This window comes from Choloepus didactylus, chromosome 17, assembly GCF_015220235.1.
Source record: "Choloepus didactylus isolate mChoDid1 chromosome 17, mChoDid1.pri, whole genome shotgun sequence".
In the NCBI taxonomy this organism is placed as follows: domain Eukaryota; kingdom Metazoa; phylum Chordata; class Mammalia; order Pilosa; family Megalonychidae; genus Choloepus; species Choloepus didactylus.
Genome location: NC_051323.1, coordinates 1,565,379 through 1,635,933, shown reverse-complemented (window position 1 = coordinate 1,635,933; position 70,555 = coordinate 1,565,379). Strand labels below are relative to the sequence as shown.

Below are 70,555 nucleotides of genomic sequence, written 5' to 3'. Positions count from 1 at the left end.
AATAAGAAAAAATAATACATATTCTTTGAAGGTATACTTGGAAATTTCAAGATTGGTGATCTAACACCCTTCTTTACTCTATCCCCAAGTTTTCTCACTTCTATTCTAGCTGTCACCACACAGAAATACTAGTTCTGTGGCTATGAATATACTATTCAAGTGATGCTGATAGAAAGTTTTTGTTATTTGTGTCTCAAACTCAAAGAGGTGAAATAAGAAAATTTGGAATGCAGTATTTGAGATTCTATGTTATATACCAAAAACTGGCAAAATATGTTGATATGCAAAAATGCATTTCAGTGTTTTCTGAACCCTAAGATAAAATGCTCACTATTTCAGATTAATGAAGAAAACGAATCTATATTCCTTTAACAAAATGGGAACTTAGCTGGATTTATAGCAAACCTCCCTAGGTGAATTCAGAATGTGATGAACAGTCTAACCTTGTCTTTCATCTGTCCTTTGAGCTCCTGATACGCTGTAGTTTTCCTGAGTTCATTTCTGGCTATGGGTCAAGGTGATATGCAGGCCAAACACATAGATAAGTAGGTTTACTTCAGAAACAACATATCACAGTGGTGATTTACACTCCAGTGTTTGGATTTTAAGAGGCACTCATAAAATGCAGTTTCAGAGGTACTTGAAATAAGCATGTAATCATTTTTCAAAACTTACCTTCTTTCAAGGACATCCTTGACTATATCTGTTATAGTTGGAGTGCTGTTACATCTATTACTAGAGTGTTCAATAATGGCAAGACAAATAATTGTCCCTTCATTCTTAATATGCAATGTTTCTTGTGATGCTGAATTACAGCCCATACAACTTTACAAACTTTACACATGTAACCTCATATTAGCTTTGAAGGGGACTCTCTGTTCCTTTTTTGACTCAGTGCAGAAAGCCTCAGCCATTTTCAGTTTCCAGTTCTGTGACCCAGACAAGGATATAGCACAGGCAGAGGGAGACCATTGAAATGCTAATGACCTCTGTGTAGGGGGGTCTATCTTCTCTAAGAGGAAAGGGTGGGGCCCAGCTCTACTACCTGCCTTTCACTCAGAACTTGGGGAAAAATAGCCACACTTCCTTACACCACTCAAGAATTATAGGTTAACAGGCACCACCTGCTGGGCAGAAAAGCACATTGACTGGAGGCATCAGAGGGTGTACCAATTTTCTAAGACACACCCTCAGGGAAACCAGATACTGAATATTTCTTCCTTCTGGGACCTGAGTCCATTCTGGTCTTGGGAGACCTGATTGGGGTAACCAAGGAAACCATGCCTAGACAACAGAAAACTATGACCTACACCAAGAAAAATGAGGCTATGGCCTGGTCAGGGGAACAAACTTGCACTTCAACTGTGATGCAGGAATTGAAACAACTAATAATAAGTCAATTCAAAAAGTTTAGGGAAGATCTGGTGAAAGACCTGAACCGTATAATGAAAACACAGGACATACATAAGGTAGTAATTGAAAGTTCAAAAAACCAACTGGCAGAGTCTATGGAAATGAAAGGCACAACATAAGAGATGAAAGACACAATGGAAACACACAACAGCTGATCTCAAGAGGCAGAAGAAAACACTCAGGAACTGGAGAACAAAACACCTGAAAGCCTACACACAAAGGAGCAGATGGAGAAAAGAATGGAAAAATATGAGGAACATCTCTGGGAACTTAAAGACAAAACAAAAGGCAAGAATTTATGTGTCATTGGTGTCCCAGAAGGAGAAGAGAAGGGAAAAGGGGCAGAAGCAATAACAGAGGAAATAATCAATGAAAATTTCCCATCTCTTATGAAAGACGTGAAATTACAGATCCAAGAAGCTCAGCATACCCCAAAGAGAATAGTTCTGAATAGGCCTATGCCAAGACACTTAATAATCAGATTATCAAATGTCAAAGACAAAGAGTGAATCATGAAAGCAGCAAGAGAGATGCAATCCATCACATACAAAGGAAACTTAATAAGACTATTTGTGGATTTCTCAGTAGAAACCATGGAGGCAAGAAGGAAGTGGGATGATATATTTAAGATACTGAAAGAGAAAAACCACCAACCAAGAATCCTATATCCAGTGAAACTACCCTTCAGATATGAGGGAAAGCTTAAAATAGTCTCTGACAAACAGACAGAGTTTGTGAACAAGATACCTGCTGTACGGGAAACACTAAAGGAAGCACTGCAGACAGAAAGAAAAAGACAGGAGTGAGAGGTTTGTAAAACAATTTTGGGAGATAGTAGCACAGCAATGTAAATACACTGAACAAAGATGACTGTGATTATGGTTGAAAGAGGAAGGCTGTGATGTGGGAAACCAGAACAAAAGACGAATGACAAAGACTGGGACTGTGTAACTCAGGGAAACCTAGGGTGCTCAATGATTGTAATAAAAGGTATAAATATGTTTTTACATGAAGTAGAACAAATGAATGTCAACATTACAAGTTGTTAAAAATAGGGTGGTATTGGGGAGAAAATACAATCAATGCAAACTAGAGGCTAGAATTAACAGAAATATTGTATTATGCTTCCTTTAATGTAACAAAAGCAATATACCAAAGCTAAATACGTAAAGGGGGTGGGGAATACGGGAAGTGTATGGGAGTCCTGGCATTGGTGATGTTGTCTGACTCTTTATTCTACTTTAGGTTAATGGTATCTTTCCTTTTGTCACCTTCAAGCTATCAAGTTTTTTTTTATTTGTTTTTCTCTCTCTCTTGCCTTTTTCTTTTGCCTCTTCCTTCTTTGACTCTTCCTCCATCTTTGTGGAAGAAATGTCCTTATATAGAGAGTGGCAATGGTACTCAATACATAAATATGTGGCTATATGGGGAACCAGTGGTTGTTTACTTAGGATGCAATGTACAGTGTTTGAACAAAACCATCCTAAAAGAAAAGCATTGATGAAGAAACCTTGAGGGCACTATATTGAGTGAAATAAGACACACATAAAGGGAAATATTACAGGGTCTCACTGATATAAACTAATTATAATATGTAAACTCATAGACACGAAATATGTTACCAGGATATACAATGAGGCTAAAGAATGGGGAGCAGTTGCTTATTATGAGCAAAATGTTCAACTGGGGTGAACTTAAATATTTGGAAATGGACAGGGTGATGGTAGCAAGTAATGAGAATAACAGTGCTAAAAGGTGTGTGAAAGTGGTGGAAAGGGTAAGCTCAGAGTCACGCATGTCACCAGAAGGCAAGTTGGAGGTTTAAAGATGGGAATGTCTAAAACAGTGAATCTTGTAGTGGACAATGTCCATAATTATACAAATATTAGAAATCTCTCTCAGGAACTAGAACAAATGTATGACACTATAACTAGAAGTTAATAATACAGAGGTATATAGGGAAAAAATACACCTATTGTAAACTATATGCTACAGTTAATAGTATTTTAACATGCTTTCATCAACAGTAACAAATGTACTACACCAAATCTATGAATCAATAATGGAGTGGGAGGTATGGTTGGGGTATGGGAGGATCTGAGTTTCCTTTAGTTTGTCATTATTTCTTTTCTGGAGTAGTGAAAATGTTCTAAAAATTGAAAAAAAATAATTGTGTTGATGGATGCACAGTTGTATGGTGGTGCCATGGGCAATTGATTGTACACTTTGGATCTTTGGATAGTTGTATGGTACCTGAACAATCTCTATAAAATATATATACTTATATATATATTAAAATAACCCAAAACGATTATTAGTCCCATCACATTTCCTTAGGGGCTCTCCCTGGAAATGGGCCAACCCCCACCTGGAGGGAGACATAGTCAGAGAGGGCTGGAGCTGCCATAAGCCACAGTCCCACTGCCTATTTCAGTGGACAGAGGAGGAAGGGCCTTTGGGGGTTCTGCAGACTGAACCTGGAAGACCAGGGTCAACAGAGGAACCAAGCAGCAGGGAGTGAGCAGTGTTAGACAGGGTCAGGGACCTGGAATAGCTGGTTCTGCATGAGTGGGTCGGGGTGGCAACCGGGGAGAACAAATTCACAGGGGCCATACATGGGCCCTCTCATCCTGAAGGTCCAGGGGCATCTTAGACTGAGGACAGAGCCCCAGTGGACCTTCCCACTAATGCATGTATTTACAGGAGCATTGTCCATTCAGCTTGTCCTTTCCTTCAAGGGACCCTGACCCCGTGGATGGGCTATTGATGCTGTGCACATGGTGGAGAGGGGTCAGTGGCATCAGGGCAGGGAGCAGTGGTTCTGCCTCAGAGCCCCTATTGCTGTGCCCAGCAGAACCAGCGGGAGGCATCAGCTGCTTTGATTTAATGATCAAGAAAGCCTCCAGGCTTCTTAGTGTTACATCATAAAAGAAGGATTGCCAGTGGGTTGTTTTATAGAGACACCAACCATCCAGCTCTAAGTAATAATGGGCATGTGTTTATATCCAGCTTCCTAAAGACAATGATAAAAAAATCAGTTAGTGCACCAAAACCCATAGATAACAACATCCTGAATCCTTCACCTTCTTCAAGAATAGGACCCAACCTCAGAAAATATACTTAAAAGCTGGATATTGCTCAGTGAGATCTTTTGTGTGAGGTGCTAAGTGCTTTGCAATGCACTGCTCCTGCATTCAACAGGACATGACTACACTGTTAGTGAGGAAAGAGCTCTGGTTAGGAGTGGTTAAAGGTCACATGTGGTGAATGGAAGTGTCCCTCCAAAGGCTCAGCCGGTGTGACTCCAGGCACTGTGCTTGGAGAGCTGAGGTAAAGCCCACAGTGAATGCAAACCTGAGGCAAAGAGAGAGGCCCGAGACAAGACAGGAATGGGGATCTGACAAGCTGGGACAAGCCAGGCAGGCAGTCAATGGGGAAGACACAGTCCATCTCATGAAGCAGGGTGGGGGCACAGCTTCAGGAGGAACAGTGAGGAGGAGACAGACAACGCAAGTTGGGGTTGGTGAGCAGAAGAGCCCTGTCTTGGGGACAGGCTGGCAGGCATGAAATGTGCAAATAGAATCTCATCAACCTCATGGGACCTAAGAATGGGGGGCACCTAATTTTTGGTCATCACCCAAATTGCTCACCCTGGAATCTCTTCTCACAGTGCCCTTCCACTTTTCCTTCTCTGTTTCACTTAATATCCTGGAAATTTTCAGCTCAGATGTTTTGTCTTCTGGAAAGTGTTCATCAACCCCCCAGGATGTATTAAATATGCTTTCTGCCTCTGCTCTGAATACACCCCTAGTTTCCTGTATTTGTGCACATATTATATCATATTGAGAGTTATTTTTCTATTCTACACTTGGCTCTGAGACCATTTGTGATACATTTCTGTATTCATGGGAACAGCAAGGTGTAGAATGCAGAGTTAGGTGTGGGCTAAATATTTGCTGATCTGACAACCTGGCAGGATGGAGATGGGGAGTCCGGCCTCTCCTGTGGTTCTCCAGGAAGGAATTGACTCCCCAGAGGAGCATCTACATGCCTCAGTGAGGTGAAACTTCCCAGTGCCTGTTTATCAGGGTGAGAACTTTTCTGTGCTAACCCAGTGCCCTCTGATTGTTTGCCTCTGGAAGATGAGGCCACCTGAAGTACCAGGATATTCATTAAGAATAGCTGGGGTGAGACAGCAATGGGCCATGATGGGATAAATAAGTGTCTTTATTCTCAAGTCAGATGGTCAAGTGAAGTGTATGGACTAGTGACTGCAATATAAGGAGGACTAAGGTACAACTCAAAGGCTAAGAGGTTTCAGAACAGCCGAAGGGTCTATTGGCAGCAGCTTCATGGAAGAGGTGATAGAGGTATGGGGCTTATAGGATAAACAGGGTTTCCACAGGCAGTAAAGGAATGGGAAGAAAGCAGCTGTTAGGATAGACATAGTCTCATCTGTTAGGTACGCTAGCCACCAGGAGAAAGCTGGAGTTCATGGATCTAGAGTTAAGAGGACATTTTTGGTTATGGGCCTGTCTCCTACTGATAAAAAAAAATATCTGATAGTTCATATAACAATTTTGAAGAGAGCAAGACAAGTTCCTGTCTGGTCCAGACTAATGTTGGCATCCAAGGAGCCCCAAATAATGGTTGTGAAGGCTTCACAGCAGTTATGGTTCCACTGTCTGACTCATCATAGAGGTTACAGGGCTTAAGGCCTGGGGAAGGCATGCACAGGAATGCACCTTGAGTCTCAGTCAAATGACCTTCAAAGTGAAGAGAGTCCTAGTGGCAGTTGGAGAACTAGACTCTACCCTGAAATCCCAAGTAGAATCCAGCCATAGGAGCCAGGTGAACAGGGCTCAGGTGACAGAGGTTCCTGAAGGGCCCCAGATACAGGGCTTAGGCCAGCAAGATGAGCATCAGTGCCTCTGCCTTCTGGCTGGTGGCAAAGGGCTCCCAACACACTGGGGTTTTCATCATCCCAGATCTTGATGAGCCTAAAGACAACCTGCAGGTCTTGCCAACCCAGAGGTGAGCAGGCCTGGAACGGTCCAGAAACAAAACAGGGCACAGTATGAACAAAGTCTTGGCAGCAGGAATTAATGGGGCCCCTTTTAGTAGAAGTAGCTAGAAAGTTCACCTGTTTGCACAACTAGAACATTTAATTGTCAAACACAAAAAAAATAATTGACCTTAATAAAATGTTGAAAGAGTATCTCTAGACATAGTCAAGGAGCCTAGATGTGCATTACTAAGTCAAACACTCTGAAAATTCATGGCACCTAATGAAACTTTTAGGCACTGTGGGAAAGTCCACCAACTCTTCCATTTGTTAGCCACACAGTTTTTTGGTAGAGTCATGAAAATAGACAGTGCCCAGATACACTTAATAAGATAAAGGGTAGGGTCTTACTGAAAAGTGAGAATCTCTCTCTGCCTTTCATCCCTGTTTTTGTTGCATTTTAAGGAGATCTGGACTCATTGGAATTGTAGGAACTACTGAAATATAGAAAAGCAAAATCTTGGAATCAGATCATGAAGGGGAAGGACAGAGGGTGTAAGAAAAAGGAAACCATGCAAAATGTTAAGGATTTTACTGTTATCTTAAAATGGAAAGACTTTGAGTCCAACTCTGGCACTTACTAGCACAAATGAATGATCTCAATAGGTGGTTACACAAGTGGTGCATCTGGCCACATGGGGCAGCTGCCCTAATGGGGATGTCACTAGCAACACTACTTGTGACCTTCAGCTCTGACATCTACAAAAGGGATGCTTATCAAACCTGAGGCATTTTCGGTACTTTTAGTCTTATTCATTTTTTTTTAATTCAATATCACCCTTTTCTTTTTTTTCCCGGATAACCCAAACTTACAATTTCATTGGAGCTTCAATTGCTGCTGCAAATATTCATCTATTCAACATGTATCATCTGATCCTACCAAGCTCTGTTGCCAAGGGGATGAGGATGTGTGAGGCCAGACCCTGGCCCTGGAGCTTATGGGGGAGAGATCAGCAAGGAGCAATTGGAATTTCAGTGTGCTCGGTGCTCTGAGCTGCTCAATTACAGGGCACCACAGGATCGTGGTCAGGGGTGTCTCTAATCCAGCCTGAGGCATCGAGGCAAGTGTGGACAGAGAGGAAAAGAAACCTGGGGGAGAGTCTAGGGCAGGACAGCTGGCCCCAAGCTGTGCAAACGTGGGATGGTGGTGATGTGGGAGGACAAAGAGCAGGGGACCCCCTTGGACATCCTTGGAAAGGGGCAATTTGTGGGAATAGGGAGGTTTTCTAGTTGAGAGTTTGGAACCTATTTCAAAGCCATCAGCATATCAATGATCAATAAATGGGGGTGGGGTGAAAGGAGCACATCCAGAGAGATTAGGTCCCTTGTCCTGGGGCAGAACCCAGAGGTCACCCATTGCTGATGGGCAGGTGGGGGAGGCAGTCCCCAGGGAGACAGTGTAGGAGTAGGCAGAGGGGCAGGGGTAAACCAGATGTGCCTCCAAGGCCAGAGGACACCCCCTATGTCCCATCTGAGACTTTGTGCTGGAATTCTGCTCTTCCTGTGTTTCTGGGTGATTCCTAGCTGTCCCCCAGACCCCTTGAGGACAGCTTCTCAGGGAATGCTGAGCTCCCTGGCTTGGGCCAGGTCCCCCCTGGGCTTCCAGGGCCCAAAGAGCCCACTGGTGACAACAGGTATCCTGCTGAGCCTAGAAACTCTCTTCAGTCTTCCCAGGAGCTGTGAGCCAATCACACCCAGAGGGCACACTAAACAGTCCTGTTGTTCAAATGACCATCTTCCATGGTGAGTGATTTTTAATCCTGGGCTGAGTTTGAGGTCATCCCTGTTCCAGGGAGAGTGGGGCTCAGGCTGGTGCCAGCTGATGGGGGCAGAAGGGTGTGGTCTGGGGTGACCCAAAGAGCAGCAGCCCTGCCTGTATGAGCTCGTTGTCCTCAGGCCTATAGCAGGTTGTGGGAAAGACCACAGCATAGAAGGGCAGGTGCTCAGTCCTGAAGAAGCCAAAGAGTCTGTGCTCTGAGTAGTGACCCAGGTTTGAGGGACACAGAGTGGCAAAAGCCGGTAGACTGACTCAAAGGTAAATCTGGAGGAGTAAACAGATGTCACCAAGAGAAGGTCAGCATTTCTAGCAGCAGGGTCACTTCCTGTCTGGGGAAGCTGTCATTTTAGGGAGGCTCGGTGCCGAGAGACTTGGTCCCTAGAAACCACTGCTAACTCACAGGTACCCTTGAGTGTTGAGCTTCCTTTGACAGTTCAGAAGGTCACATCAGCGATGCACTTCTCTGCATGGATGGCTTCAAGGTCAAGCCATGGTGCTGCCAGAGAGGGCTGAACCACCCATTGATAAATGGAGGCTTTCTTACCTTGTAAGTGGGGATGGTCCTGAGTAGAAGAGGGAGAAACCCACCTTGACCAGAGGTGCCCTGCTGGAGATAACATCACATGTCTTCCATACTGCAAGCTCCCATGCCCCTGTCACACTCAGAATCAAACCCCAAGTCCTTGTCACAGCCCACGAGGCCTGCTTGCCTTGACCCCTACCTCCCAACATCATCTTCTCCCACTTTTTCCTTGATGCCCCCTCCACTGGGCTTCCTTCCATCCCTGAAGTCCTAATTGGCATGTCCCCTCCTTCAATGCCCACCTGCGGGCTTTGGTACCTGCTGCCCATTGCTCCTAAAACACCCTCGCTCACATACTTTCACACATCTGGCTCCTTTGGTTCACGCAGGGTCCAGCATGCATGTCCTTTCCTGAAAGATGCCTTCTTGACCATCCTGCCTTAGCCACCCCCCTTTCACCTCTCTATGTCCCACTGCCCCATTGAAGGTTAGCCATTGCACTCCTGCTATCTGAAGCTATTGTTGGCTTGTTCCACATTCTGTAAGGAATTGATATACCTGTTTATTGTATCTCCCAGCATGATAGTGGGACTTTTACCACACTTGCTCATATCTGTACATCTGGTGCCCAGAAGAGTGTACCTGAAGCATTGAGGTGTTTGATAAACATCTGTTGAGAGATTGGATGAAGGATTGATGCCTTTTAGGAGTTCTGACAGCCCAGGATGGCTGGGGGGTGGGTTGATGGTGCAAGGAGGGCTGACAAGGTGGGGTGAGTGTGCATTGGGTCTGGGAGAGGAGCCTGGATGGCTTCCCCATGACTGACCCTCAGTGCCCCATGATGGGAGAGGACAGGGCTCTAAGCAGTGATTTGTCTGTAAGAGAGAACCCTGCAGCTGAGTGGGGGTTGGTAGGAAAGGGAGAGAGCTGCTTTCCAATGCAGGTCAAAAATAAAGAAGCCTGAAGTGGGGGGCATGGGGGTGGAAAGCACAGAGATGGAGTGACCAAGGGAAAGGAGGGGACAGAGAACCGGAGTCCAGTATGACCTGAAGTTCCTTGGTTCATTGGCCTGGAAAAGGCCATGCTGCTGAGGGCTTAAGATGTGGACCTGAGGTTCATACAACCCAGACCTCACCCTCAGCTCTATGGTTTCCTGGCTGTGTGTCCTTGGCTTAGTCACTTGTTTCTCTGAGTCTCTATCTGTACTGGTTTGTATATATTATGTCCCCCAGAAAAAGCCATGTTCTTTGATGCAACCTTGTGGGGGCAGACATATTAGTAGGGATTAAGTTGGAACATTGGATTGGGTTGTTTCCATGGAGATGTGCCCCACCCAACTGTGGGTGATGACTCTGATTGTATAATTTCCATGGAGATGTGGCCCCACCCATTCAGCCACAGATGAGAGACAGTTTGAAGATGGCCGTTGAAAGCAGACTCTTGCTCCAGAGAAGCTAAGAGAGGACAAACACTCCGAGAGCAACTAAGAGTGACATTTTTGAGGAACTGCAGCCTAGAGAGGAATGTTCTGGGAGAAACCCATTTTGAAACCAGAACTCCAGAGCAGACAGCAGCCATGTGACTTCCCAGTGAACAGAGATTTTCCAGACACCATTGGCCATCCTCCAGTGAAGGTACCCTTTGTTGATTGACACTTTATGGCCTTAAGACTGTAACTTTGTAACCAAATATAACCCCTTTTATAAAAGCCAATCCATTTCTGGTGTTTTGCATTCTGTCAGCATTAGCAAACTAGAACACTATCCTAACCCCTATATGACCAAGAGAGTTGATCTCATAAGGTTTGTGAGAGAGGATGGCTGAATTAAACTACAGACAAGCCATAGGAAAATTAATCTATGGAAAAGCCTTATCTATAGTACCAAGTGAGATCTGAATAACTGGTACCTCCTGGTCCCATTGGTGAGCAGGTGCATTAGTTGAGATTGTTGGAGATTTTCTAGAGGAAGGTGTGGGGTTTCCTTTTGGATAAGTTGTGTATATTTGTTAAGAAGTACTTTAATATTTGTATATGTTGACACCAGTCTGAGCCCTTTCAAATTAATCTTCACAGCAACCCCAGCTGGTTAGATGGTTATTAACCTCATTGTACAGGTGAGGATGTTGAGGCACTGGGAGACTAAGGAGCTTGGCCAAGGTCACCTTGGTGAGTGGAGAGCCAGGGCTGGAGGAGATTCTAGTAGAAATACCTCGGTGGCAACTACTGTAGATCTGAGAGAGGAGAGAGGCTTTCTGGGTTTGGAGTTCTGGGAACCAGATTTAAAAATGTGGCCCCAGAAGCTAAAAGCTCAGAGAGGGAATGTAGAATTAAAAGAGTAAAGGGCCTCAAACAGATCCAGGAACTGGGAGGTGAAGGGAAGGGAGGTTTGCTTGAAGAGTATTTGGAGTTCTGGAATGGTGGCCTGAGGACCTCGGTAAACTCATCCTCCCCAGCAATGAAAATATGGGCAAAACAACTGAAATCAGCTATTTCAGAACTCTGGCAGTTGACCAAAGCCAAAGAATGAACTGAAAATTGTCTATCTAAGTGAAGTCACTGAACCTCAGTAAGACAGCAGTGCCTGTGACATTTAGCTTGGAGCTGTGCCCATCAGCCCTCCTCCCCAGTCCAGGGGCACTGTAGTCAAAGCATTGCAGAAAATGGGGGAGATTTGAGCACGTTTGGTGCTTCCTTTAAAGTTCCATCCCTTGAGGACAATTGCAAATTGTTTGATTTGCAATCCCCTGGGAAATCTCTATTCTCAGAGTGTGTTGACTATTTGGTTTGACTCAAAACTCAGCTCAGGAAGCCATAGAAAGCAGCAGGCAGCATCTCTGCTCACTAAGGCTGTGATTTCAGTTGGGGCAAACTTGAGTCTGGCTGGAGATTTAAAGGGAAATCCTGGAGAACTAGGAAACTGAAAATCTCTGACATATTCCTGGGGATCTAAAAGTCTTCCTGTATGCACAAGGCTGGGGACACTTCCAGGGGAGACCGGGGAATGAAGAAGGACCCTGTCACTTACCTCTGGTTGACAATGAGCACCTGTGCAAGCAGGAAGTGAAAGCTTTGGCTGTCCTGCAAACTGCCTGGAGTTTGAAGGCATATTTTACACACAGATTCCTTGGCAAAGGGTGGAAGACATATAAGCAAGGCATGTAAAGAAATCCCCCAACCAATCATTGACTGACTCTTAAGTTATATGCACCCGGGTGTGACCCTTAAGAAGCCAGGTTTAAAAATAAAAGCAAGAACTTAAACAAAGCAAAACAAAAAAACATGGTAGCAAATAATTCAGTGACCACACACTGCAGGAAATATGGAATCTACAAAATTAAATCACTAAGCAAATAAGCAGCAACAACAATCAATCAATCAGCAACAACAGATGTTGGGGGGTGGGGGGCAGTGGAAGAATCTGCTACCAGGGTTGTCACAATATATTATCTAAAATGTCCAGTTTTCAACAAAAAAATTATGAGGCATCTGGAAGTATGCCACAAACCCATGACCAAAAAAAAAAAGCAGCCAACAGAAAAAAGCTCTGTGGTTTCTGATGAGAAGTTGGCTGTGAATCATATTGAACATCTTCTGTCACAATAAGTTGTTTTTTCTTGCTGCTTTCAAGATTTTTTCTTTGTCTTTTACTTTATCAACTTGACTGCTGTGGTAGATTGAATTAGCAAGTTATCCTATTCCTCATCTTTTTGAGCAATTATGGGGAAATGCCCCAATAAGACATGTTCTTAACCCTAACCTGCATTCCGATGGGTGTGAAGATGTTATTAAAAGGTGTGGCCCAGCTGATTTAGGGTGAAACTGAATCTGTATTACTGGATGCCTTATGTTAGGCTTTTTTTTTTCAACCAGGAAGAGAAGAGACCAAAACTCAATCCAAAGAAGTTTTATTGTCCAGCCATGCACAGGCAGGCTGGAGCCTAAGCTGGTGACAGCCCCAAGTGAGGTGCACAGCAGGGCTTATACAGGGTGGTTGGTGGGAAGTTCCTTGTCCAGGGAAGAGGAGCTGGCAGGTCAAGGTTGGCAGCTTCTCAGTGGCCACTTGGGGAAGGGGGGTAGCTGGCAGGTTTCCATTGGCTGACTTGAGAGTGGGAGTTTGGGAGCTGGAAAGTTTTAATTTTAAATGTTGTCACAAACTTGCAGAATTCCTAAGGGATGGGGGCGGTGGCTCCTCACAGACTCACAGAATTTCTAAGGGTGGTCTGGGGTACTGTCTAACACCTTATGAAGTGATGTCAGAGAGACCACATGGTAGCCAGAAGCAGAAGCCGGAAGGACAGACAGCAGGAGGAGACAGCACCATGTATCCAAGATGTAAGCCAAGGAATCCAAGGACTGTGGTGAGCTAGCCTGAGCGCCATGGACTCCCAGGATGGAACATCGCCTTGACAGTGTCTTCATTTTGGACTTCTAGCCTCTGTCAAAACCAATACCATGGGATGTTCTAATATGATTTTAAAAACTTTCTAAAATTGTTTACTGCAAGGCCAGATCTATTAACATAGAAGTACATTGTTCATGTATCAAGGTGCAAGTGTCCTCTTGGACAGACAGAATACCCAGGGCCTGTCTATTTTGCAAAACCATGGATTCTAGGCTATTCCCTTCATCTAGGAGGGTCTGAAGAGTTTTTAGGACAGTCTTAAAGCCCTGTTCCATAACCTTAGGTATATTTATAATTACTCATTCCAGATCATATGTTTCGAGGAAGGAATGATGGTGTGCATGAAAGAACAAAAGCCCACATTATGGTATGTTAAAGGGTTGGGGGTATTATCCCTCTTTGTTGGGTTGAGACTCATACAAAGAAGCCTAAATTCACTGTTTGGCTAGCATTTAGAGTAAACAATTTAGTCACAGTCAGAGCAAGATATCCTATTCTTCATCTTTTTGAGCAATTATGGGGAAATGCTTTATATATTCTTTTTCCACAAGAAATAAACATTGTATCGGGTAACTTTGTGTGTAAGGTAGAACTATCACAAATGATAAAATATTTGCAAGACCAATAAATTTGGGATTTAGTTAAGTTAGAAGAACAAACAATATTTCTGGTAAGGAGCCAAAAAAGACCCGAGGGAAGCCCAGTCATTTCGTGGGTTGAATTTCCTCTATAAGTTTGTCTGGAGTATTGATCACCCCAAAGTACTGCACACTTATTAGTGTTATATAAGGGAATAACAGGCATATTCTCATGGTCAAATAAATTGTAAGTAAATTTTGAATATTTTGAAACTCTATGTGTGAAGGTTGAAGTAACCAAGGCTAATATGGTACCATTTATCTTAAGGCCAGTATTATTGCAAGCAGGTGGCCATTTAAGGTATTTTTAATGAAACAATAAGGTTTGATCACAAAAGTCAGAGGGAATTCCTCCTAAGTGGTGGTTTCCATTGGTGTTTTCCATACAAATAGGAAAATTTGCAGTAACAGCAAATTTTCATTAGGATGGGAGAGAGTGCAGTTCGTGACTGTATCAGTATTGGTTATTTGTATTTAATGTCCCTTTTTGGTGTAAAAACTTATTTCTAAATGCAATTGGAAGAGCAGGATTTATATCAATTTCTGGCTTTTTCTCAGACAGCAATTTTGTGAAAAACCAGCAATTGGTTAGGCAGTCTAAATTTAATATACTTGGGGTGAATAAAAGTAACATTGTTATAACTGGAGATTTAAGTTGGCAATAGGAAAGGTTGGCAAATTTATTAAGAAAAGAGAATCAAAAGCTATTAACAATATTAGCAGATACGAGCTCCAAATGGGAAAGTTTGGGTCTATGGTTTCTTGTTCTATAACCTTGGGTAAAGCATCCACCTCTGAAGTCATCTGCTTCTGGGAATTGGTCCTGATCCTTAATAAGTTTCAATTTATAGACATTTATACAGATGAATGTTTGATTTTAGTCCCTCAGAGAGGCCCACTTAATTTTATGTTATCTAATAGAAAAATTTTTGTAAGCCTGATCAGGTTCTTTTTAGTGGAGGTTAAAACAACCTCTAAATGTAAAGTCTCACAGAGGAAAGAAGGCAGCTATCTAAGATTTGATTTGGGGAGAAGGAAATGGTAAAAGTTGTCAAGGGTTTGAACGCTTAGGTAAACAAGATCATGGGTTATTGTAAAACATACTTGGTTCCCCATTTTACCAAGAGTTCTAATTTGCTAATGCTGCCAGGATGCAAAACACCAGAGATGGATCAGCTTTTATAAAGGGGGTTTATTTGGTTACAAAGTTGCAGCCCTAAGGCCAAAAACTGTTCAAGGTAAGTCACCGACAATCAGGTACCTTCACTGGAGAATGGCCAATGGTGTCCGGAAAACCTCTGTTGGCTGGTGCCTGCTTGCTCCCTGGTTGCATTTCAAATGGCATGCTCCAAAATGTTGCTTTTGGGGTGTTTGTCCTGTCTTAGGTTCTCCAGAGCAAAAGTCTGCTTCAATGGCCATCTTCACACTGTCTCTCATCTGCAGCTCCTCTCTCAGCTCCTGTGCATTCTTCAGAGTGTTCCTCTTGGCTGTAGCAAGTTTGCTCCTTCTGTCTGAGCTTATACAGGGCTCCAGTGAACTAATCAAGGCCCACCCTGAATGGGCAGGGCCACACCTCCATGGAAATTATCTAATCAGAGTTATCACCTACAGTTGGGTGGGTCACATCTTCATGGAAACACTCAAAGAATTACAATTTAATCAACACTAATACATCTGCTCACATAAGATTACATCAAAGATAAAGGCATTTTGGGGGACATAATACATTCAAACCAGCAGATCAAGGTATTGGTAAAAATTAGAGTCATTATAATGGAAGGTAGCATGATAGTTTAAAGTTGGAGAAACTATTTTTACACTGATAGCTCAAAAGAAAAAGAAACATTTCATAACCTCTTACTAAGAACAGACCAATAACCCAAAGACAGTTTTTCTTTGTAATAACACCCTGAACATATTAATTCAGAATATTATTTGATATGAAAGCTTTTAAAAATCTTATATATAAACCCATCAATTCCTACCCAACTTTCACTACATGAAACCTTCTACAACTTTCCATAACCATTCAGCTTCTGTTCTACATTTTCTTCTTCTCCATTTTGCACAACTGTTGTTTTACTTTAGGACGAAACTACTCTCTCTTTTTTCTTAATAAAGACAGATTCTATAAATCTTACATATTTACCTTTCCAAAAGGATTCCAAAAACTGTCTTTAAGCTAGCATCCTATAAAACACAATTATTATCAAATTAAACTTTGCCAAAATAATGACTCAATTTGGTCAGCATAAACTTAACAATTTCTTTTCATCTTAAACCATTAATAAACCTATTGCTGGTTTATTTTATTGGTAACCCTGCATAATTTTAGGAAAAATAGACCTGAGTAGTACAAAAATATGCTTGTATTTAACACTGATAACCCAAAAGACATAGCTATGTGCATTTAACCAACAATGTAGTTTCATCTTTCCAAAACTATGTAGATTATGTGAATTTGGATCTTTAAAACATTTGGCTTAGCTTTTAAGAACACTTTAAGGATTAAAAGATTCTTTTAAAAAGTTCTTGGCTATTAGGAGTATTTGATTTATTTAAGTGCTCTTTTATTGTTAACCAATTTGAGCAAAGTTCCTTTAAGAAATTTTACAAGTTATTCTTGAAATACCATCAGAGTTACAAATACCATACCTGTAACCTATATACATATACATTCAGACAAACTTAATAAAGACTTATAATTCAAACTTCTTAGCCTTGAATCTAACAAATTGACTCCGAAACCACACACACACATGAAGACAAAACACAGAAATCAAAACTCACTGGCATATATAAAAGTGCTGGCTATTGCCTTGGCAGATGGTGAATCTGCACACCTCCATGTTTTTGAGTAAGAACTGCCAAGGGTAAGTTGTAGTTAGGTAAGCCTAAGTTTGGGGGTGGTATTAAAGCCTCTTTTGATTGGGTAAAAGGCAAATTGATGTTGTTTCTCTCATTGTAATGGTTAAGAAGTTGAGGTTTTAGTTAATTCATAAATGGAAATAGCCAATTGAGAGAAGTTTGGGGCACACTGGCAACAATAGTAAACATGTCTCAGAAATGTTTTATCTAATTGGGCTTGTGCCATGTATACAGACACAGGATGATCCACAATGTAATCTTATTTTGTGAGACAGTCTCTTCTTTGGAAACATCTCACAAAGTGAAGGAATTTTTGTCATTTAGTGGCCCTATTGTTGGATAATGGGCAAAGGACATCTGAACCAGTTGATATACTCCCTTCTACAATTTAGTCTGATTTTTTTTGAGGTCCAGGAAACCCTTTATAATGAGATGTAAAGTTCAGCCCTTATGTTGCACACTGGGCCCTGCAGATGGTCTAATACTTGGGGTGAGCTGACTTACAGGTTCAGGGGGATGAAGTGGAAAGGGGAGTGGGTAGGAGTGGTTTGTGGGAGTCAAAGAGGGGGAGGCGGTTAGACTAGAGTAAAGACTTTTACCTTTTCTGCTGTGCACTTTAAGGAATCTTCTCAATTGCACATTTTAACTAGCTCAAATGTTCCCCAAAGTGGCTATTGCAAACTCAAGTTGTCCCTGGTAAGATTTACCCATTTATTCAGAAACAAACATGAACTAGTCCCATAGTGAGAAAACATGTAAGTAACAGGGGTTTTGCCACAGTAGAAAAGAGTAATTTAAGTTTAAGATGAGAAGACACATGTTCAATCAAAAGTTCAAGAACCCAAATTATATAGGCGTCCTGTAAATAGAGAAATATCTGTCATAAGGTGTATCAGAATCTCCATGACCCAAACACAGTCAGAACAAGATACTCACCAAGGAGATGTCTGAACCAGACCAAATTCAAACCAAAACCAAGTCCAGCAGCAAACCTGAAGAGCTCAACACAAAGAAAATGGAGCTCAGATCTAGGAGAAACTAACCCCTCATGCTCTATGGGAGGCAAGAAAGCAGCCGATGCAAATGGTCCTGCTGGTAGAGACACCTGCTCACACGTTCCACGGGGATGGTTGGGAGTCTTCTCTGATCCCACTACTGACACCAGAAACTGTCAAAAGAAACTGTATCACCAACAATAATCAATATAAGGGTTTATCAAAAGGGAAACAGGGAGAGTTCAAACCAAGGTAACAGTCTAAAAATAGCTGTGGCTAGTTACATTGGTTTATAAAGGCAATTAGGGGATTCCCAAAGGAGAAGCAATAATAATTGGTTGGCATTTAGGTTCCTTACTACAAAGGAGGGTCTTACAAAGTGGGAATAATCGATTGATTATTGTACTCTATTTGTCTATTTCTGTAAGGCTATTTCTATTGGCCCCAAATCAGCTTATTTCCAATTGCTTAAACTGCAACTTTTGCAGGGTGCATTCCATTTGGGGAGGGGGGCATTTTTGTTTTTAAATATTTAGAATGTTCTGCTATGTCTCAGAAAAAGGGTCACTCCCAGGAATGCCAATGTAGGCAGCCCATTTATTTTACTTAATCCCTCTGAAACCATGAGACAATAATTGCTAGTCGTTTAAGCCAACCCATTTTGTAACATTTGTCATAGCAAACTCAGATGAATATGATAAGTCTAATTGTGCACTGTTTTGTGTTTATTCCTCTTGGAGTTCATTGAGCCTTTGAATGTGTAGATCAATGTTTTTCATCAAATTTTGGATGTTTTTAGCCACATTTTGTCAAAATTTTTCTTCCCCCTCCTCTTCTCTTACTGGGATCCCCATTATGCACATGTTGGGATGCTTGATGGTGTCCCAGAGATAGCTGAGATTCTGTTGATTTTTAGTCATTATTAATTTTCTTCTCCTCAGGCTGTATAAACTACATTGATGCATCTTTAAGTTCATGGATTATTTCTTCTGATAATTCAAATCTGTTTTTCAGCTGTTCTATGGAATTTTTTATTTTCAACTCAAAAATTTCTATTTGATTATTTTAAAAATAATTGCTCTCTATTGATCTCTATTTAGTGATAGAGATCAATAGATAGTGATCACCTTGCTTTTCTTTAATTGACATGCTTCCCTTTAGTTTTTTTAAAATTTTTTAAGATTTATTCACAAACCATACAATTATCCAAAGTATACAAACAATTGTTAACAATTCCATCATATAGTTGTTTTTTCATCACCCCGATCTATTTTCTGAACATTTTCTTTGTACTAGAAAGAGTGAAAATGAGAATTAAAAAAAGAGTAAAAAAAGAACACCCAAATCACCACTCCCCCCCATCCTGCTCTATTTTTCCTTCAGTTTTTTTGCCCCCATTTTTCTACTCATCCATCCATACAGTGAAAAAGGGGAGTGTGAGCCACATGGATTTCACAGTCACATTGTTACCCCTTGTAAGCTACATTGTCATACAATCGTCTTCAAGCTTCAAGGCTACTGGGTTGTAGTTTGATAGTTTCAGTTATTTACTACTAGCTATTCCAATTCACTAAAACCTAAAAAGCATTATCTATAATGTGCATAAGAGTGTGCACCAGAGTGACCTCTCAGCACCATTTAGAATCTCTCAGCCACTGAAACTTTATTTCATTTCATTTTGCATCCCCCTTTTGGTCAAGAACATGTTCTACATCCCATGATGCTGGGTCTAGATTCCTCCTAGGAGTCATATTCCAAGTTGCCAGGGAGATTTACACCCCTGGGTGTCAGATCTCATGTAGGGGGAGGGCAGATTTCACCTGCCAAGGTGGTTTAGCCAGAGAGAGAGAGGGCCATGTCTCAGCAACAAAGAGGCATTCAGGGGGAGACTCTTAGGCATAATTACAAGCAGGCCTAGCCTCTCCTTTGCACTAACAGGCTTCTTAATGGCAAGTCCCATGATAAAGGGTTCAGCACATCAAACCACCAGTCCTCAATGTTTGTGAGAACAAACACTATCAAACACTGCCCAGCCTTGGGGTTCCATTTCCCTGAACCCTGCAGCACACTGTTCACAGGAGAGTCTGGCTGCTGCTCTGGAGTCTTACACGTGTTGTGTGTATGAACTTGGTTTCCTGTCCTGGCACAGGTTGTACCAGCTGGTGATGGGGAGGGTGTGGGCAGCAGGTCGGAGGGGCCCACAGTGGGCTCAGTCTCCTTGTCTGCAAAGTGGGCCCTGGGCTGAGGCCCTTCTCACTCCAGGGGTCTGCTGCAAAGCTGGCAGGAGCTGGATGGCTGGTGCTCGTGTCTCCCAGGGAGCTGCTCATGCCTGGCCCACCCAGACTTGGTGTTGGTGGTGCTGGGCCGTGTCCTGCCATGGGCATCCCCATGGTCCTGGCAGCCTGTGGCTACCTGGTGCCCACCTGGTGCCCTTCCTGATGCAGCCACTCCTTGCTTATCCTGCAGGTAAGAAGGTTTTCAGCATGATGATTGTTTTGATTGGTTCACCTATCCCTGAGTCAAAGTATCAGCTGGTCTGGAGGAAGTGAGTTCAATCCATTGTTACCTGCTTTATGCTGCACTTATTTTGGTAATTTATACTTAATGACTTCTTTCTCTTAGGCTAAAAATGCTCAGAAGATGGGGACAATTAGGATCTGTGTGGGTATAAATCAATATCAGAAATTTCAGGTAAGTCACAACAGGTAACCCAGGTCCACACTTGAGCCCGGCTGGGGAAAGTACCAGAGGCTGCTTTCCCAGAGTGCCCCGGGATGATAGTGCAACCCACCCAGTTATTTAGGGCCACACATGTCCACTGCAGAAGGTGGTAACCACGGGCTTGGTCACATGTGCACTTTCAGATGAGGGTGGAGGGGTTTGCCACTCCTTGAGGGGGCTCTGCTGCAGACGGAAGGACCTAGTCCTTGAGTGTAACACTCCCTGAGCTCCTTACACGGTGGCACAGATGGTCTCCTGTGTGTGGACCCAGCTGCCCCCCTCAATCCCCTGGCTCTGAGTCCAAGCCACCTCCTCTCCCTTGTAGCTTGACAAAATCGTTGACAGCAGTGAGCATATTTTTGGGCAGCAAGGGACTGCGAGAAATCTGCCAAGCTACATTCCCAAGGTGAGTGGGTGCTGATGTGAGAAGCAGGTGGGGGTGAGAAGCTGCCAGTGAGGAGGGGCTTCTCACCAATCCCTCCATGGCTCACACACTTGCCCCTCCTGCCCCACTCTGTGTCCTAGCTCCTGGAGAAGCTGTGCATTAGTCTGGACTCCCTGGAGCCTACCAGTGTCGCTATGGGAGGTAAGAACTTAGGTGGCACCGATGTAGACCGAGGTGTGTGTGTGTGTGTGCATGTCTGTGGGCACATGCATGTCTACGTGTATATGTGTGTGCATGCACTTGGGTATATGGGTGTGCTCATGTGCACGTGTGTGCATGCATGTCTGTGTGCAGTGTGTATTTAGGTACATGTGTGGTGTATGTATGTATATTTTTGCTCATGGAGATATGTGTGTATGTACATGCATGTATATGTATCATGTTTGTCTGCATGTGTTTATATGTGTTTATATGCACACATGTATAAGAATGTGGTGTTCATGTTTGTTTATCATCATGTGTGTATGCATGTATGCATTTGGGAACATGTATGTGTGTATACATGTGCACATTTGGGATGTGTGTATGTATATGTGTGCAGGCATGTGTATACATGTATCCTTCTGTGTGTATATGTGAGTTCATGGGTGTATGTGTGACTTGTGTGTATTTGTGTGTATGTGTGTCTATGTGCATGTGTGGTGTGTGTGCATGTGTATGTTTATTTGTGTTCATATGTTTTTATTTGTGTGTATGTGTGCATGTACATGTTTGCCTGTGTGTGATGTCTGAATGTGTGTGGTGTGTGAGTGTATTTGGAATACACATGTAGGTGTTCATTTGTGTGTGGGCTCGGAAGGAGTTTGTGTGATGTGTGTAAGTACTTTTTTCTCTCTCAAAATAAAATGCTTACTAAAAAATAATTAGAAAGGAAAAATGTACTTAGAAAACCCTGAACAAGACACTAGTACATGAAAGCCAGGAACATGTAAGGACAGAACATCAAGAACAATTAGCGATCACCCCAGCCATGCAAAACTGAGTGGACATTTGAAAACTCAATGCAAGTCTCAGCGTCTAAAGAATGGGGAAAACACATAATCATCTCAGTGGATGAAGAAAAGAATTGGACACAGCCCCACATCCAGCATGATGCCTCTTCTCAGCCTATGGGAAAGGAGGGCCCTCCCTAGCCGACAAAGGTCACCCAGAAAACAGCCAGCAGCTCCCATCACCCTCAAAGTGAAATCCCGAGCACCTTCCTGAGACCGGGAACTGTTCGGATGTCCTTGCCCGGGGCGGCGAGAGGGGACCTCCTAGTGCAGGGCCTTTGTCCCGAGTCTGTTTGTGTTCTGTAAACCAGAAGCTGCTTGAGAGAATGGGCAGCAGGTTTCTCCCCTGGTAGCAGCATCGGGGCTCAGATGCAGGTGGCAGGGGCTCTGTGCTGCAGGGCTGTGGGCTCCCACAGAGCCTCGCACCTCTCAAACTCTCCTTCTCATGGGGTGCAGCCTGGAGCACAGGCCTGGGTCTGGGGGCACTGGTTTTGCTTTCAAACAGGGACCCAAATGCCCACTGTCAGGGCTGGGGTTGAGGGCTTGAGATGGTAGATTTTGGGGTGCCTGGCCTCATCTCTGGGAGTCAATCGACTAATCAACTGGCCAGGACAGTTGGGCTCTCTAGGCCTGGGGTGCCCCAGTTCCTGCACCCAGCCTAGCACAGGGTGCTGTCCTTCTGTCAGCCCTGAGTGTCGAAGTCTGATGGCAGGTTGTCCCGCAGATGTCCCTGCTCAGCTTCTGCCCAGCCTTCCTGCTTCCTTGGGGAACCCCTTGCCTGTCCAGCTCAGCTCCCCCTCTCCTGGGTGCCTGGCCTGATGTAAGGTTTTCCCTTCAGAGGGAAAGTCTCCTTTCCAGAAAGCCTGAGCCTCCCTCCAAGGGCTGCTGGAGTCTGGGGCTGGCTGGGGGCGCCAGGCAGAGGGGGTAGGGGTTGTGTGTGGAGGATGGGGGGCTGTGAATGCTGTGCTGGGGGTCCCTGGATGGCCCCACCCTGGGCCATCCTCCCTGTCCTTACCCCACCCTTGCTTGGGGCTTTCTGTATGAGGACCCACAAGCCCCCTGGAGCTGAAAACCGCTTCTTGGGAGGTCAGGGACTTATTGGGAGGAGACCTGGGAGAACTGTTCAGAATGAAGACCAGGGCCCACAAGGTTTAGGCTGCTGTGGAATGGTGAGGGGGTGCCAGTGCCCTGGCTGTGCCCACACGGAAAACAGTCTGAGACCTGGAGCCAGGCAAGCTGAGTCCAGGCCCTGGCACTGTGCCTGCTGGGGCTAGGGGAGCCCTCTGTTAGCCTCAGTTTCTGTAAAATGGTAACATTTCTGCACAGGGAAGATGCTCAGGAAGTAGGGAGATGCAGCAGAAAGTAAATCAGAGCCAGAGGATCTCCTCGTTCCAGCTGGCTGGTTACTGCTGCTGGTCATTTGATGTCACTGCCACAGCTCCCACAGGGCATGGAGATTCATACTCCCCCCCACCCCCGTGTCTGCCTGGCCACTGGCCCCTCCAGCTGACTGTGAGGAGCGTTGGCCCAGGGGCTGACCTCAGGCATCTGCACAAGAGCATCTGTCACTCAGAACCCAGCCTGGTATAAGGGGGTGAGTGAGAGCCCCCCACCCTTGTTCTGACTTCCCAGTGAGGCTCGGAGACACCCCCATTGATGACAGCTGAGATCACCTCCCTTTTGCTCATCCAGCCAAGCCATGGGTGTAAAGGCATTTGCACTCTCAGCATGTGCTTAGGGCACCGAGCCCCCCAGGGAGATGACAGAGGGGGCTGAGGGGGGCCGACACCAGCCCCCACACAGCTCAGGGATGGGAATGAGTGGAGCCTGGACACATACCTGGGTAGTAGCCTCGGGCTCCCACAGGGCTCCAGGCCTGCCTGGGCTCACCCCCCTTGGCCTGTCGGTCATTTAGCAACCTCGGGGTGAGCACCAGCAGCCCTGTGGCTTCTGAGGTAGAAGCAGGGCATTGGATGGCACACTCACACACTCGCTCACGTGCTCACACTCACATGTAAAATGTGCCTAAAAGGAACACGACTCCCACATAGAAACCGGAATAAAGCCTAACAAATGCACATAGAATTTAGAGTGAGCTTAAACTCTGTGAAAAGATATAAATAATATCTGGTTTAAAAAAAATGCACATCTGAGCATAGTGACTTCATAATTGTGAGCTCTCTCTCATCTGGGAACTCCAGGACTGTGGTGAGACTTTGGTGAGATACAGCATGTCAGAGCCCCTTTTGGGGTCTCCCTGCCATGGCTGTGTGGCTGCCACAGCCTCTCCACACCTTCCCTCCTCCTGTGACATCCTCTTCCAAGCTGATTCCAGGAGGCTCTTAGTCCTCTGTGTCTTTGACCCTCCTGTCACCTGCTCGCCCTGGTCCTGCTCCTCCACCTGTGGCAGACTGCTTTCTCCTTGTTTCTGGGGTCCGTATGTCTCCAAATCCAGAATGCTCCTGTGCCAGTTTGAATGTACTGTGTCCCCCCAAATCTTGTGGGGTCAGATGTATTAGTGTTGATTAGGTTGGAATCCTTTGATTAAGTGATTCCATGGAGATGTGGGCGAGACCTTTGATTGGATAATTTCCATGGAGGTGTTTCCCCACCCATTCAGGGTGGGTCTTAATTGAATCCCTGGAGTCCTATAAAAGTGTTTACAGACAGAAGGAGGTGCTGCAGCCAAGAGAGACACTTTGAAGAATGCACAGGAGCTGAGAGTGGAGCTGGAACACAACCTGGGATCAGCAGATGTCAGCCACGTGCCTTCCCAGCTGACAGAGGTTTTCCAGATGTCATTGGCCGTCCTTTGGCGAAGGTATACTTGTGTCAGTGCCTTCATTTGGACACTTTATGGCCTAAGACTGTAATTTTGTAACCAAATAAACCCCCTTTACAAAAGTCAATCCATTTCTGGTGTTTTGCATAATGGAAGCATTAGCAAACCAGAACAGTTGCTAATTCCATGTCTTTCCCCCATAAGGTTTCTCGGGGCTCACATCTCCCTACCCCAGGATACTCTCAGTGTTCCCAGAAGCCCCAATGGGAAATGCCCAGCTGGGCCTCAGAGCTCCCAGGTTCTAAGATGTCACCATTGGGTGCATCATAGGCGCTCCTCTCAACTCAAGGAAGGGTGGGTAATGGCCCTCAAGACATAGCCCCTTTAGTGATGCTTCATGCTCACCCAGAAAATTAAAGTGAAATCTATAAAGATTGAGAAAGGCATGCTTCCCAGATTTTTTGCCGGGTCATTTACCCTCAACTAATATTATCTCTTAAAAAGCACAGCTAGCACTAAAAATAGTGTACTTTCTACATACAGAATCAGACATTTGAAATAGCTTCGCAGTAAATGGCTTCAAATTTGGCTCACAAATTAATTATTTTAAAAAGTGTATCAGTTGATATAAAAATGTCTCCCCAAAACCTCCTCATACTTTTTCTAAAGTTAATTCATGAAAATATGCCTCCCCCTCCTCCATCTTCTCTTTGTTCTCTTTGGTTTCTCATCATAGGGGGGATCGGCAAGGGCAGACATTTGTGTGTCCTCCTGGGTAGAGCTTGTGTGGGGACGGCAGATCTGTGGATGGTTCCACGCAGCCATTCTGTTGTGCATGTCCCTGTGTGTACTCACATGTACATTTCTTCTTAATTACAATTGCATGCTCATCTCACTACCAACCTGCAGTTTTTAATTCCTTAACTGTGTGACCTTAATTAGTCAAAAGACCACACTTTGATTACTTCCCAGGCCGTGGACCCTGCATGGAGAGGGGTCCATTTGGGTGGGCACGTGGCCCAGGGCAGGGTTCACCAATTTAGCAACTAAAACTCCTGCAAGGTCAAATTCAAATTTCAGATGAAAAACAAAGAATTTTTCAGTAGACATGTCCCATGCACTATTGTTTAGCCAAAATTCTAATTTAACTGGACTTCCTGTATTTTATTGGGTAACCCGATCCAGGGGTCTGGCAAAGGCAGAGCTGGGGCTCAGCTCCCCCTTCTGATGCCAGATCTGTGCTTCTCAACTCCATGCTGGAGTTTCTTTAACACAGGCATCCACAAGCAACAGCTGCGATGAGCAATAAATGCACTTGCATGATATCCATGTATGATGTCTACTTATTTCCCAAGTCATCACCCTGTGCTCCAGGGTCAGAGCCTACACAGGGGCTGCTGCAGCTCATGCTCTAGGCTGGGGACCCCCCTGTCATAGTCAGAGTCTCATGCTCAGCACATGCAAAGAAACTGCTCTGTCCCCTCACAGGACTGCATCAGCCGGGAGTCCATAAGAATCAGACACAGAGATATTGGGGAGTTCAGTCCAGCACTCCCTCTAATAAGAGACCACATGCAAGGATCCATTTATGCTGGAGGCCAGTGAGTTGAGACTAAAGTGGAGACACAGACCAAGAAGCCCGGCACTCCAGGTCAGGGCTTGGCAGCCTGGGAAGGAGGGCTGGGGTGTGACATGGGGGCAGGAAAGAAGGAGGCAGCTCCAGGCACATCTCAGCAGGGCTGATGGCTGCCCTGTCACTGTGATGGAATTCCAGCATGGATGCCCATCAGGAGATCTCCTTTGGAGATGGCAACTTCCCAGGATTATCCTAGAAACAGCTCAGAGAGTTGGGCAGATGAAATTAGGGATACCTGGATGGACACATGTAGACAAGGACACTGCACATGTGCATCCTCTTGGAGAGGGTGGAACCAGCAAGAGCAGGGGAGCAATCAAAGGATATGGCTAGACCTGGGATCCGGGGGTGGGGGGGCAGCACTGGGGCTGAGTGTGAGGCCCACTCCAGCTGGGAAACCAGCCCCTGGCCCTGACCTTTGCCCTCTGCTCCCTGGGCTCAGCAGCTGCGTCCTCACAAGGGCTCTTGAAGGTTCTTTGCCCTGGGGTTCCCCGGCCCTACACAGAAGAACCTTTGAGATGATCTGTCTACCATGGGGCTGAGAGGTAACAGGGAGAGATCTGATCTGTGTCATGGGACCCTCCTTCATTCCCCTACGGGTGTGCTAGGGGTCCCAATGAGACTTGGGGGAGCCAGGTCCCAGCTGCGGGTCTCAGGACACAGGGTTCTGGGGGTGTCTCCACCCTGGCCTGGGTGCAGCTGCCTGCACTGGCAGCAGAAGGAGATGCACTGGGGGAAGTTCAGAACCTGGAGTAAGAGGGGAAGCCAGTGTAATTCTGGGGTCCATGACCAGGACCATGGCTGCTGTGTTTCCATTATGACATTTTCCAGGGGCCCTGTGGGGCACCGTCCTGGCTAGAATGTCCCCTGGTTGGTTCCCTGAGGTTCAGTGAGTGTTACAGTTTGCATTATGTTTAAATTCTAATCCCCTTCCCAGCAAAAGTGACCCTCTTTGGAAACAGGATCTTTGAAGATGTCCTCAGTTAAGATGACTAATATAACTGAGGTTCTCATAGGAAGAGGGACTTGGACACAGAAGGACAGAAGACAGGAGGGCCATGTGTCAGAGGCAGAGTGAGTTATGCCACAAGGGACTGCTTCAAGCCACCACCACCAAAAGCTTCTGGAACTCAGAGGAAGCACGGCTCTGCCGACACCTTCTCATCTCCAGAACCGTGAGACAACAAATTCCTGTTGTTTTAAGCTGCTCACTCAGTCTGTGGGACTTTATGATGGTGCCCTAGCAAACTAAGGCAGTGGAGTAAATAGCCAACATGTCACTTTCACTAACTCGGCCATTCTCAGTCTCATTTCAGCTAAGATTGTTGGTGGCTATAACACAAGATGGGCAAATACTCCAGCTTTCCAAGCAGATATAGATAGCTGTTAAAAAAAAATACTCAATATAATTCTCTAAGTGGAAAATGCTTAGAATAGTCTTCAGTAGCCAAAGTCACTTGGCTAAGATAAAGATAACTTCATTCAAGCAGCCTTGAGTTATTCTAAGCATAAAAAGCCCTTGTTAAAATAAGTTGCTATTGCTCTAATCTCAACAATAACAAAAAACTTACTCTCTGTTCCCAGAAACTTCCCCAGCATTGCCTGCAGGAGGATGCAAGGGATATCACCATATAGTCTGATAACCATAGCTGCCTTCTTGAAAAACAAGCCTGAATGGGGGGGAGGACTTCAAGATAACAGGAGTTTCTACCAAACAGCTTTTTCTCTTCTATTATTTCCCCCTTCTGCTCTCTTCTGGATCCCAGCCATTTCTTTTTCTCTTTGGAGCTACAAAAGCCAAAACCACTCTTCTTACCCTGACTCTTGGAAAGTCCCCCCACCCCAGTTCCTTGCTGATGCATCTTCAAAAAACTCACTTTTTCACCAAAGCAAAAAAATACTTGTTTCTTTGTTTGATGCAGGATCAAGTGGGCCTGACTCTTCAAAACTGTGTTTTCTGATGGTAAAAACATGTGAGAATTTGCAAAGAAGTTAGCATGCCCTGGAGTGGAGACCCTCACCCTTATAGTCACCCAAGGGCTCAAAAGGAATTAAGGTGCAACAGCTCTGAGAGAGAATACATTTGGGGAGAATAAAGGGTTCTCTGAGACCACCCCACCCCTTGATACAGGGGTGCATTCCCTTATCCAAAACCTACTAAAGGGAGCACAAGGGCCACTCACAGAAGTCCAGCTGTGTCCCGCATGGATGGGGCACCATGGACAGAAGCCTGATCAAGCTGAAAGAAAGATGTGGGTATCTGTGGGGGGATGGTCAGAGAACCAGAGGGAACTGGATATACTGAGCGCTCACTCCGTGCATCCACCAACCATGAAGCAAATGATGTGAGTGTTTTCCCTGGGTCCATGTGACCTGAGCAAGGTGATTGAGCTGTATCAACCCAAGGCATTTTGTTTTTCCATAAACTTGCCTCTGAAAATTGGAGCTGCTTCGAGTTATGGGCTCTTACAGTTACTGCTAATTTTACAATCATTGCTAATTTTATAAATATTCTTGGGCCCTGGGGTCCCACAGCAGACACTGACTATGTGGGGGGGGGGCACAGAAGGGCTGGTCCTGCCTGAGGGGATGGGCTGGATTTGCTGTTCCCCAAAGGAAGCTGTGGGTTTGGAAAAGGGGCTGTGAGCCTGGGGTCATGTCCTGCACACCTCTCCAAACAGACTCCCGCCAACACCAAAGAATCACCAGAGGCTCCAGAAAGGGGAAAAACAGTTTAATCATGAAACGTGGTAACAAGTGAAACATGATAGGCATGAAATCAGCTAAACAGCAAGGTAGAAATCCTAGCCCTGTTTGTTCCATGACTCTGCCTACGCTGATGTTTTGAAATCAGTTTCTAAAATTGGGCAAAGAAATCAATGTAAGCCACTGGTGCCATCTCTTGGAAGCACCTGCAGACCCCATGGGCTTCCCAGCTCCTCAGTCCCCGGTGGACACCTGGACCCTCAATGCCTGGGACAGGAAGGCCCTGGAGGTGGGTAAGGAGTGTCTGACAGCCCTCCCGTGTCTCCTTGCCCTGCACACTGGCTGAGACTCCCCAGCCAATCTCTGAGTCAGCCCCCAGCAGCCCACCCAGTACAAGGCCTACCCCCCACCTCGCCACCCCTCTCCCAGAGACCCCTCCCTTGCAGGGTTCCCTGATGCCCAGGGGGCACCTCTCAGTGCCCTGTGCTCTCTGAACCAGAATTTGCTCCCTGGGGAGGTCGGGCCCAGTGGGGGTGGGGAGGAGGGTGCAGGGATAGGCTGAATGAAGGCTTAGGGTTTCTAGGCCCCAGGGATCCTGTCTCTTGGGTCCGAGGATCCCCCATCATATTTGGGCTGGGGAGCTCACGTGCTCTCCATTTCTTCTCCCTGGATATCACTGGGCCCCAGAACGCCGAGGACTCTGGAGCACAGACCCCACCCCAGCTCAATGGGGTCCCACCCACCCCTCCTCTGCTCCCATCTGTCAAAGGAGGTGATGAGTCCCCGAGTTCCCTTCCGGCTCCTGCAGCTGAGCTGAGTTACTGGGTCCCTGCCAGCTTCACAGCCGCACCCTCCTCAGAGAGCTGCTGTGACCCGAGCCCCTGCCCTGAGTTGGGGGCACTGGGCAGAGCCTTATCCAGCCCTCAGGGCCACTGGCCTGCTCGGGCCTTTGGTTCTGTGGGTGCTGGGGGCCGGGTCCCGCCTGGTCACCACACAGCCACCGCCCTCAGCCCAGCCCCTCCCCGGGGTTCTGCCCTTGAGCAGTGACCTTTCTGACTCTTGACCTCTGACCCCAACCTCTGACCCCTATTCCTGTCTACTCTGTCCTCACTCAGAGACACGGTGCTGCCCGTGGGGTTAGCCTCAACCATTGTGCATGATGTGGGGGATGGCTGTGGATTCCAGCCCCTCCTCTCCCACCTGGAGCACCTGGCCTGGCTCCCATTTGTCTAGGGAATAGAGACAGAGGGTGCGGGGTGCAGGGGCATTTCAGGAGGTCACCTCACCTGGGTGCAAGGTGCCCGGTCTGGTGCATGCAGAAGCCCTTGGGTGGGTTTGAGGAATGGATTTTCCATGGCCACCCCCATGCTCTCATCCATTCACCACCTGGGCCAGGTCTGGGGGTCCCAGTGCACAGACAAAGGGGTCAGGGGCAGTTTGGGGAACTGCATCACAGCCCCAGCTCTCTGTGGGTACACAGGCTCCAACACAGGTTTTTGTGTGTGTGTGGTTGTTCATGTGTGTGTGCAGGGGAGGCTGCAGCTGACCCTGGGGCTACAAGGGGGTGTCCTGCCTTCAAGAGGTGCAAGTGCTAGCCCAGGGGTGACCCACATGGAGGGACGGAGGGGCTGAGCACCACAACCCAGGAGGACCCCGCAGCCTGGGCTCAGGCTCCCCCAGCTGTCAGATTGGGGGGCTCCCTTCAGACTCCAGCACACCTGGTGGCCAGTGCTGACCTGGTGGGGAGCTGGGCAGGGACAGGCTACAGGCTGTGGGTCTCTGTGGAAGCAGGTGCCCACCCAATACCAACCCCTGTGTCCTCTCTGGGACATCCCAGGACACTTCTTGTCTGCATTTGCCTCCCCTCCCTCCAGGGAAACACTGCAGTATCTTGGTCAAGTTCCCCTCAAATCTCAGGCTTGTGGCTGGCTGATCTGTCAAATGGTGGGAGATGAATCCCAGCTCACAAATGTGGGTGAGGGTCCCCTGAGTGCTGGGCAGTCACTGGGGTGGGCCAGGATCTTGTATCCAGGGTGCGTGCCCTTGGTGAGTCTCCCCAGGGATTTTGGCATGACAACCCAGATCCCAAGGACCCTGGGTTCGGCATGGGGGGGTGCTCATAGACACTGAGCCCCTACTCCCCCAGGCACCCAGAGTGTGCAACAAGAGCTACAGAAGTGATCCAGTGCTCAGCTCCACATTGGGGAGCCTGGGGTTCTTCTCTGACTCTGGGAGGCGGGGGCCACCTGGGGTGCAGAGAACCCCAGGGTGGGCTCAGAGGCCCCAGATCCATCCTGCTTCCTCCCAGGCTGATGGCTGCACTGACTACAGTGTCCTGTGCGGTCAGATGGGGCCATGTCCGAGCTCGCATCAGGGCACGTGACAGGCGGGTCCCTCTCCCCTCTCCATGCCCGTCCCCTCTGGTTGATGGGAAGGGGAGCTTGGAAGAGCCTCCACCTGTCACTGGGCCCTTGTGTGACCACGTGGCAGCCTGCAGTGTCCCCCGTGGCCGGGACCCCCCTGCACTCCAAGTGCGAGAAAGACTTCTGCCTGCTTGGCTGTTTTGTGTGTGGGTCCATTGGTTCCCTCAGCCCATTCTAGCTCCTTCTGGCTCCACAGGGTCAGCTTCACATCTGCTCTTGGAAAACGTGTGTGTTTATCTAAAATAAAGAGTAAGAGTCCCCAGAAGCCTCCCTTTGGACTTTTCTCTTATGTGGCAGCTCAGAGGGAAGATTGTTTCCTCACAACACCCAAGGACCCAGGCAGGAGAGGGGTGCAAAGGGCCGCCCACCTGGAAGGCAGGAGTGACCTGGGGGCTGCATCCCTCCCCCTCATAATGGTGAGGGTCCCCTGGTGAGTCTCACACCCTCAGGTCAGCCGAGCTAGAACAGGGGTAGGCAGGGTGGAAGAGGGCCCAGGGAGGGGCTGCCAAGGAAACCCTACATTTCAGCCACCTCCTATCAGTTCACTGCAGAAAACAAAGGACAAAGCATGGGGTGTGGCTGGCGAGGGGTCCAATGACCCTCAGGGTGTCCTGTGACCACGCCTTCCAAGGCTGCAGCCACTTCAAACACAGGGGTGAGGAAGTTGTGCTGAGACTTAGCGCCAGCTCATATTGGTTAAAAATAAGAGCTCTGTCAGCATCCATTAAAAAAGGACATGCTGGTTTCAGTTGGGGTTGCAGGAGGCTCCTTACTGGATGGCAGGTTAAATTCTCCAGAGAGAGCCATGGAGTCCCAGAGGTGGACACATGCCATGTTCACATCACACAGGGTAATGTGAGAGCATGCACTTCAGAAACACGCCAGAGCCTTTCAGACTAGGGACTGCCCCTGCCCCAATTATGGACCCTGAAACTTTGCTGAATTCATTTATTAGCTCTATTACTTTTCTTGTGGATTCTTTGGGATTTTCTATGTACAGGCTGTCATCTGTGAACAGTTAATTTTATGTCTTTTTAAAAAATTTGGATGCCTTTTATTTCTTTTTCTTATCTAATTGCTCTGGCTAGAACTTTCAGTACAATGTTGAATAGCAGTGGTGACAGTGGGCATCCCTGTCTTGTTCCAGATCTTAGAGGGAAAGCTTTCCATCATTCATCATTGAGTATGATGTTAGCTGTGAGTTTTTCATAAACACTCTTTAGCATGTTGAAAAGTTCCCTTCTCTTCCTATTTTTCTGAGTTTTTCATTATAAAAGGGTGTTCGCTTCTGTCAAATGTCTCTTCTGTGTCAAATGAGATCACTGTGGGTTTTTTCCCTTTATTCTACTAATGTGGTGAATTTCTTTGATTTTCTTATGTTGAACTGGCCTTGTGTTCCTGGGATAAATCCTGCTTAGTCATGGTGCATAATAATTTCAATATGCAATTAGATTCGATTTGCCAGTGTTTTGTTGAGGGTTTTCATACCCACACCCATAGGAAAATTAGTCTGTAATTTTCTTTTTTTTGTGAGGTCTTTCTCTGGCTTTGGTATCAGAGTAATCATAGTCATAGGGTGAGTTAGAAAGAGATGCTTCCTCTTCAAATATTGGAAGAGGTTGAGAAGAATTGGTTTCAACTCTTCTTTGAATGTTTGGTAGAATTCACCAATGAAGGCATCTGGTCCAGGACTTTTATTTTTTGGAATTATTGATTTAATCTCTGTACTTGCTTACAGGTCTGTTAAAATCTTCTATTTCTTCTGGAGTCCATTTAGGTATATTGTGTTTCCAGGAATGAGCCATTTCATCAAGGTTATCTAATTTGTTGGTGCATAATTGTTCATAATATTCTCTTGTAATCCTTTTAATTTCTGCAAGATCAGTAGAAATGTCCCCCTTTCATTTATGATTTTCTTTTCTTTGTCAGTCTAGCTAAATGTCTGTAAATTTTATCTTTCATAGAACAACTTTTGGTTTTATAGATTCTCTCAATTGTTTTTCTACTCTGTATTTCACTCATCTCTGCTCCAATGTTTATTAATTTCTTACTTCTACTAACTTTAGGCTCTTCTTTTTCTAATTCCTCAAGATGTGAAGTTCATTTATGGATTTGAGATCAGCACTTTAAATATGTTAAGTCACTGTTTTCACTTCCATGGCTTCTGGTGAGAAATTGGCAATTAATCTTATGGAGGACCCCTTGCATACTTCCCTCTTGCTTTTAGGATCCTCTGTCTGGCCTTTGAGAGTTTGACTATAATGTGTCACAGTGTGGATCTCTTAGAGTTTATCCTATTTAGAATTGAGCTTCTTGGATGTCTATAGTCACATCTTTCATCATATTTGGGAATTTTTCATCCATTATTTCTTCAAATATATATTATTTTGTCTCTTTCTCTTTCTCTTCTGCTCTGGAACTCCCATATGTTGCTATGCCTCATTATGTCCCACAGGTCTCTTAGATTCTGCTCACTTTTTCCCATTCTTTTTAATTTTTTCTCCTCAGCCTGAATAATTTCAATTTTCTTGTTTTCAAGTTTGCCAATTCTTTCTTCTGCCTGCTAAAATTTGTTGATGAACCTCTCTAGTGAGTATTTAATTTCAGTTACCACACACTTTATGAGAACTGGTTCTGTTCCTTTTTAAAATTTCAAACTCCTCCTTTTGCTTACATATCACTTTTCTGATTTCTTTTACTTCTTTTCCATGTTTGATCTCATTGAACTTATTTATGAAAGTTAACTTAATGTCTTTGATTTGTAATTCCAATACCCAGCCTTCCTCAGGGGCAGTTTCTGTCATTTTATTTTATTTTGTCCTTTTAATGGGCCATAATTTCCTGTTTGTATGACTTGTGATTTTTTTGTTGAAGTCTGGACATTGGCTATTTTGACATGTTAACTTGGGAAGTCAGATTCTGTCCTGTCCCCAAGGTTCTTGGATTTTTTGTTTGTTGATTATTGAAGGTGGTAGTGCAGATTGACTCTGTGTTGAGGGTCTCCTTCCACACTTATAATGAGCTCTCATATGCCAGCTCACACTGAACAATTAGTTCTCCAGTCTTTCCACATGCACTAGTTTCAAAAATTCCCTGGCATGCACAAATTTTCTTTGGTGCCCCAGCATCCCCTCTAAAACAGAACACCACCCTCCCCTCCCTGCCCCCAATTTTCTACCTGGATCTAAGACACCTTTTTTCCCCCATGGGTCCACTGTACCTTGCTTTCTTCCCTATGACCTCTCTGCACTGCTTCCTCATGCTGCTTTTCTACCCAGTGTCTCCACCCTGCTTCATCACCCAGTTTCTCCACCTAGCTTCTCCACCCAGCTTCTCCATCTTGTGTACTTTCCACATTAGGCAAAACCAATGATGACCTTGAGTCAGTCCTTCATGAGCGAGTGGGTGGACATGCAGATGCACTAAAGGGGACCCACTGCATGAACCTGTGCTGCCACACAGACCCTTCATCTGATGGTTGCTGTTCACTACTGAATGATGTCCAGAGTTCTGGGAGAGTTGGTTCCAACCATTGCAACTTGTTTTTTCACTGTTTGGGGGAAAGAGGATGGCATTCACCCAGAGCATCTTACCCTACCATCTTTGCTGATGTCACCTCCCTTAACCCCTTCTTTCCTAATAAAAAGGCATCACATCCCTTTCTTAGCATCATGAGTACAATAAGCATGTTATCCCTGATTCGCAGAACACCTGTGATCCCCAGCCTGCTTTTCCAGCACTCCATGCATCTGTGCATTGTGACATGGCCACCCAGGGAACATTTGTACAGGGGTCAGTAAAGGCCATCTAGACATGCAGGGACACAGCTGGGGCCACAACTGAACTGCCAAGTCCCATCCACAGGGCTTCAAGTTCTGCCCCACAGTCCTGACTCTGACCTGGGCCTGGTATTTTGTCATGGGAATGACCTTCCTCTACCCAACTTGGGAGACCATTTGCTGGCAGACAGGACAGGCCTGGGAGGGTGTGGTGGGAAGTGCTCTCTCCACCCCCATCCTGGGACCTGGCTGGACACAGATGGGGTTGGAAGCTCAGCTGCACAGGAGGGTCTGGGGCAGGGAAGTGGGTGGGGGCTCCCAAAAGAAACAACAACTCCCAGATATGAATGCTTTGAAGATTACAAGTTATGTGACTTAGGGTAAGGTTGCAAATACTCCCCACATACAAACATATATGCACCTCCAGAAAAACTTTGGTCTTCAAAAACAGGAGAAATTATGCTTATCTCCCTCAGTAGTCATCTGACTCAACCAATATTGATTAAACACCAAAACCTGCCATAGTTTTCCCTGTTCTTGCCTTACAGTGACTCACCTGAAAGGTAGAGCTGTAGCATTCAAGAGGATGGGGACTGGGGTTCAGAGTAGTTTAGTTTCTTAACTAGGAAGATTGTTTGGAATGACAGGCTGTCCTCAGTCACAGCCACCTTTGGAGACCCTCTGGAGGGGCTCAGGGACCCTGTGCCAGTTCCCAGGGACCCGTGGGCCTGGTGATTGGGCAGTTACATGGAGACTGTGGGCTCACACCTGGGGGGAAGATGTTGCATGCTAAAACTCATCCTTGTTCCTTGCCAGGCATGGATTCTCCAACAGTGGCAGCTGGAACACAGATGGGGGCCACTTTTCTTCTCTAGAGGAGTGGAGAGGACCTGATGAAATTCCCCTGGGAATGAGGACAGTTTGGGGCACCAGGACAGAGAAGTCACACTCCCAGCTCATGTCCTTTGGGGATTCTCACCTCCTTTTCTGACATATTCAGAATTGGGGAAGCCAGAATTGGAAATGCGGGACACAGAGTGAAGGAGATGAGAAATTCAAATGTTTCTCTTAGCAAAACATTTGGGGGTGGGAGGAAACACAGGATTGGATTCATGTGTCAAATGCTCTTTGGGCTGTTTTCAAAGAGCAGAATTTGGCAAGAGACCCCCCACATCACAGCCCCTGGAGGCAGATGAAAACAAGGATGCTGCTAGGGGCACAGTCTGTGCCCAGCACCCACGGGACCCCTGGATGCTTTTTCCAGAAGATGTAGCATAAACACATCTCGTTCAGGACAGCAACTCTCACCAGCTAATGAACTCTTTTAATAATCAGCATAAATGCCAGCACCATTGACTGTAAACTGTGGGTCCAGCTCAGCAAGCTTAACCATCTTAACTGCTTGGCACTTCAGCTTTTGGGCTTTGGGGGTAGGGCAAGCAGGGAGTGCCAGGGAGCTGGGAGGGATGAGTGGCAGCATCCTGGAGGGCTGGGAGTAGGAGGGCAGAGAGCGGCAACACTGTGGGCAGATGGGGAAGGACAGACCATCGGCATGCCTGGGATCTCTGCTGGAGTGGAGAGGCACCTCCCCTGTGGGGTGGAAGAAGAGACAGAAGGTCATGGAGAAGACATTCCATCTGGGAGCACAGGCTGTGGTTCCCTTGGTCTGGGGGGTTGGCTCGGGACCCACCTGGACCATAGACAGGGATTTTGTTGATGTTTGTCCCCTCCCTGGGGTGCTGGCCTCCAGCCTCGATCCTCACTTGGGGATGAGATTTGACCACCACCCTTCTGCCCTCTCCAGGGAGCCTTAGGTGTTCTGACCTCTGACCTTGCTGCTCCCCCATGACCTGGGAGCCTTCAGAACAAGGGTGAAGACTGACTTCCCTCCAGTGCCCCGTATTGCCCAGCTTGGGCCTCAGCACCTGAAGACCCTCAGTGAGTGCCTACTGAAGGGTGACCCAGATGGGCTCAGAGGCTCCCTGGGCCAGGGTGGGGACTGCAGGAGGCTGATGGGTGGGCCCCAGAGGCAGGAGCCCCAGTGGACCCTAAAGGCAGAGGGACCTGCCCCACTGTTTTGTGAGGAAGATGATCGAGACCCTCCAGGACAGACAGCAGTATCTGTCCATCTGTGGCATCCACTGGTCTGATTTTACTGTCATCTCTGCCCCTCCCCACATTGGGCTTGCAAAGGACCCCAACCTTCACCAAAGACCCCCAAAAGTGCCAGGGAGAGTGCCTGGAGGAAGAGTCTCCCCACTCCTTCATGCAGCACACCTGGGAGAAGAGAGACCACCCAGCCTCCCCCAGACCCCAGCTCACTTCCAGCAAGCAGTTTCTCAAAGACCACAGAAATTGCTTTTAAACAAAACCCACTCCTAGTCCCCAAGGTAGGCAGGCCTCAGCAGTAGTGGCCAAGAAAAGGCCCCCAGTGTGATCCTTGTCCACCATCCTTAGTCCCGCACCAGGGGCCACCATCTTGCTTGCCCACACAAACCTTCAGTCTTTCCTGTTTGTGAACTTTGAGCCTGTCAGGTGCCAAACACTGAGCAAAGTCTGAAAACCAAGGCTGTCCCTGCTCTTGGGGAAGTTCCCATTTTGGTGGCTGAATATTGGCCCCCAAGGATGACTAGGTCCTCATTGTGTGAACCCTAAATGTACCTTGTGGCAAAAGGGACTCTGCAGGTGTGGGGAAATGCAGGACCTTGAGATGGGGGGAGAATCCTGGACGTTCCAGATGGGCCCTAAATGTCATTGCAAGGCCCTTGTAAGAGGAAGGCAGAATGAGGTTTGACTACACGAGAAAAGCAGTAAGATGCTGGAAGCAGAGAGAGACCTGAAGATGCTACAGTGCCAGCTTTGTAAAAGGAGGAAGGGTCCATGGAAGACATGGAAAGAAGCTTTGGAAGCTAGAAAAGGCAAGCAACCAGCTTCTCCCCTATAGCCTCCAGAGGGAGGGCTGCCCTGCCAACCCCTTGATCAGCAAAGAAAAGCCATTAAACCACTGAGTTTGTGTAATTTGTCAAAGCAGCCATAGGAAAGTGACACACTTGCCCAGGATGGTCAGGCAGAAAACCCACGATAAAATTACAGACCCCCCAAACCACTGAAGAAAATGCTGGTTTTAGATTTCCAAGTATGTAGCCACTTAAGATTCATTGTGGATCTAGGAGTGACATCAGTAAGATGGTGGAGTGAGATGCTTCAGGTTCCATTTCCCCCAACTAATCTTCAAATGACAAGCAAAAACTGGCAGAACCATCTTCCTTAGAACTCTGGAAAATGTTTAAGGGTTGCAGTGATTGCATAAGCACTGAATCAAGGAAAAGGACACTAAAAACAGGAGGAAATCCTCATGGCACTGTTGCTGGCCTTCCTGTACCCCTAATTTTTCAGTTCAGTGTACGTAATAGTGTTCATGTGTGTCTGTGCCAATCTGTTTCATGGCATCCTGAAGGACTGAAGCAGGACACTCCTTTCTGGCTCACCATCCAAGGACTTTACCTGCTTGCAGAAAGAGCTCACAGACAGCTAAATCAGTCTAAGAACCACTGCCATCTTTGGAAAAGGATAAACAGCTTTAAGACATATGATGCAGTGTCACAACTGGAAGGAAGGACTATTTCCTAGAGAGAAATAGGATTTGGATCTGTGTAAATGGGGGAATTCCTAAGGACGAAAGTGCATGTGCAGGACAAGATTCATACTCATAAAAACTGGAGTGGATCCTGTGATCTTGCCTTGGTCTGTTTTTCAAGTCTATTTTTAGGAGGGCTGAACTCTGAATGACCACACCAACCAACCAACCGAGCCAATTTGTGTATACCTGGAAAGGATTTTTTGCTTGTTTGTTTTTGTTAGCTCCTTGAATTCAAGGAAATCTCTGCCATAAACTAGTTGGATACAAACTTAAGGAACAGAAAGTCTAGGGATTTAATTTCAGATTTAATGCATTAAACTATTAAAATACCCAGTGCACAACTGAAGATTACAAGCTAGACAAAGAAACAGGAATTGATGGCTCATTCATAGACACAAGATAAAACATCAGAAACCATTAACAAATAAGACTTGATTTTGGGCACCAAAGATTTCCATAAAGTGATCCTAAACATGCCCAAGGAGCTAATGGAAAACAAGGATAAAGAACTAAAGGATATCATGAAAATGATATATGAAGAAAATGAGAATTTCAATAAAGAGAAATTATAAAAAGGAACCAAACAGGATTACTGGGACTGAAGACCACAATAATGGAAATGAAAAATTCCTTTGATGGGCTCAAAAGCAGATTGGATCTAGAAGAAGAAAGAATCTGTGAATTTGAAGATAATATGATTGAAATTATTTAGGCTGAGGGACAGAAAGGAAAAGAATGAAGAAAAGGGAACTGAGAGACTAAGAGACTTGTGGGACATCAAGTGCACCACTGTATGCATAATGGGATTCCCAGAAGAAGACAGAGAGAAAGGGGCAGAGAGAATATTTGAAGAAGTAATGCATGAAGACTACCCAAATTTAAGGAAAGACATGCATATACACATCCAAGAATTACAATGAACTACAAACAGGATAAACTCAAAGTGATCCACAACTGCACATATTATAAAAGTGTTGAATGCCAAAGATAAAAAGAGAATTCTGAAAATGGCAAGAGAGAAACAACAAATCATGTACAAGGGAGACTCAAATAAGATTAAGTGCCAATTTCTCATCAAAAACCATGGAGGCAAGAAGGCAGCAGGATGACATAGTTTTGACTGTCTTTCAAAAATGAGGGAAGGATTAAGAAATTCCAAGATAAACAAAAGCAGAGGCAGTTTGTCACTTTTAGACTTACACTGCAAGAAGTACTAAAGGGAGTTCTTCAGATTGAAAGCAAAAGGTCACTCAACATTAGATCAGAACTGTATAAAATAAAGATCTCTCACAAAGCTAACTACATAGTTAATTATAAACATCAGTGCTTTTGTGTTTTTTGTTTATACTTCCAATTTTTACTTCTTACAGGATCCAAAATGCAAATACATAAAAGCAATGATAAACCTATGGTTTGGGACACAATGTATAAAGATATAATTTGTGACAACATAAAATAAAGGGTGGGAGTGGGACAGAGGGCTAAAGAACAGTTTGTACATGCTGTTAAAATTAAGCTGGTATTAAACTAAACAGGATTGTTAAAGATTTAGAATGTTAAATTTAAGACCCAAGATAACTACAATATATATCAGAAGAATATACATGGAAGAAAATGAGAAAGAATTCTAACTGGTTCAAGGTGAAAGGTCAAATAAATACAAAAGTAGGCAGTGATGGAAGAATTGAGGAACAAAAAAGGAATAAGAATTACAAAATCCAAATAACAAAATGGTAGAAGAAGATCCTGAAATATCAGTAGTTACTTTAAATGTAAATGGGTTTAAACTCTCTACATAAAAGGTAGAAATTGGAAGAGTGGATAAAAGCGCATGGCCCAATTATATGTGGTTAATAAGAGATTCTCTTTAAATTCAGACACAAGTAGGATTAGAGATCCAGTGTGGTTATACTAATAAACTATACTAATGTACCAATATACTGTACTAATATCTGATAAAACAGACAAAGTAAAAAACTGTTACCAGGATCAAAGGAAATACAGTACATATTGACAAAAGGGTCAATTCATCAAGAAGTATTCATCTGTGCACCCAGCAGCAGAGCTGCCAAATATGTGAAGCAAATATGGATAGATTTGAAGGGAAAAGCAGACAGTTCTTCATTAATAGTAGAAGACTTTCATATACCACTTCCAATAATGATTAGAATCTCTAGACTGAAGAGAATGGGTGACTTGAATAATAATACTCTAAACCAACTAGACTTGACAAATAGAGAATACTTCTCCCCCAAACAGCATAATACACATTATTCCCAATTGCATATGGATCTTACTATAGAATAGACAGTATCTTAGGCAATGCATTCACAGACATCATACCAAAAGCATGAGCAGCAGCAAGAAAAGAAAAATTAGATTAAATGGATTTCTTCAACATTTAAAACATTTGTGCATCAAAGGATATTATTGAGAAAGTGAAAAGACAATCTACAAAATTGAAGTAAACATTTGGAAACCATATAGCTAACTGGTAAGGGCTTGATATCCAGAATATATAAATAAATCCTACAACTTAACAACAAAAAGACAAACCACCCTATTAAAAAATGGGCAAAGAACTTGAATGTACATTTCTCAAAAGAAGATATACAATTGACCAATAAGCACATGAAAAGATGTTCAATATTGCCAACCATTAGGGAAATGCAAATCAAAACCAGAATGAGACACCATACCTTACACTCATTAGAATGGCTTTAATTAAAAAGAAAACAGAAAGTTACAAGTTCTGGCAAGGAAGTGAAGAAACAGGAACTCTCGTACATAATTGGTGAGAATGTAACATGGTGCAGATGTTGTGGAAAGCAGTTTGGTGGTTCTTCAAAAAGATAAACATGGAACTATCATACGACCTGGCAATCCCACTTCTAGGTATAAACTCCAAAGAACTGAAAGCAGGGAATCAAACAGACATTGGTACACCAGCATTCAGTGCACCATTATTTACCATAACCAAAAGATGGGAACAACCCAAGTGTTCATCAACAGATGAATGAACAAACAAAATGTGGTACATACATACAATGGATTATTATTCACCCTTAAAAAGGCATGAGGTTCTGACACATGTGACAACATGGATGAACCTTGAAGACAGACATTGAGTGAAATAAGCCAGAAACCAAAGGATAGATACTGTGTGATCCCACTTATATGAATTAAAACATGCAAAATCATAGTGACACAAATGAGAGTACATATTTAAAGGGGTGAGAGAAGAGGGAATGGGGAATTAAAGTATAATGGGTGTAGGGTTTCTGTTTGGCATGATGAAAACACTTTAGCAAATGATGGTGATGAGGGTAGCACAACATCGTGGATGTGATTCATGCCACTGAACGGTTTGCTTTGGAAGGGTTGAGAAGGGGAATTTTAGGTTGTATATATGTTACTGCAATTAAAAAAGAGAAGGAGAGGCTAAAAAGACAATGGCAATTAAATGCAATACATGATCCTGGACTGGACTTAATAATGGGGGAGAAGATGTCTAAAAGAACATTATTTGGACACTTGAAAAAATTGGAATATAGACTAAAATCCACAAATGTTTGGCACGTACACATTACACTATAGAAAGAAGCACTTTACAGAAATTTCCAATGATCATCCTGGCAGTGAGTACAAACATGGGCTCTGCAGCAGGACAAGCCTGGGATCAATTTTAAAGTTCTGCCACCTCTCTCCATCACCTGTAATGCAGAGCCCACCACTAAACGTCAGAACCTCAGTGTCCACATCAGGGAGGTACAGAACAGTGACCGCTTTGTGAACAAGTAGGCAGGTGGGCCCAGAAGTTAGGTTCCAGCCCCAGGCCAGTGGACAGCTGAACTGATTGCTTCCTGGCTGTAAAATGTCAGGGAAGTTACATAAGTTTTTAGAGCCTCAGCAATGTAGTTCATGCATGATTTCAAAGCAAGGATAGAGGAAGTTTCTTTACAACCTGGTAAAAACCAGTTAGGGTTGGCCAGAAAACACTAGGGGTGGGATAAACTGCCTCCCACTCCTGTGCCCCGAGTGTCCCACCAGGGCCCATCTCTCAGATGGCATAAAGCCAGCAGGCCCACAGGGCTAGACGTGCACGGGGAAGGGACAGGAGCCAGGACCACTAGAGCCGATGGCCTCCATTCCCCAGAGACTGCAACAAAGAGCAAGCTGGTGGCCACGTCAGACCCTGCCTGGATGCACCCAAGCCCATTCCCCAGGGCTGGACCCTCTGTCCTGGCAGGGGCTGGGCACAGCTTCCTGACCCACCCATGGGCGACTGTCATGAGTGAAAGGCACTGGCAGGGGCTGTTCCACCCGCAGGGAGCCTCCCACGCCTGCTCACCATCTCGGACGAGGGCTTCATCGTTTGCACTGGTTCACAATCTTGATTAATAAGAAACCACAGGCGGTCCTGCTCGCCCTGCAAAGAAGACGTGGCGTGAGGAAGCTGCAGGCATGGATGGAATGTCCGGAAAGCATCAGGGACCCCTGGCTGGGCCCCAAGAACACGCACCAAGTCCTGGGGGCAGGAGCCTGGCAGCCAGGGTGTTTGCGGGAAGCAGGGGCAGGGGGAGGGGGTCACTGTAGGTCACAGTCTTAGAATCTGGAACAAAACTATTTTTGTTGGGGAGAGGGGAGAATTCAGGGGCTCCTTTTAGAGGACAAGTTCAGAAATTGGAGGAGCTACATGAGGAAGGATGAGGGGTTCCTGAGGGGGAACATGAGAGGGGCATGGGGGTCTGGGCAGGAGCTCAAGGAGGGGGAGGGAGGCCTGAACAGGGGAGGGGCTGACCAAGGAGAGGGGCAGGTGGGAAGAGGTGAGAGGTCCATGCCCGGCTCTGGGGCAGGTTCCTGACCCTGGGGGTGGAGAAAGAGAGAGAACAGTCCAGAAAGGAGCCTGGGCCAGGGGAGGACACAGCACCTTGGGGGGCCTGACCCGGCCAGGGCAGGGGGTGCCTGTGCCCTGCAGGCTGGAGCAGGTCACCGGGTCAGGACAGGGGCAGGGCTGGCTGTTCTGGGGCCTTCCGGGGCCCCAGGGGAGCGAGCAGCCCAGGAGGGAGCACTGGGTGGGCCACAGAGCAGACGCAGGAGCCGGACAGGGGGAGGCCGGGCCAGGCAGAGACTCGGGTCTTGCCCCCTCCACACCAGCCACCAGGGCCCTCTCCAGCCACACCGCCCCATTCCCTTCAGCCTGGCTGAGCTCTCCTGACCCGGGGAGGGGGTGGGTAGCACGTCCTGGGGACGGGGGTCCCTGGTGGTGAAAGGCTTGGACGTGGGTTCCCAGGTCACACACCCCAGCTCAGGTCACTGGGGTTTGGGGCTTCTCCCCCTGGGCCCCCCTCCAGGCAGCCCTGGTCCCCGTGTCACCGGCCATGAGGCCAGCAGCCGGCTCTGGGCCTCACTCTGCCTTAAAGGGCCACGGTCAGGGTCGGGCAGCCAGGACACTTCTGGAGAGTAGTACGGATGTTGGCAATGGCTGCTCAGGACTTCTCTTTATTTCTCTGACCCGGTCAGCCCTCTTTGTGATTCGTCTGTTTTCCCTCCACCCACTGGCCTGAGTTTGAAACCTGAGCCACCGCAGAGCTGAGGACTACAGCACCTGTGGGCCTGCTGCCAGCACCCAGAGACCAGGTGGGGGTGGGGGGAGCCAGGCCCTGGGCACCCTCGCAGCACCTGGGGGCTCAACCCTCCTGCTTTGGTCCACCCCCGGCCCCCAGCCCCCAGGGATAGAGTCAGGCACCCAGGATACTCGCCTGCCCCTAGCACAGCCTTCCGGCCAGGCCTGTGCACCCTGAGCCATCACCCTCTCCCCTGCCCCAGCCAGGAGTGAGGGGCACCCTCCTACCTCCGTGTGCCTTGAGCAGCTATTTCTGGAGCATCCACAGCAAGGGAAAATCATGATGGGACACTGCGGCCCGCACACTTTCTCCTGGGAAGAGAAGCACAGTCATCTGTCTGCTCCTGGTTGATGGAGCTGGGGTGACCTGGTGCAGCCACTCAGCAAACATTTGTGAATGAATGAAAGAAAAACTGCACGAGGTGTGAGGGGCCCGGGATTCCCATCAAGTAGCCCCCAGGCCACAGTGAGCACCCTCTGGGGCAAACAAGCCAACCCCTCTGGCCTTGCATGTGTGGCTCATCCCCCAAATGCCAGCAAATCTCCCCTCTCCCCTCTCCCCTTTCTCCTCCTGAGGCCCCCCTGGTGGCAGGGGCTTTGCCTTGAGGCTGTGCCCTGTGCTGGGGACTGAATCATGCACCCCAGAAATGAGGTGTTCCAGACTCCATCCATGTTCCTCTGGGGGCAAGCCCATTTGTAAATAGAAACTATGAGGTTACTAGTCAAAGTTGGCCACAGAGAACCTGTGTGGGCCATTGCCCAAATTACTGGAGGCCTCATAAAGAGAGGACATTTGGACTCCATCAGTCAGAGGAAACCCAAAACCAGAAGTCAGCGGAAGCCATGGGAAGAGACCAAGGACACAGCCCTGTGGCAGGGGCAGAGAGGCCAGTCAGGGAACCCCAAGGATGGCGGCAAGCAAGCACCAGGATGCTACAGACTCCAGGAGGAAGCATGGCCTGGCGAGACCTTGATTTTGCCTTCTGGTCTCCAAAACCCAGAGAAACTAAATTCCTGTTGAAGCCAACTGGAGGTGGTACTTGTCATCGCAGCCTCGGTAAATGAGGACACCAGGTCCTGGGTGCTGCCAGGGGTTCGTGCACGGGCAGGTGACTCCCCTGCAGCCACCAGATGGTCTTTGAAAGGTCTGATTCCCAAGGTCCATGCTGGGCAGCTCCGGGCAGCACGGCCTGCTCAGAGCAGAGCCCGGGTCCCACAGCCCAGTCCCCTGAACCTGGGCCCCTGATCCTGGGTCCCCTGGGTGGGTCCCCCTCACATCTCTGTGCTAGGTAAGGTTGCCTCACCCTCCTCAGCCCTGCAGGCCCTACAGGCTGACCCCAGCCAGGCCCCTCCACCCTACCAGGGGACAGGGATTAAGGCAAGGACACAGCAAGAGCCAGGAGCCTTTCCCTGCCCCTGGCACCGTCCTCTTTTTTCTGGCTCCTTGCACAGGGAAGTAGCCGCTCCTGGGTCAGGGAGTGCCAACATCTCTTCAGGCTACTGGAAGGCTCAGTGCACAACAGACCTGCTCACAAGAGGATGGCGGAGCCAAGACTTACCTTAGGCGGTGGTGGTGGTGGTGGTGGTGGCTTTTTGAGCTAGAATGATAAAAAGACAGAAATTTGCCCTCAGCATCTGCGGGCAGGATGGGAACCTGGTCTGGAGCCACAGGGCAGACCATAGAGCAGAACACAGGTTAGAGCACAGGGCAGACCAGGGTTAGACCACAGGTTAGACCACGGGGCAGACCAGGGTTAGACCACAGGTTAGACCATGGGGCAGACCAGGGTTAGACCACAGGTTAGACCACGGGGCAGACCAGGGTTAGACCACAGGTTAGACCACAGGGCAGTCCAGGGTTAGACCACAGGTTAGACCACAGGGCAGACCAGGGTTAGACCACAGGTTAGACCATAGGGCAGACCAGGGTTAGACCACAGGTTAGAGGATGGGGCAGACCAGGGTTAGACCACAGGTTAGACCATGGGGCAGACCAGGGTTAGACCACAGGTCAGAGCATGGGGCAGACCATCATTAGACCACAGATTAGACCGTGGGGCAGCCCAGGCTTAGACCATGGGTTAGACCATGGGGTAGACCAGGGCTAGAGCACAGGTCAGACCACAGGGCAGCACAGGGTTAGACCACAGGTTAGATCAGGGTTAGACCACAGGTTAGAGCATGGGGCAGACCAGGGCTAGACCACAGGTTAGACCACGGGGCAGACCAGAGTTAGACCACAGGTTAGAGTATGGGGCAGCACAGGTTAGACCACAGGTTAGACCACAGGTTAGACCAGGGTTAGACCACAGGTTAAACCACAGGGCAGACCACGGTTAGACTACAGGTTAGACCACAGGCTTTGGTGTTTAAACCTTGGCTTATGATGCCTATGGTGCTGTGGATAGCAAGGGTGCCCCTGAGCCTCAGTTTCTCTATTTGTCATGGGGACCTGGAGGGCTGGGTGCACACCAGGCAGGCTGAGGGGCCCAGTCCCTGATGGAGGCACAGCACCCAGCAGGGTCATTGTCAGCCCAAGCATCTTGTGGAGACGGGATGATAAAAAGACAGAAACTTACCCTCAGCATCTGCAGGCAGGATGGGAACCTGATCTGGAGCCACAAGGCAGACCATAGAGCAGAACACAGGTTAGAGCACAGGGCAGACCAGGTTTAGACCACAGATTAGAGCATGGGGCAGACCAGGGTTAGACCACCCACCCCGTGTAGCCCTCACAAGCTGTGATCCCTTCGGGGACAGTCCCCTCCCAGGCCTTCCCTCCTCACAGCTCCTCCTGAGCAGAGACCGACTGCATGTCCTCTGTGGGTGCCCTCCCCTGCACACCCTGCTCTCTTCTTTCTTCCTCCAGCTCTCGGGGAAGGCTCCTCCCAGACCCACTCACAGACTTCTGACCCCTGACCCCAGGAGCACTCATCTCTGTCCCCGTGCACCTGCTCTGCTCCACACTGACCACTTGCCGCCCCCCCAGGAGGGTTGAGTGTCCCCATCACCTACCGTCCAGACCCCAGACTGTGGGCACCGGGACAGGCCTGGCCCAGAGGGCAGAGCATCCTCAGGATGCCCCATGGCAGCCAGGAAAGGAGGCTGGGAGCTGCCCAGGTTCCCTCTGGGCTCCAGTGTGGGGAGGACAGAGCCTGTGCTTCGGGGGGCTCCTGGGACCACCTGGCAGCTGGCAGGACTTGCCCCCGGGGTAGGGGGCGGCTGAGGAGGGGCACTCACCAGTCTGGACTCGTAACAGGTGATGAACAGCATCAGCAGCACGGCCAACAGCATGACCATGGCGGCGACCAAGTAAATCTGGGTGTATTTGTTGGACAATTTGGTCACAATCACCATGGGAGCCATGGTGGTAGTCGTCGCCATGGTCGTTTCAGGGTAAGGCTCGAGTGGGTCTGTTGCGGGGGTCTTTGGTGAGGTCTTGGTGGTAGGGGGTGCTCTGGTGCTACGGAGTCTTCTGGTGCTGCGGACGGGGGCAGGACTCTGGTTCTTTCCCTGTGGAAGGGCCACGGTCACTGTCCAGCTGGCCGGGCAGAGAATGGGGGTGGCCGAGGGCTGGGCTGGGTCTGGGTCCCCTCCAGGCTCCTACCCACTGGCATTCCACCTGGATCCTCTTCCCCTCAGGCTGCCCACCACAAGGGACCACCAGGGTCCAGGAGGCGAGGGCCGGGTGCCCCAGATCGTGGACACTGACTCCGACCCTGCTCCAGAGCCCAGCAGGGACCGTCTAAAGGACCCAACCCCAAGTGTACACCTTGGCTGACAGTGGAGGGGGTTGTGAGGACACAAACGGTACAGGGACACAGATGGGTGAGGGACAGGTGGCTGGAGGTGGCTGAGAGGCCTGGCATGGACAGCAGGCCCTCTCCGCATGTCCCACAGCCCCTCCTGGCTCTGCAGCCTTGGGTGATGCTCCTCGGGCCCACTGAGCCTCAGGGTCCCTCCCTCCCTGGGGAAGAGGCCGGCCCTGCCTGGAGGGCTCCTGGGAGGCTGAGGGAGGGTCCACAGGAAGCAGATGCTGAGCCAGGGTGTGGGGGGCTTAGGAAGGGGCAGGCTTCTCATCATGGTTATTCCCCATCAGGGGCCTGGGGCTGCCCACCAGGGGTGAGGGGTAGGGAAGACCCCTCCAGAGGCAGGCTGCCTGCGGGGAGAGCCCCGGGAGCCCCAGCCCCAGGGTGACCCCTGCCTCTGTACAGGTGTGGGTCCAGGGCAGGCTGGGGGTCCTGCTGGGCAGGGTTGGGGATGCAGTTTGCTGGTCTGTGAGCAGGTGAGCAGGGACTAGCGAGGGAGGCACGGGGGTCTGTGTGCGGGTCGGGAATTGTTAGCTGCTCTTTGTGTCTCCAGGGCTGGTCCTGGGCCCAGGGCAATGGTGTCAGACCCCCTGTCCTCTGCCCACTCGCCCCAGCCTCACATTCCCTCACCCAAGGGTGGCTGCTTGGGTGTGAGACGCCCACCGGACATGAGCTCCAGAGCCCCTTCCTGCCCAGGCACCTCCTCCAGAGCTGAGCCCCAGTCCCTCCCCTCTGACGTGCTGAGCCTCCCGTCCAGTGCAGGGCAGAAACTTCCTGCAGGGCTCAGGGACAGTGAGCAGAGGGGGATGGCTGAGGAGCCCGGGAGAGGAGGAGCCGGGCACATCTGCACGATGGCAGCGGGCGTGGACCACACAGGCCCGGGAGGTGGGCGAGGGCCGGGCCATGGCAGGGGCACCAGCTCATAGCTCTGCACAGCCTGGGGGGCAGGGTTCAGCGGGGGCCCCTCCTGGAGCCCTGGGCCCTGGACCCTGACCTGGAGGGGTCAGCTCTGGGGCCCTGCGGGGTGAGGGGCTGTCATAGTTCTGGACTCTGGGTCCTGGGGTCCATGTCCCACCCCATCCACTCACCCTGGCAGCCAGCCTGCCCCCTAGGGTGTGTCCACAGCCAGGGCCGGGCTCCCCACTGGCCCTAGACAGCAGCTGCTCCACCCAGATACTCACACAGAGTTGGCTGGTGAATTTGAGGTTATTGGCAAAGAAGGTTTGGCCTTTGTTCAGGCTGATTTCAACAAAGATTTCCCTAAAGCACAGAGAGGGCAGAGGTGACAACCAGGTCTCACCCTGGGCCCCAGCCTTGGCCCACAGCTCTCCTGGATGCACTGAATTTACTGATAAGGCATCTGGGGCTGGTGAAGAGAGGACAGGAGGGGTGAGAGCTCCTTCCCCAAAGCACAGGGCCTTCAGACTGGCAGGGGAGGCCCAGAGGGACATGGGTGGCCCGAGGAGCCCACCAGGCATCTGATGGCAAGTGTGGCCACACGTGGATGGGGGCACAAACTCCACCCACCTGGCTCCCACCCATGAGGGTCCCCAAGACTGTGGCACTTACTCTCCAGCTTCCTCCAGTTCAACTCCAGGGCAAACTATGGCTTTCTCTTCCACAGAGATTGCTGTTTCATCTAAAAGACAAATCACATGAGAAGAAAGTCAGTGCACACATCAGTCCATTTGTCCATCACCTTCCACCTGCCCTCGGCAAGCTGAGCTGACACTGACAGGTGACCAGTGTCTGCTCCCAGCCTTCATCTACTCAGAGACATTTGGGGATCCCTGGCCTTGCCCCAGCTGCTGGGCAGTGGATGGTGTTTAACAGAAACCAGCAAGCAGAAAGCTGTTCCCCAGGGAGGAACATTCTAGAGAATGGATGGGGAGACAATCAAATCAAATCAAATCATAAGCAAAATAAAAGTCAGAAAGTGAAAACTGCTGTGACAACAATGAAAACAGGGAAGACACAGAATGGAGGTGAAGGGACAGCTCCTTAGAATGTGTTGCCAGCCCTTCCTTTCATAGGGACAATTTCTCATTAGGAGAACTTAGGATATTTGCATGTAAACTGATGTGATGTCTGGGATTTGCTTCAAATAATCTGCAGTGGGGGTGTCGACCACACCAGCTGGCTGTGGGCTGATGATTATTGAAAGGAGGTGATGGGCGCTTCAGGTTCAGTACACAATTCTCACAACTTGTGCATGTTGTTGAAACTTGCATTAAAAATTGGGCCTCTCTGAGGAGGCAATGCTTGCTCTGAGCCTCATGGGTGAGGGAACCTCCAGGGAGGAGGAAGGAAACTTCCAGGCTGTGGCAGTGGCACACGCCAAGGTCCTGAGGTCCTGACTGGTCCTGCTCGTGCAGGAGAGGAGGCGGCGAGTGTGGATGGGAGTGTGGGTTTTATTCCAAGGACAATGACTCTGTCCAGGGCCTGAGAGAGTCCGGATGTGGTCTGGATATAAAGGCAGCAGGACTTCTGATGGCTGGATGTGGGGGGACGCAGAGGAGCCAGGGGGATGTCCAGGGCGTGAGCAGAGGACTGAGAGGTCGGAGCTGCCCTTCCCTGTCACGGGGAAGCCTGAGACAGGAAGGGGCTTTGGGTTAGTTTGGTTTTGCCTTTGCTTCTGGTTTCTCTGGGGGTTTGGGAGTCGAGACACATGAGGCCCGGAACAGTCCAATAACTTGTCGGATGGGGCCTGCTCAGTCTGTAGCCCACACACATTCATGACCCCTGGGCTGGGGTCAAGGGGCAAGCGCCAAGCTGCCTTGTGGCACAGACTCAGCTCCCAGTTCTCTGCTCCCGCCTCGTGCTTCCCTGGGAAGCTGGGACGACTGGCCTCGGAGGCCTCAGGGTTCCTGCCCTCTGGGATTCCAGAGGCCAGTAGGTGCCCAGGCCCCCGCCCCTGGAGGAGCCAGGACCTCCACTACCCAGAGGCCAGGTCCACAGCTCTGCCCTGGGCCTGAAGGTGAGCCACGGCATCCACCTGTCTGTCTGCAGGAGGCAGGCCAGGTCCCCATGCCCTGCACCCCATGAGGGGTGAGCTGAGAGCTGATGGGAGCCGCACTGCCCACTCCAGCTGCAGGGCACACTGACCGCGGCCGGCCAGCCCTCCAGACGCTCTCAGCGACACCCTCCTGCAAGGAGAGATGATCTGAAAGTGGTTCTCTTAAAATGGTTAAAAAGAGGCTTGTTTCAAAATGCTCAGAAATGCTCGCTAATTTGGAGACTGGCCTCCAGGTGTTCCTTCCTGGATGTTTCACCTTTAAGCCACACAGATCACATTTTAAACAGAAGTCCCCAGTTATAACCCCAAACCTTAACGTGTTATAGTCTTTTAACTGTAGGGGTGTCTTTAAAGAACTAATAGTTCTCCTGAGGAAACATTTGTGGGACATGACAGTTTCTTCATTTCCACTTTAGTTTCCTTTTCTTCTGTCAAAGTTGAGAAAAATGTGTGCATGTCAGCAGTAGTTATCTTTGGGTGTGGGACTGGGGTCCTATTTTGCTCTATATTCTTTTTTCTGTTCTATTTCTGCTGCATCAGTTTTGTCATTAAGAATTTTTAATAATCGTCCTTGTTTTTCTCCTTTCTACCACAGATCAGGGCTGTCCTCAGCAGCACGGTCGTTTCCCGGGGGGGACACCCGTGGCCCCTCAACCGTCAGCTCAGCCGTGACTCCATCATCTGAGCGCTGCTGGACACTAATCTCCAAAGCCAGGTCTGAGGACAGGTTCTGCCCTAAGGGGTGGGCGGGCTGGGGTTAACCTGAAAGAGGGACCTGAGGGGGTGGGGTTGGCTTGCAAACATCCGCGGTCTGGAGCAGCAGAGCAGGGCTCTGCAGGCACCCACCTGCCTGGCTGATGGCTCGGGGGCTGCTGGGAGTGAGTGACCGGCCAGCCGGGCTACCAGGGAGGAGGCTGTCCCCGGATTAGCTCATCAAACCAAAGTCTTCAGTTGCCACATTTACAAACCTTCTTTCCATTGTAGAAACAGCACATGCCAAAGTCAGAAAACGTGCAACAGAGAGATGAACTTTTACATTTTTCTTCTATAGTCTGAGTTTTTTGAAGTGTTTTCCCAGATGCGTTAACAAGAGGAAAGTGAGATCAGAAACTAGACGAATCCTCCCTGGTGCATCGGAGCTCCTGGTGATGTGCCTTGGATGCAGCTGCAGACAGCCCAGGCCCTGCCTGTGTGCTGTGGCCATGTGCCAGGACTGCCTGCAAGGGACAGCAGTGACCCCGGGGTGGGCACAGGGATTGCCAGCCTCTGGGACAGATCCAGACACATTCCTGGGGTGGTCAGGGGCCTCCGGCGGCTCTGGGGCCTCTCGTCACAGGAGCAGGAGCCGCCTCTGTGTCCACATCACCTGGGGCCACATCCAGCTCGGCCAGCCCTGGCTGGGGGGCCTTGGACAGACCCTTCAACCTCCCCTGCCCCAGTTCCTGATCCACACACAGGAATCCCCATCAGGTGGCGGTGAGGACTCTTGGAGCTGGAGCGTCCCCAGCACTGGGTGCTCTGCTGCTGTGGGGAGTCCTCTGCTGCTTCTGGCTCCCAGGATTAGGGGGTGCTGGATCCCCATGCACCCTGGGAAGGTGTAGGTAAAGGGGAATGGCATTCTGAGGCTGCCACTGATGCTGCAGGGTGGTGGGCCAGTGGTGAGCCCCCCCACTCTCTCTGCTCACAGAGAGGAACAGAGACACTGAAGAGGGCTGGGGATGGGAGTGGTTCCAGGTCGACCGGATGGCCCCAAGAAGACCTCAATGGATAGAAAGATAGAATCAGAGTAAATGAATGTCTTGAGGGGCCCACTGGGGGAGGAGGGTGATGTGGGAAGTTCCCCAGCCCTGGCTCTGTTGAAGCCCACCCCACCTCAGCTCTGAGACACCACCGGCCTGGACTGTCAGCTTCCTCAGGCCCCTTGCCCTCCATGGGACTTGCCTGTCACCTGGGTTCTGTTTTAAGTTTTTACAGTTATTAAGCTCTTGAGCACACCTTGCATTCTACATTCGTGATCTTGTTTTGTTAGTGCAATTACTCTTGGCCCCATTTTACAGGAAAGAAAACAGAGGCTCAGAAGGGAAGGCTTCATCGGGTCTGGGCCTCTGATGCTGGAGCCCAGGCCTGGCAGGGGCTCCTTCTCTCAAGTGGGGACAAACAGACCCGCCCTGGACATGCTACCACCAGGCAAGGGGCAGAGCCTGGATGCCAACGATTCCCGCCAGCAAGGGAGCTGCGTCCTCCATCCCTGGCTCTCAGGGAGGACACCCTGGGAGGGCAGCCCAACCCCTGCAGCCTGCCTCGGCCGAGAGCTCAGCCCTGCTCCAGATGCTCCAGTGCACTGGGGATTAAAACTCCCCTCTTAACAGATGAGGTGAAAGGCTGCTAGTCCCCCCAGCCTGGTCTGTACCCCACTTGCCCACACTGCCTCCAACCCCACCATGTCCACAGTGAGTGGTCAAACAGGGTTGGAAGACTTGGCTGTCTCGGCAGAAACGTGGCCTTGTGTGGGACCGTTTGAGACTCAGAGGCATCGAGGCAGGTACTCACCTGAAGAGGTGCCATCACTAAACTTAAACCTACAGATAACAGATTTTTTGTTCTGGGTGTTCTGAAGGCCGCTTCCTCGCACCATCACTGCATATTCTCCTGCAAGGACAACATGGCATAGGCTTATGAGGAAGAGTTCTGTGCTGTGTTCCCTCTGGTCCTGCCATTCAGGCCAGGCCACCCCCAAAGGATGTCCCAAGGGAGGCAGGAAGGAAGCAGCTGTGTGGGAAACCACCTCCATGCATCCTCACTGGGAGGGGGCTGGGCTGGCCTCGTGCCCGGGGGGTCCTCTCACCACCACCTGACTCATGGAGCCCCTGAAACGTGCCCTGCCTGGCCCCTCCCCAGGGGCAAGCTCAGCCACTGTGTTCTGACCCTGCAATCCCACAGGGTTCCCTAAAGCCATGGGGTGAGGCAGTGGACTCAGCCAGGCCTGGCCTGGCAGGTGAGAAAGGAGCTGACAAGGAAGGCCCAAGGCACCCCTGTCTCATGCCTGAGCTGGGCACCCAGGCCTGGAGGCTGGTGGGACTTCTAAACACTTAAGGGCTCTTCCCACTCCCTGGCATTTGGTGCCCAGGGCAGCCTGGAGGCACCTAGGACCCTGCTCAGGAGAATCTGTCATAGAAGGGGCCGTCCTGTCTCACTGAGGCTCCAGAACACTGGGCATGAAGTCAGCCCCATCTCTTCCTGGCCCACCGGGGACCATTCCCAAGCTCCTGATCAGGCAGCTGGGGCCTCCCTGGGCTTCACCCCAAGGCAAACACTGCAGCAGATGTAGGGAGGGGAGCCGGTCCCTGAGTGAGTTGACTGGTGCTCCACACCTGTCTACCGGAACCCCATTCCACTCCACAGCGTTGCCTCCTGACCCAGGCTGGCTTATTCCAGCCCCAGGGCTTGAGGGGCCCCAGGGAAGTGAACCTGGGGGGTGCTTCCTCCCATACCCTGCCTGATCTAGGACCTGACAGTTCTGATCCTCCTGCCTCCCTCCCTTCTGCCTCTGCCCCCCATCTCTCCAGAGCAGAGGTTGCAAATTCCAGATCTTCAAGGACAGAGGCATTCTTGGTCATTGGGCCAAAGCTGGCCTGCCAACCTGGAATTTGCAACCTCTGCCCTGGAGAGAGTTCTTTAGGTTTTAAAGTCTTTTCAAAATATCGGTGGCCCAACTAATAACTTGGACATTTTATCGAATAATCCAGATTTCTGGATTTTTTTTGGAAATGGGAACATCTGGCCTCAGTGGGTTTGCATTCCTGCATTTTGACCACTGTCCAGGGCATGGGCTGTCCCTGCTTGGACCCCGTGCTGAAGCACCTGCCTTCACACCAGGATTCCCATGTGGATGGCCAGTCTTCATAGGCTTGGCCTGGCCCACTCCCTTTGCTCGTGGAAGCACTTGGTGGCAGGGACACTGCCCTGGGAGGCTCCTGAGCCATGGGGGAGCAAGGGGGAGCTCCAAGGGCCATGTTGCCCAGGTGGCTTGTGCGGAGAAGTCCCACATGTGGGCCTCCAGGGCAGAAAGAGTGTTGCTCCTCAGTGGTGGTCTTAGCCATCAAGGTGCTAAAGGCACAAAGCATCTTCTGGATGGTCCTTCCCTTCTCAGCCTTCTTCAAGGCCCCTCTGCCCGTAGTTGGACACAGGCTCATCTTTGCCCTGGAGGGAACACTGAGCCTGTTTCTCCTGCACAGGATGCTTTTTGACCAGCTGACCCAGCCCAAACTGTGAAGGGATGCCCCTTCGTCTCATGGAGACATCCTATGAGTATTTATTGAAAAGAAGCATTTTGAAAGGAAAAACTGGAATTTAACAAAGCATTATGAGACCATATAGAGCCAGAGAAGGGAAAATTCAGCTGCTTTCATGCAGAGAAATCGGGCTTTAGGTGAGGCAATGGGAGCTAAAGTAAGCCTTTGTGCCACAAACAAGAAGCCAAGAGGAACCAAAAATGGGCAAACCTCTGCCAGGCCAAGGCCTGTTCATCCAAAAGAACATTCTACACTTCATGAGCATTTCCCACATGTGGGTCTTTTCACAAACATTCTTCCCTAAACCTCGCAACAACCCTGTGAACTAGGCATCACTATCTCAATTTTTCATAGAGGGAAACTGAAGCTAAGAGGGCTTTCCAACCAACCACGATGGCGGCATGAGATGCTCTAGGGTTCTGTTCTTCAACAGGATCTATGAACAACTAGCAAAAACTGGCAAAGCCATTTTCCTCAAGCTCAGGAAAACTGTTACACAGTTGCAGTAAATGGGAGTGCACCAAATCAGGGAAATGGCAACTTAAAAACAGTAGGAAAAGCTGCTGGCACTCTTGCTAACCCCTCTGCCATCCCCTTTCTGGCTCATAGGCTACCTGTGAGGTTCTCTGTATCAAGTCTGGAAAGAACAGGGTAACCCCTATGTGCATACTGGGCTGCATGTGTGCATATACCAGTGTGATAGGTGGCAGCATGAAGGTCTGAATCAGGACACTCCTCTCTGCTTCACTGAGCGAGAACTTGCCCTGCATGCAGAAGCAGCTTGTAGGCAGCTCAGGCAGTGTAGGAAACAATCAAATCTCAGCAGCCTGGGGTGAAGGATTACTGCCTTCAAGAAATACAATAGAGCTTCCCAGGACTAGAAAGACTATTTCATAGAGAAAAAGGGGGGAATTCAGATCCCTATATATGGAGGAATTCGTAAGGCCCACAAGCACATACCCAGGAAAAGACACATGCTCAGGAAAGTCTGGAGAGGGCTCTGTACTTTTGCCCTAGACTGTCCTTTAGGTTCACTGTTAGGAGGGCTAAATTCTAAAGGGGAGCCCCAACCAATGCAGAGACTATTTGCAAAGATGGTGAAAGGTGTATTTTGCATTTCTTGGCTTTTTATCAGCTCCTGACATTCAAGGAAATCTAAGTCACACTAATAGCACTATACAAACTTAAGGGATAGCTCAGGGACTAAATTCCAGAGGCAATATGTTAAAATATAAAACATCAGAAAACATCAATGAAGAAGACCAGACTTTGAACATACCAAACACTTTTTAAAAATGGTTGAAGGGCTGAAGCAAAACATGGACAGAAGAACTGAAGGGTATATGGAAAACAATATATGAACAAAATGAGAGTTCCAGTAAATGGATAGAAATTATAAAAGGGAGTCAAATAAAACACTGGATAGAAGTGTACAATAAGGGTGTACAATAAGGGTGAAATTAAAAATTAAAAAGTCCCTAGAGGATTTCAACAGCAAGGAGTGGCTGGGTTTGGAATGGCACCAGGAGTGAGATTCAGAAGCTTCTGGCTAGCCACAGGCTGTCAGGACCACAGGGCTGCCCAGGCCAGGAAACAACCGGTTTCAGACAGGAGAGAGAATGCTCAGAACCCACCTCAAAGCCCCTCCAGGGTGCACTCAGAACACACAGCATGGGTCGGTCCCACACATGGCAGGTGCAGGAAGCCAGACTCTGGGTATCTGTGGGGAGGCTCAGACAGAGGAAGCAAAATCCCACAGATGTTGCTCTAGGTGGTGGGGGCAGGGAGCCTGGGGGGTCCTGAAGGGCTTTTCAGGGAGGCAGGTGATGCTCTGTGTCTAGACTGTGTTTGGGGTTACACAGGGGTTGCCTCCATCAAATGCACCATTTGGTCCTCTTAGGGTGTGTGCAGCTCACGGAGAGAGCTGAGAGCAGACATGGTCCCTAGTGGAGGGCAGCAGACCCACGGGATTAGGGAGAAGGAGCACGTTGTCTGTCACCCATGGAGTAAGGCATCACAAGCTAGGATGGGGTGATAAGAGAGAGGTGGATAGACATGTGATAAAGAAAATTGGGCAAGAGCAAAATCCAGGACCCCCTGAACCACCTCAAGTCTTCTGATACAGGACATCCCCCCAGCCCCCAGACCCCCAAAAGTGTCTCCCAATGCAGGACCTGTTCACCCAACCCACCTACAAACCTCCCAAAGCAGGACCCCTGTCTACACAAAATCTCCCAGAGCAGGATGCCGCTGATCCCCTCCACTTTCCCTACTGCAGGATGTCCCTTCCTCCCACTTGCACCCCTGGGCACTGAAGCCCCCACATACCTCCTCCATTCCTCACACTGCAAGCTACAGGGGCAGAACACATGAGGAATCAGACAGCTGTCACCAACAGCTGGCTCAGCTGGAGGCTCTCCTCAGATCACCTTACGCCCCACAAACCGGGTTCCAAACTCAGCCCTGCAATCTTGGGATTGGGGGCACAAATCAGAGCCCTGAGAGAAATATGAGCACCAGCTCCCATTCATTAATCAATCAACTCCAAGAGACGAGGCCAGGCACCCCAAAATCTACCATCTCAAGCCCTCAACCCCAGCCCTGACAGTGGGCATTTGGGTCCCTGTTTGAAAGCAAAACCAGTGCCCCCAGAGCAGGGCCTGTGCTCCAGGCTGCACCCCATTAGGAGCAGAGCCCAAGAGGTGCGAGGCTCTGTGGGAGCCCCCAGCCCTGCAGCAGAGCCCCTGCCGCCTGCATCTGAGCCCCAACGCTGCCCCTTGCTGCACGTGCTGCTACCAGGGGAGAAGCCTGCTGCCCTTTCTCTCCAGCAGCTTCCAGTTTACAGAGCACGGTGGTGGGAAGGTGCATCCCCCACACACAGACTCGGGACAAAGGCCCTGCACTAGGAGGTCCCCTCTCGCGGCCCTGGGCTCGGACATCCAAACAGTTCCCGGTCTCGGGAAGGCGCTCGGGATTTCACCTTGAGGGTGATGGGAGCTGCCGGCTGTTTTCTGGGTGACCTTTGTCGGCTAGGGAGGGCCTCCTTTCCCATAGGCTGAGAAGAGGCATCATGCTGGATGTGGGGCTGTGTCCAATTCTTTTCTTCATCCACTGAGATGATTATGTTGTGTTTTCCCCACTTTTCTGATGTTGAGACTTGCATTGAGTTTTCAAATGCCCACTCAGTTTTGCATGGCTGGGGTGATTGCTAATTGTTCTTGATGCTCTGTCCTTACATGTTCCTGGATTCCACGTGCTAGTGTCTCGTCAGGGTTTTCTCAGTACACTTTTCCTTTCTAATTATTTTTAATTAAACATTTTATTTTGAGAGGAAATAAAGTACTTACACACACATCACACAAACACCCTCAGAGTCCACATAGAAATGAACACCTACATGTACACTCACACACCACACACATTCACACACCACACACATGCAAACAACACTCACACACACAAACACATGATGATGCATGCACACTCACATGAATGCACACCTACAAACAACACACACATAGGCACACATACATGCACACACACCTAGGTGTATCCACACATATGCGCATGCACACATACACATGTACCCATACACAGATATACACACTCACACATACATATGCAACAAAATAAAAACATAAGCACATGCACGTAAGTATGCACACATGCATATACATCCACACAACACATTGACACACATCAACACATTATATGTACACACATAAACACCTAGAAAGGCACATATATGTGCACACATACGTGCATGCATACACTTTCACCCATTCACATTTACACACACATGCACACATACACACACCTCTGACTATGGCTGTGACTCCTCAGCTCTTACCTCCTACACAAGCAGTGGAAGGCTCCAAAGATGTAAGAGAAATGCAGCTCTTTTCTGCAAGCTGGAATGTAGAGTGGGGTGGGAGGGGCAGGGGGTGTGATTGGCAGGAGGCATATGAGAAGCCCCTCCTCACTTGCAGCTTCTCACACCCATCCCCCTCCTCAAATCCAGCACCCACTCACCCGGTCAGTGATGCCTTGCAGGGCACTGAATCCTCCAGTCACTCCAAGCGCGTGGTCCTTTGTGTCTGCAAAGCCTTCCAGCTACAAGGGAGAGGAGGTGGTTTGGACCCAGAGCCAGGGGATTGAGGGGGGCAGCTGGGTCCACACACAGGAGACCGTCTGTGGCCACCATGTCAGGAGCCCAGGGAGTGTTACACTCGAGGACTAGATCCTCCCGTCTGCAGCAGAACCCACTCAAGGAGTGGCAAACTCCTCCACCCTCATCTGAGAGGGCACATTTGACCAAGCCCGTGGTTACCACCTTCTGCAGTGGACATGAGTGGCCCTAAATAACTGGGTGGGTTGCAGTATCATCCCGGGGCACTCTGGGAAAGCAGCCTCTGATACTTTCCCCCAGCCGGGCTCAAGGGTGGCTCGCTTACCTGTGATTGGTCGTAGTCTTTGACACCCACGCCATAAACAGTTGCCCCCATGAACCGAGCCCTTTGTGCCTAATAGAAAGAAGGCATTAAGTATAATGCACCAAAATAGACGCAGTAAAATGCATGTAACCATAGATTGTACTCACTTCATACTTGGTTTCCTCGTATGGTCCTGGCTCTAAGGTTCCATGTGTAAAGGCAATTATCATGCTGGAAACCATCTTACCTGCAGGACAAGCAAGGAGTGTCTGCATCAGGAAGGGTACCAGGGGGGCACCAAGTAGCCACAGGCTGCCAGGAGCATGGGGATGCCCATGGCAGGACACGGCCCAGCACCCCCAACACCATGTCTGGGTGGGCCAGGTGTGGGCAGCTCCCTGGGAGACACAACCACCAGCTGTCCAGCTCCTGCTGGCTTTGCAGCAGAGCCCTGGAGTGAGAAGGGCCTCAGCCCAGGGCCCACTTTGCAGACAAGGAGACTGAGCCCATTGTGGGCCCCTCTGACCTGCTGCCCATACCCTCCCCATCACCAGATGGTACAACCTATGTCAGGATGGGAAACTGAGTTTTTATAAGGCACCAGAGCAGCAGCCAGACTCTCCCGTGGACTGTGTGCTGCAGGGCTCAGGGCAACAGAACCCCAAGGCTGGGCAGTGCCTGGGGGATTCCTGCCAGTGTCCTGGGGCCCAGGACCCCTGGCCAAGGCCCTTGACAGAGGACCACATGCCAGCTCAAGGCCTCTCCAAAAACAGGCACATCACCCCTTACAGAGCTCAGAAGCCTAAGCTTAGGCAGGTCGGCCCTGGTCTGAGGACAGCTGTTCACTCGGTCGGAGACGCAGTCACAGGGTGATGGGGAAAGGAGCCAAAAGCTAGAAGGGCAACTCGGGGGAGGGTGTGGTCAGGAAAAGGTGAGCACCCAGAATGCTTTTCTGCAAACCAAAACCTAAGTCTGCTCAGGGTCTCCGTGGCTGCCTCCTTTGCTTTTTCATGCTGTGCAATTGCAGGGCACCCAAGGGACACGGCCTCGCACGGAAGCACCTCCTGCTTATGAGACCACAACCCACAGGCCAGACCTCGTTTGGTCCTCATACGTCACGAGAGGCGGCACTTCCTTGTCCTCACTGCACAGATGAGGAATCTGTAGCTCCAGGAGGTTAAGGAACTTTCTCCAGCTCAGAGCTAGAACGTGGCTGTGGTGGGACTGGAACCCGGACTTTACCGGCCCCCAAACCTGGCTTTGCCCTCTGCACCTGGGACGCCGAGGTCCGGGAGCCACTTACCTCCCTGGATCTGCTCCTCAATCTGCTCATTTGCCTGCAACAAAATGAAAAGGAGAAGAGGGATTAGATGAGCCAAGGAATACGCCAAGAACATTATTATAATCTGGAAGAATTCTATGAGCTCTAGTAGTCTGTACCCGCTTAAGTCCCTCCTGCAGGTAGCTAGGTCCTCCAGGTAAGATCTTTTTGAGTTCCACAAAACTTTGCTCAATTTTTTTCCTGAAAAAAAAACAGAGAAAAGGGTGTTGACATGGGGGTGTTGGTTAACAAAATTGCTCTGAATGGGCAATCAAGGATATGGGGGTGACTGACCTGGGGCACACTGCTCTGGCTTCCCGACCCTGGGCTGGTCAGCACAGTGGGGCCTTGCTCTGCTGTCCCCATGGGCCCAGCCTGGCTTGGGGGAGCTCATCCCTGCCCCTCAGCCCCCAGCCCCCACAGGCCCCACCCGGGGCCCTGCCTCAGATATCCCCGGTCAGATTGGGGAATGTTCCACAGCTTTGGAGTGGTGAGTCAGGGCCCATGGGGAGGGCTGAGTTTAGAAAAGAACCTCCTGCTTATCCGGGCCCCCCCTCTCACTGCCACAGACCCCTGAGGTGGACTCAGTCCCACTGGCTGCTTTCCCCTCAAGTCAGTGCTAGGGGAAGGAGCAGACATGCTGAATCAGAGTGCCAGGGCCCTGGGGTTCCTGTGCTCCTCAGAGGAAAAGGCCAAATGCTGGGAGCAGTGAGTCCCCTGGGCTGCCAGTGCAAACCTCTCAACTGCTGTCAGAGCAGATGTGCAGGTCAGGGCAGGCAGGGCTGGACCTGGGGACAGGGGCTGGGGTCAGGCTAATCTGACATGATGTGGTGGAGCCGGCCCAGCCAGGCTGGCCCCAGGCCAGGGGCAGAGGGTTGACTGCAGTGGGGGGAGAGCTCAGGGGCCCCAGCCCAGCTGAGGAGGTGAGGGGGCCTTGTCCCAGGCCCCTGGAGGAGAAACCAGGCCCCACCCTACCCAGCACCAGCCTCCTCACCTCCTCACCCCCAGCCCTGCCAACCTCTGCCTGCAGCACCCTCAGAGCTCTAGGCTGAGCAGCTCCTCCCTGGGGCTGCCCTGCAGGCAGGTCTGCAGGCTCCTGCTTCCCGGAGCTAGTCTCCCTCATCTTGAAGACACTGGCATCCCCAGTGTCCCTCTTCCTGGTTCTCATTCTCCTGACAGCACCAGAAGGGCCTTTCCAGCTCCTCTGCACTCTGGCCTTCTGCCCCCTGGCTCCACCGCACCCCCTCCTCCCCTTGGGGCTGCCTCCTGCTTCCCCTGCAGCCCTGGCTTCTCTCCAAGGTGCTGAAGCGCTCCCTGCATCCCAAACCCGGGCTCCTCCTGCAGGCCGAAGTGTCCTCACCTCTCTTTTGGGCCTCCCACTCTGCATTGGGTGCCAGGCTCTTGTGTCCCTGAGTGCCCTGAACCCTTCAGGGGATCAGGTGCTCCAGGAACCCCATTTCCTCAGCCCCTGTGGGGTGCCTACGATGGCACTTACCTGTCTGAGGTGAGAGGCATGAAGGTGGTGCCTTCAGTGGAATACAAGATGAAGGACATCCGCAGCTTTGGGCTGGGGAGAAGCACCAACTCGTGAGAAGCCATTCACACAGCTGGAAATAACACCAGCAAAGCAGCCAGGCCAGGGACACAGGCCAATTACCTGCTCCACACCCTGTCTCTTCCATTTCATGACCATTCCCAGACCAGCTAATGTTGTTAATTTAGTGCAGGATTTCGAGGGCTTTTATGCAGAAGAGGGTACCAGGATGAAAACCTCTCCATATGTAGACTCCCAACACCCCGTAAGACACATGTACACACCCCTACACACACACACACACACACACACACACACACTTACAGTGACATCCAGACCTGCTCTCTGTCCCTGAGGGCCCCAGCATGTTTTCCTTCCACCGTGATATTATTTGTAGCTTCATCCCTCCTCTCCTCCCCCCCATCTTCCCCTCCTCTTGCCTACATCCCAAACTAATTATTCCCCCTTTTAGGGAGCAGGTCAGGGACATCCCTCCCTTTCCTTGCCCACTCCAGTCTTGAACAAGCTCTTTAACAAACTCCACCCCTCCCCCAGGATGCACCACCCCTCAGCGATGACAGTGGACAGTCCAGTGGGATCTGTCCTCCATTCCTATCCAGAGCCCTGGGCTTGGGACTCCCTCTTGAGTGTCTTGCAGGCCCCCAGAGTCAGTAAGGGATGTGCACTCTGCCTGTCAGAGGACAGGCATCCCACAGCAGAGAGAAGGCTGTCAAAAGGAGAGGACATACTTCTTAAACTTATTCACTAGATCTTCAAAAAAGACATAGAAATCCATCCAGTGGTTGTTCACACTGCCCGATCTGCAGAGAAGAAAAGATGGGTCAGGGGGACAAGGCACATGGGTGAAGCTAGCAGAGCTCCCTGCTCTTCCCCTCTTCCAGCCTCTTCTGCAACAAGCTCCTCCCCTCCCCAAACAGCTGAGGTGCAGCAGCCCTCAGGCACCAGAGTGCAGGGTCCTTGGTGGCTTTCATCCAGGTGGGCAGTGGAGGTGGGGTGGCCCACCGACCCATTTGCCAAGGTTGGAGGAGATTCCTGGACCTGGGACTTCCAGTGCTGAAACCGAGACAGTCCCAGACAGATGGGGAGAGGTGGCTCTTGGTGGGTGCTGTGCAGGCAAGGAACTGGGGAGGATGTATTGTGTAACAAAGCTCCAGTGGATAATGAGCCGTCAACCTCTCCTGGGTCACCTCCCTTTCATAATGACCACTCCCAGCTGCCTGCAGCTCTCTGGCCCTTTAAAGGTGTGTGGTTGAGTGGGCAGGGACCTCTTCTGCAGTGCTCCCATCAGAGGCTCCTTGGAAGCAACAGCCCAGCTCCGCAGGTTACTCAGACCTAATGCGTACCTGCCCCTGCTGGATTCGTTCATTCTTGGGCTTCAGCATCTACCCAATCTGCCCCCTCACTTAGGGGATCCAGTGGCAGCCTGTTTCTGCCCTGCCAAGCCTTCCTCACTGCACCCCCACATTCTGCCCTCTCCCTCCCATTTCCCAGCACCCAAGGAGGTGGAAAGAGACATTCCCTACAGGACTGCATGTCAGCAATGGAGGAGGACAGGTCTGACTTTCTCCTTTCCCTTCCTCCCTAGCAGCCTGCGAAGCTGAGCTGCTCCAAGCATGGAAGGCCTCCCTCAGCTGTCCCTGCCAGGGGCAAGAGCAGGACAGACCCAGGCTCCTGCCATGCCAGCCTCATCAGGCACTGGCCAGCAGGGAAAGCCCCAGTTCCTCCTGTCCAGTCTTTCCAACTCTATCTCCCACTAAGCCAATGGAGACACTTCTCCAGGTTGCATTTAGTGCCTGGCAGGAGAGTGAGGAGGGTGAAGGGGCTGAGGCTCAGGCCCCCTTTGACCAGGTGGGAGGTTGCTCATGTCTACCCACATGCCCAGGTTTCAGGGTCTTTGCAAGCCCACAGAACTGTTGCCCTGCTCAGCATCATGGAGATGGGAATGCTTCCAGGTATTGGAGGGAAATGGGAGGTGCACAGGTTACATGATTAAGCTAAAGTCCTGCAGAGAGTCAATGGTGAAGTTGAGGCTGATCCTGGATCTGTGATGGCTCAGGTCTGTCCTAAGCCCTGCATCAGAAGGACTGTCTCAGAGGGAAGCCTTTCCTCTCTCTCCCAGGAAGACATGTACACGCTTGTGGTGGTTTGGAGCTATGTACCCCATAAAAACGTGTTCTCAAAATTAATCCACTCCTCAGGGTGGAACATTTGTATATTGGTCCCTTAGATGAGGTTACTTTAGATAAGGTATGGTCTAGGATAGATCTTAATCCATTTACTGAAGGCCTTATGGGGAAGGTCAGAGAGAGAAAGAAACCACAGAGAAAGGAGCTAGAAGCTGAAAGTCAACAGAACCCAGAAGGGAAGGGACAGGCCAGGGGAGATCACCATATGCATTCCACATGACAGAGGAGCCCAGAACCTACGATCACAAGCAGCCAGACCCAGTACACCACTCTTCAGGAAGAAAACACCATCTTGGCAACACTTCAATTTGGACTTCTCCTTGCCTCAATACTGTGAGCCAGTAAATTGTCATTGTTTAAGTCAACTCATTGGATGGTCTTTGCTTGAGCAACGAGGAAACTGAAACAACCCTCAATGTCCTGTATAGATGTTTTCATACAGCCAACAGCAGCCTTCTACTGTGCACCATCCTTACTGCCTCCCCTAGGCTGCATCTAAAACTGTCAAGAGATGGTGAGGAAACTAAGGACAGAGGGTTCTCATGGTATCAAGACTATCATTTATGGAGCAGACACTTTAGAAGCATGATTTTCAATTCCAGGACAACCCCATGATATCAGCATTTCTCTCATTTTACAGATGGGATAACTGAGGCTCAGGCAGGTCACATCATTCACCACAATTTCTAGAGTTGGCATGGATATGAACCCATTGCCAACTGTCAGTCTCTGCTCTGCCCATTTCTGGAGGCTGCTCTGTCCTGAGTGACACCCCAGCCTCTGACATTGGCTAGATAGCAAAGCACTAGCTTCTGAAACCCACCCACAATGCAGATTTTACCTTCGGCAGCCCCCAGGATAATATGCAAGGACACTCCTATACATAACTTATGCTATCACTATCAAGTTCCCTTCTCATTACTCCTTTTTTTTTGCCCTGAGTGAAAAGGACCTTCCAAGGAAGAATAATTACAAAAAAAATTCATGAGAAGCAAAAGTCTCCAATCTACCTACCTTGCCTAGGAAAGTCTCCAGATGGAGATGATTTTGAAGGAGGGTTTAGACTCTAGAACAATGAATGAAGCCAGTGCTTACAGCCAGTGGAAAGGATCATAGGAAACCCAGAGTCCTAAGAAGAATGCAGTATGGAACAGCACAAAGTGTGAAGTGTTTCTGGCACACAGAGTCCCAATCATATCTTAGTGCTCCATTCTTAGATGAGAATGGATAGATGAAGATTATCAGATACTTGAGGAACACTGCCACTGTTGGATGAGAATGGATTTTCCCTCCATGTCTGTGGTGGTTTGAAACAGTTATGGACCCCAGAAGAGCCATGCTCTTTTTTTTTTAATTCAGTTTTATTGAAATATATTCACAAACCATACAGTCATCCTAGTATACAATCAACTGTTCACAGTATGATCATATAGTTATGCGTTCATCACCACAATCTATTTCTGAACATTTTCCTTACATCAGAAAGAATCAGAATAAGAATAAAAATAAAAGTGAAAAGAGAATACCCAAACCATCCCCCCATCCCACCCTATTTGTCATTTAGTTTTTACTCCCATTTTTCTACTGATTTTTTTCAATTTTTAACTTTGTTTATCAAAAATTAAAAACAAACAGGCAAACAACAACCAAAAAAACCCCACAACATTTCAAACAAAGCAATGGATTAAGGAAACAAATAACCTAAAAACTACTTTGCTTCCAATATGTTCCTACCATACCCCAAGAAAATTAATAAACCATGTCCAAACAGAGGAGTAAGAAAAAACAAATAATCTAAAATAGCTACATTGCTTCCAACATGTTTCTGCCATACCCCAAGAAAATTAACAACCCCTAAGAAAACAAAGGAATAAGAGAAAAAAAAAAAACCTAAATAACTCTATTGCTTCCAACATGATCTTACTATATCCAAGAAAGTTTACAAACCATAATCATTCCTGAGCATTCCATACTATTGAGATTACCCTCCATAGTTTATCTGTTCTTATTAGATTATCATTCCCCCTACCCTAATTGGTATCTCTAGGTCCCCTACATTCTACAGTATAAAACATTGTACATTTTTCACAGAATTCACATTAGTGGTAACATACAATATCTCTCTTTTTGTGCCTGGCTTACTTTGCTCAGCATTATGTCTTTTTTTTTTTTTTTCATTTTATTGAGATATATTCATATACCACACAGTCATACAAAACAAATCATACTTTCGATTGTTCACAGTACCATTACATAGCTGTACATTCATCACCCAAATCAATCCCTGACACCTCATTAGCACACACACAAGAATAACAAGATTAATAATTAGAGTGAAAAAGAACATTGAAGTAAAAAAGAACACTGGGTACCTTTGTCTGTTTGTTTCCTTCCCCTATTTTTCTACTCATCCATCCATAAACTAGACAAAGTGGAGTGTGGTCCTTATGGCTTTCCAATCCCCTTGTCACCCCTCTAAGCTACATTTTTATACAACTGTCTTCGAGATTCATGGGTTCTGGGTTGTAGTTTGATAGTTTCAGGTATCCACCACCAGCTGCCCCAATTCTTTGGAACCTAAAAAGGGTTCTAAAGTGTGCGTAAGAGTGCCCACCAGAGTGACCTCTCGGCTTGTTTTGTTTTGAATCTCTCTGCCACTGAAGCTTATTTCATTTCCTTTCACATCCCCCTTTTCGTCAAGAAGATGTTCTCCGTCCCACGATGCCGGTCTACATTCCTCCCCCAGGAGTCATATTCCACGTTGCCAGGGAGATTCACTCCCCTGGGTGTCTGATCCCACGTAGGGAGGAGGGCAGTGATTTATTCACCTTTCAAGTTGGCTTACCCAGAGAGAGGGCCACATCTGAGCAACAAAGAGGCATTCAGGAGACTCTTAGGCACAAATATAGGGAGGCCTAGCCTCTCCTTTGCAGCAACTGTCTTCCCAAGGGTAAAACTTATGGTAGAGGGCTCAACCCATCAACAACAACCAGTCCCCTATGTCTGTGGTCATGTTAACAACCATGGAGGTGGGTAGGCGAATACCCCTGCATTCTCCACAGCTCCTCAAGGGGGCACTGCATCTTTTATTTTTTTCCTTGTTTGTTTTTTTTTTTTTTTTAACTTTCCCTTCTTTTTTAAATCACTGTATGAAAAAAAAGTTAAAAAGAAAACAAACATACAATAAAAGAACATTTCAAAGAGACCATAACAAGGGAGTAAGAAAAAGACAACTAACCTAAGATAACTGCTTAACTTCCCAACATGTTCCTACTTTACCCCAAGAAGTTACCTAATAAGCAACATTTCTGTGAACTTGCTCCTACTATATCCATCAGAAATTAACAGACCATAGTCATTCCTGGGCATCCCCAGAACGTTAAATAGCTTATCTGTTCTTCTTGGATAATTGTTCTCCCTTCCTTAATTGCTCTCATGCTAGTTCCCCTACACTCTACATTATAAGCCATTTGTTTTACATTTTTCAAGTTCACATTAGTGGTAGCATTAATATTTCTCTTTTTGTGCCTGGCTTATTTCGCTCAGCATTATGTCCTCAAGGTTCATCCATGTTGTCATATGTTTCACGAGATCATTCCTTCTTACTGCCGTGTAGTATTCCATCGTGTGTATATACCACATTTTATTTATCCACTCATCTGTTGAAGGACATTTGGTTGTTTCCATCTTTTGGCAATTGGAATAATGCTGCTATGAAAATTGGCGTGCAGATATCTGTTCGTGTCACTGCTTTCCGACCTTCCGGGTATATACCGAGAAGTGCAATCGCTGGATCGAATGGTAACTCTATATCTAGTTTTCTAAGGAACTGCCAGACTGACTTCCAGAGTGGCTGAACCATTATACAGTCCCACCAACAGTGAATAACAGTTCCAATTTCTCCACATCCCCTACAGCATTTGTAGTTTCCTGTTTGTTTAATGGCAGCCATTCTAACTGGTGTTAGATGGTATCTCATTGTGGTCTTAATTTGCATCTCTCTAATAGCTAGTGAGCTGAACATTTTTTCATGTGTTTCTTGGCCATTTGTATTTCCTCTTCAGAGAACTGTCTTTTCATATCTTTTGCCCATTTTATAATTGGGCCGACTGTACTATTTCATTGAGTTGTAGGATTTCTTTATATATGCAAGATATCATCTTTTGTCAGATACATGGTTTCCAAAAATTTTTTCCCATTGAGTTGGCTGCCTCTTTACCTTTTTGAGAAATTCCTTTGAGGTGCAGAAACTTCTAAGCTTGAGGAGTTCCCATTTATCTATTTTCTCTTTTGTTGCTTGTGCTTTGGGTGTAAAGTCTAGGAAGTGGCCGCCTAATACAAGGTCTTGAAGATGTTTTCCTACATTATTTCTAGGAGTTTTATGGTACTTTCTTTTATATTGAGATCTTTGGTCCATTTGAGTTAATTTTTGTGTAGGGGGTGAGGTAGGGGTCCCCTTTCATTCTTTTGGATATGGATATCCAACTCTCCCACCCATTTGTTGAAAAGACCATTATGACTCAGTTCAGTGACTTTGGGGGCCTTATCAAAGATCAGTCGGCCATGGATCTGAGGGTCTGTCTCCGAATTCTCAATTCGATTCCATTGATCTATATGTCTGTCTTTGTGCCAGTACCATGCTGTTTTGGCAATGTGGCTTTATAATAAGCTTCAAAGTCAGGGAGTGTAAGTCCTCCCACTTCGTTTTCTATTTTAGAGTGTCTTTAGCAATTTGAGGCATCTTCCCTTTCCAATAAATTTGATAACTAGCTTTTCCAAGTCTGCAAAGTAGGTTGTTGGAATTTTGATTGGGATTGCATTGAATCTGTAGATGAGTTGGGTAGAATTGACATCTTAATGACATTAGTCTTCCTATCCATGAACATGGAATATTTTTCCATCTTTTAAGGTCCCTTCTATTTCTTTTAGTAGAGTTATGTACTTTTCTTTGTATAGGTCTTTTACATCTTTGGTTAGTTTATTCTCTAGGTACTTGATTTTTTAGTTGCTATTGAAAATGGTATCTTTTTCTTGAGTGTCTCTTCAGTTTGTTCATTTCTAGCATATAGAACATTACTGACTTATGTGCATTAACCTTGTATCCCGCTACTTTGCTAAATTTGTTTATTAGCTCTAGTAGCTGTATCGTTGATTTCTCAGGGTTTTCTAGATATAAGATCATATCATCTGCAAACAATGACAGTTTTACTTCTTCTTTTCCAATTTGGATGCTTTTATTTCTTTGTCTTGCCGGATTGCCCTGGCTAGCACTTCCAGCACAATGTTGAATGACAGTGGTGATAGCGGGCATCCTTGTCTTGTTCCTGATCTTAGAGGGAAGGCTTTCTCTCACCATTGAGTACTATGCTGGCTGTGGGTTTTTCATATATGCTCTTTATCATGTTGAGGAAGTTTCCTTCATTCCTACCTTTTGAAGTGTTTTTATCAAAACGGATGTTGGATTTTGTCAAATGCTTTTCAGCATCTATGAGATGATCAATTGATTTTTCC

The 70,555-nt window shown here is 48.3% G+C and overlaps 2 protein-coding genes and 1 long non-coding RNA gene across 7 annotated transcripts; 2 read left to right on the top strand and 1 right to left on the bottom strand.

The window, feature by feature from the left end:
* Positions 1–20,110: 20,110 nt before the first annotated feature.
* On the top strand, positions 20,111–23,430 carry LOC119512794 (anthrax toxin receptor 1-like). Its single transcript, XM_037807592.1, has 4 exons — positions 20,111–20,373; positions 20,729–20,809; positions 20,929–21,030; positions 23,347–23,430. The coding sequence occupies exons 1-4, from the start codon at positions 20,323–20,325 to the stop codon at positions 23,428–23,430; spliced, it is 318 nt and encodes a 105-aa protein (XP_037663520.1). The 5' UTR covers positions 20,111–20,322.
* Positions 23,431–36,470: 13,040 nt separating this feature from the next.
* Positions 36,471–63,685, bottom strand: LOC119512411 (anthrax toxin receptor-like). 3 transcript variants are annotated; one of them, XM_037807051.1, is made up of 17 exons: positions 63,587–63,685; positions 62,799–62,870; positions 61,423–61,504; positions 61,286–61,319; positions 60,150–60,229; positions 60,004–60,072; positions 59,582–59,662; positions 59,400–59,460; positions 53,808–53,906; positions 49,811–49,880; positions 49,423–49,501; positions 47,673–47,945; positions 47,012–47,044; positions 45,992–46,030; positions 44,661–44,744; positions 43,158–43,235; positions 36,471–36,756 (listed from the first exon to the last, which is right to left on the bottom strand). In XM_037807051.1, the coding sequence occupies exons 1-17, from the start codon at positions 63,631–63,633 to the stop codon at positions 36,577–36,579; spliced, it is 1,461 nt and encodes a 486-aa protein (XP_037662979.1). In that variant the 5' UTR covers positions 63,634–63,685; the 3' UTR covers positions 36,471–36,576. The 3 variants fall into 3 exon arrangements, with proteins under 3 accessions (XP_037662979.1, XP_037662980.1, XP_037662981.1); XM_037807052.1 differs by lacking the exon at positions 47,012–47,044; XM_037807053.1 differs by lacking the exon at positions 53,808–53,906.
* On the top strand, positions 36,700–57,563 carry LOC119512412. 3 transcript variants are annotated; one of them, XR_005212374.1, is made up of 4 exons: positions 36,700–37,104; positions 51,853–51,972; positions 52,242–53,043; positions 53,315–57,563. It is a non-coding gene; the product is annotated as an uncharacterized LOC119512412 (long non-coding RNA). The 3 variants fall into 3 exon arrangements; XR_005212372.1 differs by having other exon boundaries at positions 52,242–57,563; XR_005212373.1 differs by lacking the exon at positions 36,700–37,104 and adding an exon at positions 49,479–49,979 and having other exon boundaries at positions 52,242–57,563.
* Positions 63,686–70,555: the final 6,870 nt, after the last annotated feature.

Bases quoted from the DNA above. Each gene is read 5' to 3' on its own strand.
- LOC119512794 (XM_037807592.1), top strand. From the start codon at position 20,323: ATGGGGACAATTAGGATCTGTGTGGGTATAAATCAATATCAGAAATTT. The intron at 20,810-20,928 runs GTGAGTGGGTGC...TCTGTGTCCTAG, and splicing joins TGCCAAGCTACATTCCCAAG to CTCCTGGAGAAGCTGTGCAT. The intron at 21,031-23,346 runs GTGTGTGTGCAT...TGGCCCCTCCAG, and splicing joins ATGTAGACCGAGGTGTGTGT to CTGACTGTGAGGAGCGTTGG.
- LOC119512411 (XM_037807051.1), bottom strand. From the start codon at position 63,633: ATGGATTTCTATGTCTTTTTTGAAGATCTAGTGAATAAGTTTAAGAA. The intron at 61,505-62,798 runs GTAAGTGCCATC...TTTTTTTTTCAG, and splicing joins ATGCCTCTCACCTCAGACAG to GAAAAAAATTGAGCAAAGTT. The intron at 61,320-61,422 runs GTACAGACTACT...ATTTTGTTGCAG, and splicing joins TGCAGGAGGGACTTAAGCGG to GCAAATGAGCAGATTGAGGA.